Source organism: Anoplophora glabripennis, unplaced genomic scaffold (genome assembly GCF_000390285.2).
Source record: "Anoplophora glabripennis isolate ALB-LARVAE unplaced genomic scaffold, Agla_2.0 scaffold50, whole genome shotgun sequence".
NCBI classification, from domain to species: domain Eukaryota; kingdom Metazoa; phylum Arthropoda; class Insecta; order Coleoptera; family Cerambycidae; genus Anoplophora; species Anoplophora glabripennis.
This window is the reverse complement of record NW_019416330.1, coordinates 758,631-820,614: the sequence shown is the minus strand read 5'-3', so window position 1 is coordinate 820,614 and position 61,984 is coordinate 758,631. Positions and strand designations below refer to the sequence as shown.

The 61,984-nt window shown below is 30.6% G+C and overlaps 3 protein-coding genes across 3 annotated transcripts; all 3 read left to right on the top strand.

Annotated features, from left to right (window-relative positions):
• Positions 1-6,470: 6,470 nt before the first annotated feature.
• Positions 6,471-10,840, top strand: LOC108914339 (peritrophin-1). The gene is made up of 2 exons (XM_023454127.1): positions 6,471-6,585; positions 10,476-10,840. The coding sequence occupies exons 1-2, from the start codon at positions 6,528-6,530 to the stop codon at positions 10,787-10,789; spliced, it is 372 nt and encodes a 123-aa protein (XP_023309895.1). The 5' UTR covers positions 6,471-6,527; the 3' UTR covers positions 10,790-10,840.
• Positions 10,841-16,103: 5,263 nt separating this feature from the next.
• On the top strand, positions 16,104-19,093 carry LOC108914489 (peritrophin-1). Its single transcript, XM_018720310.1, has 2 exons — positions 16,104-16,247; positions 18,814-19,093. The coding sequence occupies exons 1-2, from the start codon at positions 16,172-16,174 to the stop codon at positions 19,038-19,040; spliced, it is 303 nt and encodes a 100-aa protein (XP_018575826.1). The 5' UTR covers positions 16,104-16,171; the 3' UTR covers positions 19,041-19,093.
• Positions 19,094-50,802: 31,709 nt separating this feature from the next.
• LOC108914514 (peritrophin-1-like) lies at positions 50,803-52,910 on the top strand. Its single transcript, XM_018720340.1, has 2 exons — positions 50,803-50,947; positions 52,655-52,910. The coding sequence occupies exons 1-2, from the start codon at positions 50,890-50,892 to the stop codon at positions 52,873-52,875; spliced, it is 279 nt and encodes a 92-aa protein (XP_018575856.1). The 5' UTR covers positions 50,803-50,889; the 3' UTR covers positions 52,876-52,910.
• Positions 52,911-61,984: the final 9,074 nt, after the last annotated feature.

Below are 61,984 nucleotides of genomic sequence, written 5' to 3'. Positions count from 1 at the left end.
CTGTTTTGGAAAGTTAGTCACATTTTGTTGCTAACAAGAAAAAAATAAAAAAATAATAATATAAAATATTTCTGTTCAAATACAATTACCTACGAATCAAATAAACTGATCGAATTTCCAAACCGCATGTGTCGAAATTCTGGGATTTTAAAGGAATTTTGTTCAGTACCTTCGCTACTGGTTGAAGTAATTATTGTATACGTATGTATGTACATTCGATTCTCGTTGCCATACTAGATTATCACGGTTATTACTAAAGATATAAAAATGTGCTATTCTGTTAGGGTTACTGTTGAATTTTTTTGGAAGTATTGACACATTACCATATTACTTATCCCACCGATTATATGGATTTGCGTTTCTCCATGGTGGGATATATACAACAACAATGGCACCAGATTCCATTAAGTACTGCATTCGTTTTTAGTTAAGGATATATTAATTTTTTTATTTAGAACAAAAGAAACGGTTACACCCACCTTTTTTACTTTTTTAAGATAACTAAGGTAAAATATATAATTTTAAAAAGGGTAGAACACATTGATTCATTCTTGTTTGATGAGTCGTTTTTAAATTCCAGGTACTTAGTTTTAACCCCTCACCTCAGTAGAAATCATCTCAATTCTACTGAATTTCTATTGCCTCCCTGTAGAACCTTGCCAATAATCTTCCCTGTCTCACCAGAATTCTGGTATTAGTTAGGTCCGTCGGTTATCCTGTATGTGCCTTGTGTTCGGCAATTGTTCATTTTTCCAAGTTGTTATTCTTCAAGTGACAATTCCTTTAATCTCGTAGTGACGTGTTTTTCTCTTAGTTCAATGTACACTTTTCTGCACGTACAAGGAATGTTTTATAAATCGGGGTCTTAGAGTAGATTGATTCTGCAGCTGGCCTTGGTAGAGGCTGTCCCTATTTTCTTTGAGATATTGTATAGATGGTTGTTGTGTTTGCTTAAGATCTGGCCAGCTGTCTGATCAGTACGTCCATCTACAGGGTGTCCCTGAAAAGGATTTGGTCCTTGACCACAGGTTCCTTGGATGAAAATAAGACTATTTAGCCTAACTTACCTATATACAAAAGTGCACGCCTACTGAGATATAGCCGTCTAAATATAGAATAGATTTTTTCAAATAATTTGAAAACTATTTTTCTTAGAATCTTCGAATTTGGTACACTTATTTTTTTATATAAGGGCAAGGTAAATATAGAATTTGGAGAAAATACATATACAGGATGTTCTATTTCTAGTGCCTGTGCGCCACTGGCTATCCCGTAACTTTTTTGTATGTACGCCAATGACGACAAAATTTATATTTTTAAAAATAAGCACTATTTTAGAAGATTTTTTTGCTCTTACAAAATTTCGATATCGTTTATGGATTTCGAGTAGAATTCGCATTGCCTCAAAGCAGGGAATAATAATGAAAAAACGTCACATTAAAAAAAATAACTACACATTTTTGGTATTAGTATTATCAATCAATAACATAAAAATCAACATTAATATTTTAAATAAACAATATCAACTAATAATGTAAGAAAGGCAACATTAACATTTTAAATAAACTGATATTTGTAATCACATTAAAATAATATTACAGTAAATGCTCAAAGTTACTTTCTTGTTCTTAAAAGCAGACATTAGTTCTTCGAAAATTAGAAATTATCCAATAATTGTGCATTACCTCTCATAACATTAATTTCATGTTGTATTCTTTCCCATATTCGTTTTCTGTATTTACTGAAGTTATTTTAAACTGTGGCTCCCCAAATGAAATAATTACATGGGTTTAGGTCTGGGGATCGAGGTGGTCATTTTAAAGGGGCACTATTTCCTCTACCTATCCACCTGTTAGACCTTTAATAACCTGTAATACCTACCTGTACCCTGTAATACCTGTAACCTGTAATAACTGGTCTTTTAATACTCTATTAAAGGAACTTTTTGAAAGCCAACCTCTGCCGCTAAACGCCTTTTATTTACTTGAGGAATTTCTTCGACCCTTTCCAAAATTTGTTCCTCCAGCTGAATAATTCCGGCCGTACATTATCCACGATTTAATGTTACAGGTAAAAAACGTCCTGTTTCCCGAAGGCGTCTCTCCGCATTAGCAAATGTTTTGTGATTTGGAGTTCTTCGATTAGGAAATCTTTCAGCATATGTTCGAACAGTAGCACAACAATTTCCTTCACAATAACCCAAAACTACTAACATATCAGTTTGTTCAGCAAAAGTATAAATTGCAATAAAAAACAAAGTAAGCTAAAATTAAATCACAGCTAGCTTGACACAGAACCTTTTAATTATTGTTATGAATTTGTTTCTCTGTTATATGGCACCTCGTACTAGAATGTTCTATTTATCTTAAACTGATTTTATATTATTTAATGTGTAAAAAATGCCAATTTTACTCGAAATCCATAAACGATATCAAAATTTTGTAAGAGGCAAAAAATCTTCTAAAATAGTGCTTATTTTTAAAAATATAAATTCTGTCGTCATTGGCGTACATACAAAAAAGTTACGGGATAGCCAGTGGCGCACAGGCACTAGAAAGAGAACATCCTGTATATGTATTCTCACCAAATTCTATATTTACATTGCCCTTATATAAAAAAATATGTGTACCAAATTTGAAGTTTCTAAGAAAAACAGTTTTCAAATTATTTGAAAAAAACTAGGTTATCTGTTCTATATTTAGAAGGCTATATCTCAGTAGGCGTGCACTTTTGTACATAGGTAAGTTAGGCTAAATAGTCTTGTTTTCATCCAAGGAACCTGTGGTCAAGCGTTGTCCATCCTTTTCAGGGACACCTTGTATATAGGGCAGACAGATTGTTGTCAGATATGTCTATTTTTCTTTATCCTTAGGTGCCCGTTTGATAACTCATTCGATATTTTCTCTAAGAGGAGATGGTAGATGCTGTTGTTCTAGTCTATAGGAGTTCCATCTTGTAGATAGTACGTACTCGATGAACTAAGGCGTTGGGAATACAGGATGATAATAAGACTCAGATCTATCCATGTGAGTTGACTATGGTTTTGGTTTTTCTTCACAAGGATGTCAAGGGAGCGGCAGGGTATCGCTTTTATCCATTTCCATTGCGAAGCTGATGACCAGATATACCTTATTGATGTGGTGCAGAAATCTATATTGTTATATCCATGGGGCCGGCATTTTTTTCTTCAAGGTTCTCTCCTCAAAGGCCTCCTTGTAGATATTTGCCAAAGGGTGGACCTATGGCGGCTGCTCCATTAGTTTGTTCATAAAACTGATTCCTAAAGGAAAAGATCTGGCGCACGCTTTTGTCAAGTCTACTAAATTCTCTTCCTTGTCTTCTGCAATGAGTTTTTGATGAAGTTCTTTTAATTGACTGCAGTTTATTGTACATTAACTGAGTGCATTGTTTTTTTATATTATTTACTATATTGACAATCTTTTCTCATATTAAATATATATTGAGATGAAACCAGATTAACGGGAGAAAAGTAAAATTTAAATTAAATCGTTATGTAAAAGACAAAGTGGTAAAGTCAATGGTTGGAATGATTATTATAAAATTTATGATTGAGTTGATTATCATGTTAGTAAATAGTTAAAAAATAAGTTAGAATAAGAGGTAATAAATGATATTAAAATTGAAAGACAATTTGTAGATTAATTAAAAATATATGTCAGAAAAATGTCAAATTTAAAGTAGGATACACAAGGATTCTGTAGTCATTAGAAAGGTCAAATAATATGAGAAAATAAAAAAATATTTTGAAGTATAAGGCAAAATTGAATGTAAAGAAAGTAGAATAGGGTGTATAAGTGAAAAAGAGAAAGTGAAGTGAAGTGAATTATAAGAGGAAAAGGGCACGTTCAAAGATATGTGGAAAGGCCTTTAGAAAAAAAAGAAAAATCAAGATAGTAAGAAAAGCAAAGGATTTATTGATTAGTTACAGAAAGAATTTTGAAAACGACAGTTATTAAAAGTAAGAAAAGAAAACCTAGAGAAATATAAGCAGTTAAGAAGCGAGAAAAGGGAAAAAGACTCAAATAGGAGAAAGCAAGAATTTAAAAATACCAGTTGGAAAAATAAGGTATCTAAGAAATTCGAGACAAGCGGATCATCCACAAACAAGGTCCAGGAAGACATAAAGAACGCTGAACAACAGTAGCAGGTTCCAGAGGCCAGTAGGAAAATCAGGAAAACGGAAGATCAGTAGCAGGATCCAGGAGAGCAGTAAGGAAACCGCATATCAGTGGCAGAGGAAAGAATCAATAAAACAAAGTAAAGGAGAGAAATCAGTCGACACATCTTTATCGATTATACGTATAAAAAGGTACCTTTTATAATAAAAACAAAAGTCGTATACGAAATATAATACAGAATTGCAAAAGTAAAAAAAAAATTAATATAAAAACGTTTAGTAAATCACTAATTCAATATTAAGCAAATTTATTTAATCATTTCATATATACTTAAAACTGGCCAATCTTTGTAGAATTAAATATTAATATTAGAGAAAATTAATAAGTATTAAATAAGAAGTTATAAGATAAAGCGTCAGTGTCTTAAGGTATGCAACCAGTATTACATGAAATTTAATTTAACGATATTATCAATATAACCTCTTGTATAAGGCTTTATAAACATTGTGAAATACTTCAAAATATTGACTAGTGTGTTTAAGAGTTTAGAGTGACAAAATTTGACATATATATAGAACAAAAAAATAATAAATTCATTTATTACTAAACCTTTTGTTTTTATAGCTGTGATTGGTGTGGTTTCTTGCTAAAGCATAGAACCGACTACGGAGATAGAGTCTAGAGCTAGGTAGGGCGAAGATATACAATACACAGTACACCAATCCAACCAAATTAATATCAAAAACAATCAAATTTTATTTTGGCGCTAACATATACTATCGTACACACATATAATCATAACAATATATATGTTTTTCATGTGCTATACAATAACAAGAATGATTTTTAACTTTCAGTTGATTGTCCCGACGAGGATGAGAGCAGCACTGCTACATACTACCCACACGAAACTGAATGTGGAAAGTTCTACGAGTGCGATCACGGAACAGCTCAAGTTCTGGAGTGCCCTAGTGGACTCTACTGAGACTCAAATTTGAACGTTTGTAACAGAGATGTACAGTGTGGTGATTTGTTGACATCCACAGCATCCCCGACCACTGATTCACCGGAACAGTAAATCTATACGAAACTGAATTCAAAATAACAAAATTAATAATAAAACAATTCTAAGACGCAATTTGTTACTGAATCTATCCCTTCCCTACGATATTTCTTCAAAAACTATTAGATATATAAAATTTCTTCTAGCAGCAACATCTCTGTTAATTTTTATCCTACACAAATAAAAAAAAAACAAAATATTCTGTGAAAAAAAATCTAAACTTTTGTACTCTTGAATATTTTTTCGTATCTTTTTTATTTTTGAATATTCAATTTTTGTCAAATAAAAAAGTTGCAGCAAAAAATAACTTAGAGGAAGCTTATTTCAACCCCCTTTAAGGGGCAGAAATTGTCGAAAAATTGTTGAAAGTTGCACATGCATTAATAAATAGAACATTTGTGTATTTGACTATTGTATCATTTTTGGTTATATTGTAGATAAGCAAATTATATATAACCATAATAAATATTTTATGCAGAATTTATATATGTTTTCATTATTTTCGTTACGATACGGACAGATTTTTAGGTCTTTTAGTGCCTACAGGGAATATAAGAAAAATGAAAGACTAATTAATGTTACTTGATTTTATCTTTTCAAGTATTTGTTGTGATATAAAAATATATGTTATCGAACGAAATTAAAATATATACATACATACATACATGTATGTACTTGAAGAGATAAATTTTAATGTTCGTATTTTCGGTAAAAATCTTAACAATTTATTAAGAAAATATTGTGATTTCTTCATATTACTCGAATATACACAACATTGAAAAATATTATTTTCTTTAGCTTCTCAGTTTGAAAGTAAACTGTAATTGTTATTAATATTTTTAATATTTCATAGAAAACTAATTTTTCACATTATTGTCAATTATTGCGAAACTGACATTTAAAAACCATTAACAAATAATTTCTTTAATAAGTAAACTTTACGATTACGTGAACCTTTAAAATTAAGTATTTCCCAATTAAATGTTTTGTTAAAGAAAAAATTAAAAGCACAAACTCATATGAACATTATCTTATGCATGGATCTATATGATCCATTCAACGATTGCAATGTATGTTGTAAAACGTAATCAGTAGTGTCAAGAAAACTATGATAAGTTTTAAGAGGATTCTTACAATTAATGGAAACACACTGTTTTACTTGTGAATAATGTATATCAGTTCTTAAGTACCCCCTTCCCCTTTCAGTAATTGAGGTGTCATTTGTTTTGTATAGATAACACTGTGAGTATAAATATATGCGACCCCTTCGATGAAATTGGTGATTGACTTTATTTTTACTGACTAATCAGTCTTGAACCGACAAAATGGGCAAGAACATCCTAATTCTGGGTTTTATCGCCATTTTTGCAACCGCGTTAGCTGGTAAGTAATGTTCACTATTTTATACTATTAGGTAACTATTTAATATGTATTAAAAATAAAAACAATATAGAAAATGTTAGGTGTAGATATATGGATATATAAAACACATAGTAGGTATAGGATCTTCCAGGCATTTTTTTAAAAATTATTATTCATCTTATTAATTATAATAAACAGTATTAAAGTAAAAATGCAAATATTAAAATATACAGGTTTATTAAAAGAAAATCTCATCTATTTCTTTTTTATAATAATATTTTCATTATGATTTTTTATTTTCTTCAAAATGTTTCTGCGGAGGCTAAGCCTCTGGTAAAATATATTCACTATATTAACTTCTTAGAATTGTTTCAAATAATGATTATAATCATTACTGCAAATGATTATAGCGAAATAAAAAATTCAAGTTTTTGCAACACTTTTTAAAATTATTCACTTACAAGTGAATAAAAACAGCAGCTTCAGAATGTTATTAATAACATGACTCATAAATCATAAAGTTACTGTGATAAGAACGATGCTTCAAAGTTTTTTATAAGATAGCAAGCACTTTGTTTTATCTTTCTGTTTTTATAAAATGGACAAGATCCTGTCTTTCATCAGGAATAGAAAATCAAAGTTTTGAATTTTTAATATAGTCGCTGCGGTTTGATATAAATATACAGGTGTCCTACTTAAAATGAAATATGTTATAGTTTGAGATGTCCTGATCAAAAGTTGTCACGAGTCCAAGACCCAGAAATTAATACTTATCGAGATAATCGACATTGAAAGTGAGCGAGTCCCATCGCGTTTATCAATAATCTTTTTTACGGAAAGTCGTATGACTCCTCTCTCTATCTCCTTCTCTCTGAGAGAAACAAGGCGAGTTCGCTGATCATAGAGCCTTTTATTTGAAGTCTTATAAGTCTCATGAGCACTGGAAAACAAGTTTTCATAGTGATGTTAGCTTAATTATTATTTTATCATTAACGATTAACATTAATCTAGGTACGGTTGTTTTTCTTTACGCCCGTTTTTTTTTTACTTTCCACTAGCTTCTTTAGTTTACGCCCTATTTTCCTTTTAGGTTTATATATTTTTTGCTTATATTTTTATTTTACGCCATTTTTTCTTAATTTCGCCCGCATTTCTTATACTCCAGAAGTTTGAATGCCTGTATTTTCACCTGTACGTCTGCATTTTCTTTTTCCACGCCCTATTTCACTTTCAGCTCGCTTTTTTACTTTGCACCCGTTCTCTTATTTATGTCCGCTTTTTTTTACTATTCGTCGGTATTTGTTTGCTCTCTTAATATACATTACACCTGCTATTTTTGTCCCACTTCTTTTACGACCGATTTTTATTACGAGAGAGTTTCTTTTTTAATTTGCCTGTGCTTTCTTTATTTTCACCTCCATTTCTACTATATGAGTTATTTTTATTTTATGTCCGCATTTTCTTCTTTTACTTTGATCCAATTTTTGTTTACACCTGCTCTTTTAGTTTAAGTCCATTTGTTTTACTCTTCACTCGCGTTTTTTTGTCCGCTTATTTTTTACATTACGTCGCGCGTCGGCCAATTTTTAGTCCTGCTTCTTTTATTTGACACCTACTTGTTATTACCAACGTTATTTTACTTTAAGCCTGCTTATTTACTTTTCGCCCGTTTTTCTTACTTTCTATCCGCTTGGTTATTCTTTACGTCCGCTTTTTTCCTTTACGATTGCCTTTCCGTTCATTGTTTTTTACAACATTTTTTACTTCATGTCCCTTTTTCTTATTTTACGCCCGCTTTTTTCTTACGCCTGCATTTTATATTCCTTCAAAAATCTTCTCTTTGTTTCGAGAGGAAGGTGCCACATGCCAACTTGCCTTGTAGAAAGAAAAGAGCCATATGACTTTTCGTAAAAAAGACTATGGATATAGTCCAAGCATTATAGAGAAATGCTTACAGAAATTATTACCTGGACAAAAAATATGACCGTATAGAAAATTAAATTTTAAATTGAGTTTCTTGTTCTTTAAACTCGATCCAAAATGGCGAACATGGTTAAAAAAATCGCAAAGTTGCAAAAAACGGTTTTTCTAAAATAACTAAAAATATATAGCACCGATTGAAAAATTTTAAATGAGAAAGTTGTAGGTTTTAAAAAGATATATTGACTGATTTTTTGTAAGTATCGATTGCTTTGTAACTTTTCGAGATATATCGAAAAAACCGTTAAAAATGTTCTATTTTATCTCCTTCTATAACTCGTTTACACCTACGTTCCCATACTTGCTATTTACTGCAAGCACAGCCCGCGGCAAGCCAAAAATGTATATTTTTGAAAAATTTAAAAATATTAATTATTTTTCGAGATATATTGATTTTTTGAAAAAAAGGCGCTCTCGAAAATTGGCTAGATCTTCTCAGCGGATAGCCCTACAGTAACGATTTTCGGTTTATTTTCTTCGTAAAGAGTTATATTATCATGCTGTTAAAAAATGTTGACGATTTTATTAATTTTAAGGATCAAAAAATGACTGAAAAAGTTGCACTTTTTTTGGGTATGTTTTTTTCAAATAACTATTTCAATTTTTATTATTTTTTTGTACTTAATCTGGGGTAGCTAAACACGAATATTATAGCATTTTCGCCTTAGAAGCAAAATAGACCCGTAAATGTTTAGTTTTCTTTCTTTAAAAGTCATTTTCATAAAATAAAAATTGAAATAGTAATTTGAAAAAAACATACCCAAAAAAGTGCAACTTATTCAAAGTCATTTTTTGATCCTTAAAATTAATAAAATCGTCAACATTTTTTAACAGCATGATAATATAACTCTTTACGAAGGAAATAAACTGAAAATCGTTACTGTAGGGCTATCCGCTGAGAAGATCTAGCCAATTTTCGAGAGCGTCTTTTTTTCAAAAAATCGATATATCTCGAAAAATAATTAATATTTTTAAATTTTTCAAAAATATACTTTTTTGTCTTGCCGCGGGCTGTGCTTGCAGTAAATAGCTAATATGGGAACGTAGATGTAAACGAGTTATAGATGAAGAGAAAAGAGAACATTTTTAACGGTTTTTTCGATATATCGCGAAAAGTAACAAAGCAGTCGATACTTACAAAAAATCAATCGATAGATCTTTTTAAAACCTACAACTTTCTCATTTAAAATTTTTCAATCGGTGCTATATTTTTTTAGTTCTTTTAGAAAAACCGTGTTTTGCAACTTTGCAATTTTTTTTAACCATGTTCGCCATTTTGGATAGAGTTTAAAGAACAAGAAACTCAATTTAAAATTTGATTTTCTATACAGTCATATTTTTTTTGTCCAGGTAATAATTTCTGCAAATTAAACATTAATCCGTGACAGAATGCTTGGACTAATAAGGGCGATGGGACTCGCTCGCTTTCACAGTTGCTTATTTCGATAAATATTCATTTTTGGTCATGGTCCCAAAATTAGTTTATATCTTTAGTTTTTGCCAAGTTAAAGATATTTGAAAACTTTTTTTACTCAAAATATTCAAATGCTCTTAACTTCTTGAGGGGTTGAAACAAAAATTTGGAAAAAATCATGAAAGCTACTAATACTAAATAATCAGGAAAATTAAAAATGGTCAGGTCACGACCTCAGTGATTTCCCATAGAATACTTCATATGTATGTGCAGTTCAATTTTGGTTAAAATTTTCGTTATTTTCATTCAAGTTGTAGACAGTTACTGGGACCAAAAAAAATTACAGTATTAAAAATTAGAGAATAAAATAGAAAAGTCTTTTATATAATCAGTGTTATAAAAAAAATATAGGAGAGCCACTGTGTGTAGTATATATTTTTCTGTATGAATATGAATTTGGTCCTCACATTATTCATTAACAAAGCTGGAAGATATTTCATCTAACATTTTCTTTCAGTTGAGTGTCCCGACCAAGACGAGAATAGTGAAGCCATCTACTACCCACACGAAACTGAATGTGGAAAGTTCTACGAGTGTGATCACGGAACAGCTACACTTTTCAACTGCCCCAATGGACTCTACTGGGATGAAAACTTGAACGTTTGTAACAGGAACGTAGACTGTGGTGATTTGTTGACTTCTACACCATCAACACCGACAACAGAGGGACCAGGACCAACAGACGGGCCGGAACCAACAGATGGACCAGAACCAACAGATCAACCAGAACCAACAGATCCACCACCAACAGAAGAAGCTCGGTTAGAATAAGAAAAATAAAAATGATAAACAGAATAAAATAAATAAAAATGTAAAAATGTTCATAGTAGTACAAAACCGTTTTTAAAAATTGCGCGCTGTTTCAACTGTTAATTTATTTCAAATTCTAAGGAATTTTTACGTACGATCTTTACAAAGAGTATATCTACTAGCTGTCAGGTTACAAGTTAGCGACGTATTCATCAGATATTAATCACTAAAAAATTATCAATTTCGTTAATTAAAATATAAGGTTGATAATAAAAAGTAACCTTGAATCTAGAGTATAGATTAGGATAGTCTCAACTTAATAAATTAAGAAAAAACAAAAATCCTTTTTTTGGTATCATAAGTTTTGACCGTTTTTCATTATCATGATTATTTAGAGATTATACTTGCAGCAGTAGCTATAACCACCGTACTCTAAAAGTAAACCAATTTCATTCGAGCTCTGAGGGTAGGTTGCGCTGCACTGTGGAACGAAATGCCTAAAAGCTGGACAAAAATTAAAAAAAAGTTTCTATTCGGAATTTTTTAAGTATCAGGTTGGCAAATTGACCGGTGGAAACAGTTTGCCGTTTATACTGGAGCTAGAATTTGAAGTCGAAGTAACCTTATTGTGTGTGTCTCGTAGCCGCCTAAGCGAACACAAAAGTACATCACATGTTCAAAGTGTTGTAAAAATGTATTTATTGTTCTGATAAAGTTGTAATAGAATGGACGTTGTTCCAGGAGGTATGTAAAGTATTTCAACATTATAAATTATTCATTGTCCACTTATTTTCATCACTTATTGTTTATGACAAATAATGCTTAAATTTATTACGAAAATCATTCAAAAGTGAACTTAAAAGTTATATATAAGGCACCATAAGGCTAAATTACTTATTGACCCATAATCTATGATCAGTTTACTATAATATTATGAAAAAAATATCTGCGCTTAGCTGCGCTTTTACGCTTTTACGATACCTATGAATAAAGCAAAAATGTCGAATAAAAAGTGAAAAGAGTATTGCACTTATTATAAAATAAGTAAAAATAATGTTTGGAAAAACACATATAAGTAGAATAGTAAAGGACAATAAGTAAATAAAGAGAAAGAATACTCGAGTATGACATAGAAAAGGATAGTCGATGCGATTTTGTCAATTCACAGCCACGCAAAAAAAGTGGAATATTTGAAAAACAAGACCCTGGTATCTATATGTTTTTGGGGTCGCTGAATACGAAACCGGTGTCGGTTTGATCCGATCAAGTCTGCGTTAAGACCAATTCAAGGTCAACTGTAGAGAATCAATTGCCAATAAAGTAAATCAATGTATCTATACGTTTTTGGGATCGCTTAATCCGATTCCGAGGTCCGTTTAACCTGATCAGATTTGCTAAGTTCCAAACTCAAAACACTCTAGTATTCATGTATGCGTATTAAAATTTGAGTAACAAATAATATTAAATAAAGAAATGATGAAATGACACATTTTTAAGAATTGTAATTTGTCTGCTTTACAATAAATTGAATTTTCGCATAATCAGTGCGGTCAAAAACTCCAATATCCACATCCATTAGTTTATTCCACTTTTGTCAAATTTCGTCCGCCATATTAGATCCGCCATTTAAAATTTTTCAATTTCAATATGAAATTCGTAATTAAAAACCCCGAAACACCTATTTTTGTCAGTTTATTCGACTTTTTTAAAATTTAATCCGCCATATTACATCCGCCATTTTGAATTTTTCAATTTTGTTGTCAAATTCGTAATCAGTTGGGCCAAAAACCCCAGTATATCCACTTTTATACAATTTGCAATAAATTTTTTATTTTTGGCCAGCTTTTAGGCATTTCCCACCATAGTGCGCTGTGACAAAGTAATGAAGTGGGAATCGGAGCCATATGGGTTGCCTGCAGCCTGCATTTTCATCTCATTCTACATCATGTGACCTATCTTTTTCACTTGAGCATGTCAGGACTCAAGTGTTTGTTCACTATTTCCTGGAGCTTATAATACAAGCCATACAAGCGTAACAAAAGTAGGACTTGTGGCAATGCTCCGTAACGTAACAACGAACATGTTACGGCCTGTTGCAAAAGGTGACACGGTTCGCTGCGAAAGTATGCGTGGTTTTGGTCGTATCATTCATTCCGTAACGTAACAAAATAAGGTTACGAGACGAAATAGGAACATAAATTCGCAGTATGAACCTGACTGCAGTAATGGATTCGTCACTGCAATTGTAGTTAGCAGCAGCGTCATATATTTTTATTCATCATACAATTTTGAAGAATAAGAAACGGAAATCTCCGGAAATCTTTTCTTTACTCCACTCCATGGCACAAACACAGGAAAACACACTCTTCCCAGTCACTGCAGAAAAGAGACTGACCCCAGACCATATACAAAATACTGACGAAACAAAAAATAAGACAAAATCACATGTGCAATAGGCAACGTTACGGCCAAAAGGGTAACCCCGTCTCAACATGTGTCAGAAAGTACTGTTGCATTCCTTTGATGCGACGACTAAAAACCGACAACTGATGGTTCGTCTCGTTTTAGTTACGCGTATCAAATTTGTTACACGTACCATGCAACAATTTTCCGTCTCCACTAGCTGTAACGTAACATGTTCGGTGTTACGTTACGGGGCATTTGACACAAATGGATAGCCGCCTTAAGAAATTCACTTGTAGTTACAAGTCCATAAAGATTCTGTAACACAAACTTCACCGCGACACTTTGTAAGAAATAGGAAAAAGTCGTACAAGTGCAGCTAATAATCTACAAGACTTGTAGAATATGTAGAAGTCTGCAAAGTGAAGTTAATTTATTTCCTGTAACAAAAATTTTATTGTTTGATATGTTCAATTGACCCTAAAAAATGATAAAACCGCGGAGTGCTACCTTTTAAAGGTGTGCGTTTTTGAGAACGATGTAAAAAGGTGGTATTTTAAGTTGTAGCAAATTCAATTTCCCATCGAAATGAGACCTCCTGAAGTCAAAAACATTTATTTTTAACAAAAAATTGACCAGAAAACGAGTAAAGAAAACCGAAAACATGCGTTTTTTTATTTTTGTCCCACAACTTTTTTCTGAGAGGAGTTAGGTGTAGGCATTGCTTCACAGAAAAAAAGGTTAATGTTTTTTCCTTTAAAATAAGCGTTTATAAAAGTACCTACGACTAATAGAAACCGAAATACATTGGATCAAAGCTACTTTTTGGATTTTTGGCCAATTTTTGCCCTTTTTTGACGATTTTCGTCTTATAACTTTTTTTCTGAGTTAATTTAGGTTTATGTAATGTCATATTCAAATAAATGCTGGTTTCAAAACCTTTAAAATGGTGCCTGGTAGAAGTTTGTACAATTAAAATCAACCGAGATATGTCAATTTAACCAACGATACTTTTTCTTATTTTTATAAAATTTTTATTACTTTCGGAATTATTTTGTCTAATAAATTTATTTTTGTGAATGTGAAAGTTAAAATAAGTTTCTAGGTGATTGGATATTATTATTTATTTATTAAAACAACAGTTAATCATATATATCTTACAAATTTTCAGTTTCATATAGTTAGTATAATTTCAATATTAATATCAATTTCGTCGTCATCATTTTCATCAATGTCCTCTTCAGAAAAATCAGGCTCATAAGCATTCTCACAATTTATTCCCATACATACTTTGCAGAACATTGAAAATTTTATTTCCAACTTTCGGTAGCCACAGTTTCCTTGGCATTCTTTAATACATTTACAGGCTATTTTTTCAAGTAAATTTTCAGGTGCAGGAGATTTATTATTAAAAATGGGAACTAGCCCATTTATGGAATTTTTCCAACCCCAATCTAGGGGATTTAAAGTACAACCATTCTACTGTTGCATCTGAAAATATACTCTTAACCCATGATGTTTGAGAGCATCAGTTGTTGGAGGCAATCGAATTTTTCAAAATTAAAAAATTACCTCGATGTATTTTTACTTGAAAATCATTACCGCATCTGAATGCATTGTAACTACAATGTATAGTTCAAAAATTGACAGCCTAAAAACTTGTCGATATAAATTATTTCAGAAGTATTCAACAAGTGAAAAATTTACCTTATCTCGATTGCCTCCTTAAAAATACATTTTTTTGACTTCAGATGGTCTCATTTCGATGGGAAATTCAATTTGCTACAACTTTTCTGTTGACAACTATAGTGAAAAAATGCATAGTTTTCGAGTAAAACTCAAAAAACTGGAAATACCACCTTTTTACTTCGTTCTCAAAAACGCACCCCTTTAAAAGGTAGCACTCCGCGGTTTTATCATTTTTTAGGGTCAATTGAACATATCAAACAATAAAATTTCTGTTACGTTGTAGTTCCTTTGTACCCTCGTTTTTTTGACACAGTCAATAGCCTACTATTCAGTCGAAATCTTTCTATAAACTCTTCGTCAGACAGGAAAACAAAATCTGTTCGGTCTCTAAAACAATATTCAACTCTCTTAGCATTTTCTTCTTCTCTAGAATCATTGGACCACATGTTAGTACGACTACATTGAGCAACATATTTGTTATACTACACTTGTAAGAGAATCTACCCACGGTTTTATTTAGGTCAAAATTGTTTTACAATTGTAGTAAAAAACAAACGTTCACGTTGAGTTACAGAACAACTCTGTAGAAAATTCTCCGTAATTACAAGTTCGGCACATGTAGCTACAGGGTGCGGTATGTTACAGAATTTTAACAATTCAACAAGTAATATTCAACAATTGTTACAATTGTAGTGCTTGTGTTATAAAGGTTCCTTTGATTCCCAAAAATCGAGGCTATATAAATTCGTTTTTTTTAAAGTGATGCAGTTAAGAGATGCAAGAGAGAAAGAGAGAGATGCAGGGATATCGATTTATTACGTAGGTACATTTTTAAAGCAGAGATTTTGTAGCCACACATACAAAGTATTTGAAGAAAGAATAATTGAAAATACACTATCTATTGAAGACTTTTGTTATCGAAAAATTTAAAAGTAAGGCAACTACAATTGTGTCAACCTTGAATTGATAACGTCAAAAATGAGTAATAAGAAATGAACAGTCTTCGAAATATTTTAGATATAAAAACAATTTACCTAAATTAAAGCATTTTATCATAATTGACATAACTTTAGTAGATTTTATTAATCACTAATCCTGTCGATCACAAAGAGATTACAGGATCACCTGTGCAGTACTTCATTTAACAATGCATTTGAGCGCTGAAGTATTTCGAGAAGCATTAGATATTTTACTAGATAACGCTAATGAAGAAGATAGGTATGTTATATAAATTCGTACACTTTTGCACACATTTATTTGATTAGAATCATTGCGTTGGTGTTTTAAAGTGGTGCAAAGCAAGAAGCCAAAATGCAGAAACTGATTGTCGTATTGGGTCTTGTCATATTGGGTCTTGTGGCTATTCTATCCTTTGCTTCAGCCGAAGGTACGTGGTAGACTTCTTATAAATCAATTCAACATAAATATCTACTTTTCGGGTTCATAAATCTATTTTTTATACTTAAGTGGTCAATATTGCTGTGGTGTAACTTTGACAAAATCTTTGATATAAAGGTGAAGTATTGAATACGTGGCATAAACTGACACAGTATGTTATTAATTAATAGCAAGTAGGAACTTGTTAAAAATGATGGGGCATTGTACAATATTAAATACAAAATTGGTGATGTGTGATGGTAACTTTTAAAAAATTCATACTAAGCAATATAAATTTCAAATAATGTATAGAAGCAGTTTCGAATTTTCGAAATATATTTTACTATAGCAGCCCTTTTAATGCTAATATACTTTAAAGGAAATTAAACTTAATTGTAAATATCTTGGCATGTTAGAAAGTAAAGATATCATTAATAATGGGGTGCACGCAACCTTTTAGACATTAATAATCGAAAATGAAAAAATGTTGAAATTTGCCCTGTATTGTTTGTACATTAATATTATAATGCCATTTTTAAGGTTTTCCTAGGCAGGCTTTCTGTACCAGAGATATTGTATACTAATGTGATGTATATGACGGAATACCGAGGTACATACACGGTGTCTCAAAATGTACAACGGAAGACCACAGATTCGTGGACTCAAAATAGGCAGGTTTAGGCTAATTCACCTATATCCGAAATAGCTTCGTTTGGCAGTTAGATGGCCTCAAAGTTTTTTTGTACCCAAACCGCTCATTTAATAAAAATTCTATAAGAGGCTCAAAAACTTCCAAATAAAAAATAGTCATTATTGCCCCAAAGAGGAAAACGTTGTGAACGGGTATTATCACCATACATCAATTTTGTAGGAGTTGTGAGTTTTAAAAAACACTCTGTATAACATCAAAATTTGTAGATTGAAAGCAAAAGTCACACCCCAAAAATAATCAAAATCGAGTTATTTACAAAATTCAAATAATTTTGGGGCCAAATCTAGCGGTCAAACGAAGCGATTTCAGATGTAGGTGAATTAGCCTAAATCTGCTTATTTTAAGTCCACGTTGTACACGTTATTCTGGGACACCCTGTATATGAAATGAAACCATTTACTAAAAGAACTTATACCATCTATAATATTATTGATAAATGCAAATGATTTACCTGATGTATCATTCAATATTTCTGGAGACTGTCAATATTCGTGGTAGGAACTTAACAATTCAGAGTAAGATATATTTCCATTGAGGTAGTATCCAAACTGTTTCAAAAACAGAAACCTGCAAAACTTCTGCTGTATCGTCTGAAAAGACTGATCGTGCGTATTATAATAAAGTACCGACATCATGCAGGCATACTCCATCTTATTACGAACACGAGCATTCTCTGGAATTTCTTATTACAATATTTTTAAAACATATTTTCATATTATCTCAAAATGTTGTTGAAACCATAAACGTCACTCCAAGGTATTTAACAAAAATAACTCTTTGAATTTTAACATTATTAAATACTATAATCAAAATACAGTGATGCTAACAAAAGTTTACATTTACTAACGGTTATATTCAATTTCTTATAAATACACCATTCGTGAATGATGTCACGATCATCCTGATATGACATGCAATCGGTTTCACTATTAAAAACCTTTAAGCCATTTGCATACAGCAATTTAGAAAAAGTTAGACTTTCGACGATATCATTAAAAAATACAAGAACAACAACGGTCCCAAGTTAATAATTCTGACTTATGTCTCATGATCTCTACATATTGCAACCTATTCAATCACACTGGTTTAAATAAATTTATTAGAAATGTCAGTATATATTACATCAACAATCAACATGTTGCCTTTCACTCAAGCCGTCCGATACAAATTGTGTAAAATTACAAAGATTAGTACTTTATGTTGCTCCACTGACTGCCATGATGACCTAAATAGTGACAAAATTGATTTGAATAACTTGGCAAAATTACATATATTATTATGTAACTCCAATAGGACGATAATTTACAATTTGATTCTTACCGTCTTACTTATGCAAAGGGACAACTTTTGATACTTTCCACTTACCAGGAAAAACACTATTCATAAAACTAGGGTTAAAATAGGGCTTTACGAAACTGGAGACGGAATCCTTCACAACAAAGGTAGGCACTGAATCAGGTCCAGTAGTGGACTTAGGCTTCATAGTCTTCACAGTACGCCACTTCGTCCACTTCAGAAATTGACACCAGGTTATGGCTAAACACTGGATAGTCCTGGTAGTTGTCATCTTGTTGCACATTTACAAAAATGTCATATTTAGCCTCTTGAAAAACTAAATTTAATATGCAGAAATTTAATTAAATCGTCATTGGATTTAGTTTACTTTAGATCATTTTTAATTAATTAGTTTGTCTACGAAGTTATTTCTTCAGCTAGATCGTATCAAATAGCATAAGTGCTGAAGCAATTGATAAAGAAATATTGGAGACACAAAATGAGTAAAGCAGTTCTTAATTTAACGTTAATCTATATTCCACTGAGAAAGCGTCTAATGAGAGCCTAATTACAGAATTCTATTTTCCAGTCAACTGTCCTGAAGAAAACGAAAACAGCACAGCCACGTATTTCCCTCATGAGACCGAATGCGGAAAGTTCTACGAGTGTCATAATGGAGAAGCCGCCCTCCTTGATTGCGCTCCCGGAAGTTATTGGGATGCAAGATTGAACGTTTGTAATACCGATGTAAATTGTGGTGACTTGCTGACCTCCACCGCACCCCCACCAACAACAGCAGAAGATACAGACGATTAACTAGAGAAACAAAACTGATAATTGAACGATAAAATAAAGAATATGTGTTAACATTAGAATATTATTAATCATAAGCGACTAAGTTTTTGTAATTATCTAGCTGTAATGCTTTTAGTATTACAGATTCATCCGTTCATCTGCCCGAAATTTACAAAACAGGTTCTAAACAAATTTTAAAAAATCCACAATTTGATTTCTACAGGTTTTGTCTTTCCCGAGAAAGGTATAATGGAAAATGATAATTTATATAATAAGATTCCTAATTCTAATATTCCCAATATAAAGTTATTAAATAACACAAAAAGTAATTGTTTTGGAAATGCTTAATAATCATGATTAATATAATGAGCAAAGTTATTTTGAAAATTAAATTCTTGGGTTAATCTAATCTTATCTTTGTGGATAAATTTAAATGTCCATCATAATATGAAATTTTACTTTTCTTGTTTGAAAGTGACATATTTCTTAATTTTCCATTCTTTGTGTACAATATATTGCTTTCGTAATTTAATTGTTTTAGGTGGTTTGATTCATTTCTGTCAGATGAAGGATGTTAAAAAATCCTGATTCTTTTAAACAGATGAAGTCTAGATCATGCAATAAAACAAAAAGAATGGTAAGCTTTCACAGAAATTAAAGGGAATCTTTTTCCGGATAGTTCGTGGTCTAATTTTATTTGGCAATTTGTTGATTATGTTATAAGGATGCCAAGACACAGAATAAGACCAGATATAGAATTACCAATGTTGACAAGAATTAAAATAGTAGATGAATTTTAAACCGTTAAAATAAAGTTGTATTCATATAAGTAGGTACTTAAAATGTTGACATTATTAAATTAATGATGAATGACACCTACACACAAAAAAACTTGAGTGCGAAAATGTAGACTCCGACAGTGCTACACATTATTAGACAAAGTTTAGTTAGTAAATATTTAGAGTTGGCCATTATAATTAATAAAATATCAGGCTTACGAAAAAGTCCAAATCCAAAGATCTAACATATCTGACGTATTTTGATGAACTAAAGAAGATACTGTAGTCTGAATTTATGCCCGACCGACCAGAAATAAAATCCTTATAAAAATAAAATCCCTTATAAAATCTATATTTAAGGTGAAAACGAACACAAAAATTGCTCAATCATAGCCCACAACTGATTTTGCTCTGCATAATGTCTGATATATAATTTCTGATGTATTTTGACCAATTCAAAACCGATACCGTATGCACAACCGGCGAGTATCTTGTAAAATCTATATTTAAGGTGAAAACGGACCCAAAAATTGCTCTATCATAGTCCAAAATTGATTTTGCTCTACATAATATTTGACTAATCATTTCCGATGTATTTTGAGCAGCTGAAAATGATACCGTAGTCAGAATTTGTGCACGACCGGTCAGTACCTTGTAAAATCTATATTTTTGTGAGAACGGATCCAAAATTACTCTTTCATAGTCCAAAATTCATATTGCTCTACATTATCCGACATATCATTTCTGGCAGATTTTCACCGGCTGAAAACGATACCGTAGTCACAATTTATGCACAATCGACCAGTATCTTGTAAAATCTATGTTTTGGGTAAAAATGAACCCAAAATTCGCTCAATTTAACTAAAGAAGGAGTCTTCACATATCTCAGATAAACGAGATTTAGGTTAATATTTGTTTCTAGCGTATCTTACTGGCCGGTTATCTTTTTCAGTTGATCAAAATACATCGGAAATTATATATCAGATATTATGTAGAGCAAAATCAATGTTGGGCTATGATTGAGCAATTTTTGAGACTGTTCTTACCCTAAATATTGCTATTAGATACTGGATGGTAGTGCATAGATCCTGACTACGGTATCGTTTTCAGCTCATTACAATACGTCGGAAATGATTAGATTAGATTTAGATTTATTGAAAAACAACAACAAATTACAATTACAATTCAGGTTTAGAAAAACAGAAACTTCAGCTAGACTGATAAGTCAGTCTGTGTTTGAATGTTTCTGTTCTCTGTACAGACAATAGCATGTAATACTTATAACTAAATATAATTAGGTTTGTAATATATATACATATACTTAATAACAAGAAGAAAAAAACTGAAAATAGTTTAAGAGTCTTACAGAACAGCAACATATCTCTACACTAAATTTACATGTTATTTGTTACTTGTTCGAATTTTATATAATTTTGAAATAAAAATGTTTTAATTAATTTCTTATATTTATATTTATTATTCATAAATTTTTTTATTGAAGCAGGAATTAAGTTGTAAAATTTAGGTGCATAAAAAAGTATATTCCTTTGAAGATGTGATCTTTTAAGGAAAGGCGTCTGAATAGTATTATTTGTTATCGCTCTTGTTTGATAGCCGTGCAAAAGCATTGGGTAGTTTTTATTTATTTTTACGATGTAAATTAATGCACTATAATAATATAAACCTCTAATATCAAAAACATTTATCTGTTCATAAAGTAATTTTGAGGAATATCTACGATTTTTATGGAATAATATTTTTAAAGCAGTGTTTTGACAAACTTGTAAGATTTTCATAACATCGACATACAAACCAGATGATATGTCAGATCTTTGGATTTGGACTGTTTTGTATGCCTGATATTCTGTATTAAAATGACCAATTCTAAATATTAGGAGCCAAATGTCTTAAGACTCTAAGAGTGTGTTTTATCGATTATTGACATCAAATGAGTAGCACTACCGGAGCCTACATCTTCGCACTTGGGTTTTTTGGTGCCGGTGTAATCAATAATGATTTTATAGCGTCAAGTCCTAAACAATATTAGAGAACAGAATATTAATTTTATTAATTTAGAAAATGAATAATCGTATAACAATTGTATGAAAACTTATTGATAGGCGAACTGGTCGACTGTATACAATGTAATCACTTCTGAAGCACTTCTTTTAAGAATGTATTTGTCACTGACGTATTTCCAGAAATTAAAAAAAGTTATTATTTTACATAGATAATATTTTCAATTAGTTATAGGTACGCTATATAAAGTAGTACGCTTTTCTTTATGTCCATTTAAATCGTTGCTTTAGTGGTGAAGCAATCTGAAACTAGAAGTCAGCATGCAGAAATTGATTGTTATTGTAGGTCTCTTTGCAATTTTCGCTTATGCGTCAGCTGAAGGTAAGTAGAAATGCACATTTTTCATACGTCTCGCTGAAATCGAATCATATAGGTATATTTTTATCTCATATACAAACAATAAAAAAGTTTTAGTTACAATAATGTTATAGATAATATGTACTATTCTCTGTTAACTTTCTTTTATCTTGACATTGAATATTTGACAGTACTTTTTATATGTAAAAAAGGCAATCATTTCTAGAATTAGTAGTAGAACACTGCATTTTCTTCAGTTTAAGTGTATTATTATTTTATTATGTCAGTTTCATATATTGCCGTCTTTAGCGATAATAAACCTCAAGCTTAATATATCCTTCATTTGCTTTAATAATAATAATTATTAAATTAGTAAAGAAAAACATATAACTCGTCTTAGATTAAATGTATAGAATATCTATAAATAATTATAGATTTCCTATACATTTAATCAAAGACAAGTTATATGTTTTTCTTTACTTAGCAGAATAGAAACACAATTCCATTAGGTTATATAATGACATATAAAGCAGTATTGTACGCCAATATGTTTGAGGATATATTAAATATACCTATAAGTCATATAGCTTTTCTTTATTTAATATTAAAATTGGAAGATTTAAACCGACTAATAGTTGCAATGTTCACAAACTGAGCATTGATATTGTAGTGTTAATAAACCGATAACTAATATAAATAGTTAGTTATATCATAATATTCATATATGTATATTATGTAACTAGCAAAATGAAGACAAATCCAGAACTGAAATCAAATTTTAGAAAAATACAATGTAAATGATTCAATATTCATTAACTTTCGTTTCAGGTATTTATTGTCTAAATTATTTATTTTAATTTTCTGTGCATCTATGATATACATCATAGATAACATCCTTTTGATATGCCTTTACATTTACACAGGCCAATATTACTCACATGTTTCCTGAGTTTGCTGTGTGCAGTAGCAATCCTCTTGATGTTGAGGTCGTCTGTATTCTTTTATAATTCGACTGGTACTACATATTTGGCTTATTCAATGCCATAAGGTTGCAACATCGAGGTTGCAAACCGTTGGAATGTTGTATTAATGCTATCTAACGTTATGGTCTTCATCCTTATTGATTTGTAACTTTGCCATCGTTTCTAAACCTCAGTTTTCTTCAATTTCTGCATAAGTGTCTTAATGGCATAGCTAGTAATGTCGCAGTAGGGTTGAAGATGAGCCTAATCTAGTTAACTCAGCAACGTCTTCGTTGTCCCCATGTCCCTCATGTTCTGTTATTCAAGCAAAGATCACAAACTTGACGAAAGCATTGGCTTTCAAAACTCCTCTTTATTAACTCCATTGCATGGTATATCATGGCAATCGCTTCTAATTTTTCATTAGTTTCCTTTCTAGTCTATATTTCTATGCCTTTATTTGATTGGACTGGATTTAACAGGGCGCTCTTTCTTCTATGCTGGTATTTTATGATGAAACTTCTTCGGAGCTTGTACGTCGGTGTTAAATGCTCAATTTCAGCATTAATCAACGCACAGCTTTTGATATACCCCACCCTGACTCCGGACAATTGGCGAGTGTCCTTGTTGTTCTACAATATACGGACCTGGCTTTCCTCTGATGAATATATTTAATGGTGGTAGGTTTAGCAGTACCAACCGCTAAAGCTGCGGTAGAATTAGGCAAGTTAGCTTCTGATAAGTTAACATTGGTTTATGACTAGCATTTTGGGATAATGGTACTCATTTTTTCTACTTAGCCGCCTATACCTTTTCAGAACCATCTGGCTGACTTCATGAAAGTTTANTTCGCGCAATCCTGAGTGTCGCGTTCTAAAATTTTGTTGTTAAAAATTGACACGCTCCAATCGCACGGTATTGCCTGCACGGTGAAATGTGACATGATAACACGGCTAGTGTAAATTGAAAAGTGTCAAGTTTCTCGCGCGATAGTCGTGGCTTGTGGAGTGATAAAAATTTCAACAGTTTTATAGACGGTTTATTCTGAAATGGAGCAAATTATAAACAAAAAAAAGAAAATTAAAAGTGGCTTTGTGCGTTATGGCTTATCTTGATATGTCAAATAAACGGAAAAAATAAATTTTTTAAATTTCGATTAGTATAATCTTTAGATTTAATCTTCCATAAACATGGATAGGATTTATATAGCTCAATAAAATTTGTAATTGTTTCTTTTGACCAATATCGTGCATCTGCCATAGTCTATAAAAAATACAAAATCGCTTACAAATATGCGAATCCTAGGTAGCTATGTTTATATTAAAAAATTTTAAAAAGTACTTACCGCCTTTTAAGAGTAAACTCCACAAGACCGCGTGAAAATCGAAGTAAATTTTACCCTACGTGAAATTTCCTCATGAAAACAACTGGCGAAGTAATACAGGATTTGACACGTCTAAGAACCGCGCGATTATATACATTTACACTAACAAGCTTTCGCGTGTGATTAGAACGGGGCGCTCCAGTCGCTCACGATTGAGCGTAAGTGTAAAGGTACCTAATATGAATACTTAATAAATCAAAACAAAAAAGGAAAGCTAAAATATTATTAATTTCTCATTCTTTACATACGCTGTTACAAAGATATTTCATTGTCTATTGGCATGTCAAGCTGAATCAATGATTCCCAAATAGGTCTATATCAGCCCCTAGAGATTCAAGATCGATGATGGGATCATTCTCCGTTGACGTATCAAACCAGTAACTTAATTACTTTGAATTTTAATTAATGCTAATTGTTCTCTGTAATATTGTCTTGAGTTCCAACATATTTCGTTTTACTTACAAAATTATTGTTATACTTTTGTTATTGAGATTTAACTTATTATTTTCTTATATATTAAACTGTTTAAGAATTATTAGAAATTTCATAGTACCTAAACAATTATTTTATTTACTACACTCAATTACATAATATTAAGAATATTTCATAAACTTGTGCAGTAGGCTATCCTCTTTGTGGCAGCAACAATTGTCAACTTGCACTGTGTCAGCTGTCAAAAACACATTTGAAGTTGATTATGACTATGAATTAGAAATACGGGGGTCTAGTCAAAACAGAAAAAATTGGTCGCTACGTGGTCTACGGGACAATAAAGTTTAGAGACCTCTGACCTAAATAGATTAAGTGTTCTTGATGATAGTTTGATACTGTAACTCATCATACAACAAACGTGTATTATCAAAATTATCAACATTCTTGAACAGAGCATGTAATAATCATTATTTTCATATAAAAAAGATTAAATTAACTTTTCTGCAGTAAATCTAAAAAAATAAAGAGGAAATGAATTTGATTGAAGATGAAATATAAAGAACCGTGAAATTTTTTAATAAAAAAAAGGAATTTGGGAAGATAGTTGTACGATTTATATAAAAGTAGTTGTAAATGCAGTAAGTATTTATGTGAGACAAATAGTTGCAAAAGTATTATTTTTAAGATGTGAGAATGCATAGTGATTAGAACGTATTCACAAAGAACTGACTAGAGCAAGCAGCGTTGCATATCAAATAAGGAGCTACTGCTGCATCTAAAGACAATGTTAGCATAAACCTACAATTTGTGATAAATTATTTTCTTTTAATATGGAAGCCGTAAAGACAAACGTTGCTGTAAAAGAAAAAGCAAAGCTGACTTGATCAAATTGTAGCAACATTAAAACATCAAAGTAGTGTAACTAAAGTGAAGTGAATTAAGCATATAAATAATAAACAAACAACTTTTACTTGAAATAATCCATTGCAAACCAAACGAGGTGAAAATCAAGTTCAAATAAATCAAGAAAGTTACCAAAAAAACACCTATAAAAATATTATCACCAACGTCAGTTATCATAAGTCAAATTAGAATTTCAAGTTTTAAAAAGATATAAGCAGTTCACATTGCATTCACCAGTAAATTTGGTCGTCGTGTAGGCAGTAGGAAATATGGAGACTTGTTGATCTCAAAACTTTTTATACAGGGTGTGTCATGTAACAGTGGTCAAAACAAACTAACTTTCTTATTTTAAATGCAACACCCTGTATATTATCCAATTTTTTGGATTCTTTAGAAAAATTTAGACATATTTCATGTCCAATGTCGTATACCTATCTTCAACTGTTTCAGAAATATTAAGTGTTTTCAGATTTATTGCAAAAATTAACATTAAAAAAAAAGAAAATTATTTGATTACAGAAATTTGCTACAACACACCTAAAAACTAATAAGTAATACTGTTTATTTATTGATAATGTAAAAAATCAAATAAAATATTAATGTCAATGTAGAAGATGTTCAAAATGCTGGCCGCAAACGTCTTGGTAACATCCTTCTTCTAACGTTACTCAACATCTCAGGCGTGACCGATCTAATCGCAAGCGTTATTCGTCTTCTTAAGTCAGCGAAGTCGAGGGATTTACTTTTGTATATAATACTTTTGATATATCCTCATAAGAAGAAGTTTAATGGTGTCAGATCAGGGGATCCTGCTGGCCATTCCATCGATCCTCGCCTCTCTATCCACCGATTTGGAAATATTCGGTTGAGGTACTGCCGGACACTGATTTGGTAATAGAGCGGTGTTCCATCTTACTGAAACCATATCATATTCGCTGGAACTTGCGGGTTTGCTGGATCAAGATATAAGTTTGTCAGAGTTGGCACGACATTATTTTGGACAGTGCTAAATAATTATCGCCATTCAAATTGACATCAATAAAAAAAGGGACCTATGTTATGATCTCCAACAATTCCTGCCCAAACATTAACCTTTTCAGGGTATTGCGTATATTCTTCTATAATCCAGTGAGGATTTTCATTAGGCCAATAGCGACAATTTTGACGATTAGCATGACCGTGAAGTGTAAAGGTGCATTCATCAGAAAACAAAAACTTGTTCTAATTGGATCACGTTGTTATCATCACCATTTGTTCACAAAAATACGTTCTCCTGTCAAAATCGTCTTCCATGAGCTCCTGAGTTGGTTTCATTTTATAGGGATGCATTCTTAACAACAAACATAGAACATACAATTTTGCATTGTTTCATTGAAATATATTACATTACTAAGGCCCGGTACTTTGAGTCTCGGTTAAGGCTCGATTAACTAATCAGGCGATTAGACTGTGATTATACTTATATCATTATATGTACAGTATAATCGCCTGATTGTTAATCAAGCTTTAACCGAGACTCAAAGTACTGGGCCTTAGACTAACAATTTGTGAATTAAAAGAATATAATAATTCAAATGACTTTCGACCAAAGCTTGATAGAGTATTTTCAAATATACATTAATGACTAGACTTACACCAAAAAAGTAAATGACATTTTTATCAAAATTTCAAATCATATACTATATCATATCCTACTATAGGCACTTGGACAATAAAATAACGTGAAATGCAGCTGAGATATAGATAGTTTTAAAAAATCATAGGTTTACGTGTTAAATGAATATGAGAATTTTAAAATCAGACAGCGAGTATTTAAAATTAAAATTAATGTCTGAAATTTGGCGAGAATATTTTTTCCAGTGTTTAAAATAATATTCCGTCAATGGAGCGAAAAATTTTTTAATATAATTTCATTAATAATACAGCTGTAGAGAGATAAAAATCGACTTTTAAATGTACCCATTAAAAATCTGCAGAAGATACGTTTACAGGATGTTTCTCCTTTATCCGGATGAGTGTTGCCAGTCCTCCAAGTTTTGTACCATTTTTTTGGTGCTTTATAAAATATCTCAGAAATCTGATAATTAGTTAATTCATAATGGTTATAAATTTATAATTAGACACAAAATTATCAACGAAAACAACAGGTCATCATAAAGTACAATAGAGAGTAGGTATTTTTTTAATATCGAAATCTCAACTATTTGTGATTAAAAATTTCTGGATAATAATAATTTTAAATTTAGTTTCGAGTAAGAATACTTATGTAATGTTTTTGTATTTGTTAATGTTATTTGCTTGCCTTGATATACAGGGTGATTCACAACTTATCCAAAAAAATTTGGGAATAGATGCGGCATGAAAAATGGAGTCAATATTGTAAAAAAAAATTTATAAAATCCTTAGTTTCCGAGAAAAAAATTGTTGAAGTTGTAGTGCTTTCAACCATTACATAGCTGGACAACTGTAGTCTCTAGTGTCATTCGTAATACGCCTGGAGAGCCACGTGGCCTCAGCAACTCCGAATACTGAAATCCGATGTTTATAATAGTAGTTAGNAAAGTAGTGTAACTAAAGTGAAGTGAATTAAGCATATAAATAATAAACAAACAACTTTTACTTGAAATAATCCATTGCAAACCAAACGAGGTGAAAATCAAGTTCAAATAAATCAAGAAAGTTACCAAAAAAACACCTATAAAAATATTATCACCAACGTCAGTTATCATAAGTCAAATTAGAATTTCAAGTTTTAAAAAAATATAGGCACTTCACATTGCATTCACCAGTAAATTTGGTCGTCGTGTAGGCAGTACGAAATATGGAGACTTGTTGACCTCCACCGCACCTTCAACATCAATGCCAATGGAACAACAACAGAAGTATATATATTTAAAAAAAAAGAAAAATTAAAAAGCACTGCCTAATTCAAAAAGATGTGTATTTTACAATAATAAACTTTATAGGGAACATGACTAAAACTCTAACCTTTCCTGCCATAATTTCATACGGGCTGGTATAAATTTAATGCCGAAAACCATCTTAACTTATATTTTTTTAATGGAACACCTTGTATCTGCGCAATCTGACGAACAATTTTGTTCTCTTTCGAGTGATATGATGGTTCCCTATACCTATTTTTCCTGGTTTTTAAGGTTGGTATTTACTGTTTTTCGTGCAGTCAATGGATATTGCATAATTTCTTGCGAGGATGGCTGCGAAATTTTTAGTGGAACTTTAAAACAAGCACCTACCCTGTCACCAGTTTATTATTGAAAATTTAACACATACAGCGAATGTTTATTTGAGTATTATTTTTTGTTAAATAATGGAAAACGTTAACATTTATTCAAATGCTGACATTCTAAATTCATTATATTTTCAAAATTTTCAATAATAATAATTAATTACGTGACAAATATGTAAGTGAAGGTGCAGAATAAATCCCAGAACAATATTATTGGATAGGGTATTGTTTTTATTAATAGGAAATTAATACTCGTATAACAATTGTTTGAAAATTTAGTGATAATCGAACCTGTTGACTTTAGGTGAGATGTGATCATCTGTAAACCACTTCATTTAATAATGCATTTGTCACTGAAGTATTTCCGGAAACTGAAAAAATCAGTTACTTCATATATAGACATATTTTCAATTAGTTTTAGGTACTTATGTTATATAAAGTCATAAATTTTTCTCCATATTCAGAATTGTTGCATTGAAAGTAAAGAAATCCAAGTCAACATGCAGAAATAAAATGTTATTTTGGGTCTCGCTGCAATTTTTGCTTATATATCAGCTAAAGGTAAGTAGAAATGTACAATTTTCATATGTCTTACTGAAGAAAAATATTTCATTTACTTACAATCATGCAGTGTGTATCAGCCAAATGGAACAAATTTAATAATAAATAAATGGAGGCGTGTTCGAAAAAACGCTCGGACACTTCGATTGGTATTTTTAGTTGTGCATTTTTTTTCAACAAAAACTTTTTATACAGGGTGTGTCATGTAACAGTGGTCAAAACAAACTAACTTTCTTATTTTAAATGCAACACCCTGTATATTATCCAATTTTTTGGATTCTTTAGAAAAATTTAGACATATTTCATGTCCAATGTCGTATACCTATCTTCAACTGTTTCAGAAATATTAAGTGTTTTCAGATTTATTGCAAAAATTAACATTAAAAAAAAAGAAAATTATTTGATTACAGAAATTTGCTACAACACACCTAAAAACTAATAAGTAATACTGTTTATTTATTGATAATGTAAAAAATCAAATAAAATATTAATGTCAATGTAGAAGATGTTCAAAATGCTGGCCGCAAACGTCTTGGTAACATCCTTCTTCTAACGTTACTCAACATCTCAGGCGTGACCGATCTAATCGCAAGCGTTATTCGTCTTCTTAAGTCAGCGAAGTCGAGGGATTTACTTTTGTATATAATACTTTTGATATATCCTCATAAGAAGAAGTTTAATGGTGTCAGATCAGGGGATCCTGCTGGCCATTCCATCGATCCTCGCCTCTCTATCCACCGATTTGGAAATATTCGGTTGAGGTACTGCCGGACACTGATTTGGTAATAGAGCGGTGTTCCATCTTACTGAAACCATATCATATTCGCTGGAACTTGCGGGTTTGCTGGATCAGGATATAAGTTTGTCAGAGGTGGCACGACATTATTTTGGACAGTGCTAAATAATTATCGCCATTCAAATTGACATCAATAAAAAAAGGGACCTATGATATGATCTCCAACAATTCCTGCCCAAACATTAACCTTTTCAGGGTATTGCGTATATTCTTCTATAATCCAGTGAGGATTTTCATTAGGCCAATAGCGACAATTTTTACGATTAGCAAGACCGTGAAGTGTAAAGGTGCATTCATTAGAAAACAAAAACAAAATAGGTGCTATAAAATTCTATTTATTCTTTTCCTTGCGAAATTCTTTCAAGTTTTTGCCCGTTTTTATCACTACCGCCTTGACGGTCGCATTGTGCCAGGTCAGGTTTTACAGTGGACCAGTTTCCAGTGCCGTGCAGAAGTGTATTTTTAAATCATTTTCGAACTGCACTTTTTGATATTTTCTTTACAAAATTGTATTCGTAAGGGTCCCCTGTACATCCAGAATTTTTTTTTGGATAAGTTCTGAATCACTCTGTATAGTGCAGTTTCTTAATAGCAGCTACTTAATTAATGGCATCCGAATTGGAAGGAGTCTGATGACTTGAAACTGTCAAACAAGGAGTAATTTGTTGCAAAAAAATTTTTTATATTTTGACGGGTCATTCAAATGGAAGCTTTTGAGCCTCTTGACTGTGCTTCGTAGAATGCACCAGTCACTGTTAAAAATCCAAAAACTGAACAAAGAGAAGCATTGTTAGCAGACAGTTAAACAACTGAATTCAAGTCTTTCATAATTACAAGCATGTAAGTAATCATTTAGAAATTAAAGCAAAGTAATTGGTCACTGCTGACAAGTAGATACCCATGATTTATGGATTTTTACTTGGGAATCATTAACAAAAAGATCTTCTGACTGGAAGTGGTCCGTTAAAATTTGTAACAGTCTTTTAATGCTGTTCAACTGCACTGTAGAGAATTTGAAGTCTATATGAATGAATTATTGTAATTGATAAAAAACTTTGCAAGGTCATAGAGATCTTCTTTGTTTGTTCTGATTAGAAGAATATTCTTCGAAGTTTATTGCAAAGTTGCTGTTATACCTTGTAGAGTTAACTTTTTGTTTCAGCCAACTGACCTTTCTGGTTAGCTCATCAGATGATTCCGTCTAGTTTTCTCAATAGAAGAATGTGTAAATTTTTATTTTAAGTGTTCTGCCGGTATACTCCTATTATTTGATTGTCCGATAGGAACCTAATTTGTAGCTGAAGAGTAGACTGCGACCTCCGACTACTGCTGCAAAGCAATAGGACGGGAAATAACGTGTTGTCATTTCTTCTTCAATTGTGACCCCTGTAACGATTTGTAAGGCATTCTTTCTTGTATACGAAGTAAATTTATAATTACTTACAGTGCGGTTTTCTGTTTTAGTAGGAAAAATATAGGATGGTAGAAAAATATAAACAAGACTTATTGGGACTCAAGATTGACCGTTTACAGTACCGAGGTGCATTGTGGTGACTTGGAATAAAAAAAGGTTAATTAGATAAGTAAAAAATTACTATTAATGCTAAAGCGCCTTAAAATAAAATAGATAGTCGTATAACAATTATAAGTGTAGTGATAATCAAACTTTTCCATTTTGTGTTAGATGTTATCAGTGAAAGATTCTTATTATTCTTTTTATAGTCACTGATTTTATCAACTGTGAAGCAATACGTTTATCACTAATGTACTTCCAAAAACAAAAATTACTTTACATAGATAATATTTTCAATTAGTTATAGGTACACTATATAAAGTTGTACGTTCTTCCAAACATTTACTTACAATAGTTGCATTACTAGTGAAGCATCTCAAAACCAAAAGTCAACATGCAGAAACTAATTGTAATTTTGGGTCTCGTTACAATTTTTGCTTATGCATCAGCTTGTAAATGGACATGCATTCATATGTCTTATTGAATTCAAGGAATATAGAAATATTTAAATTTTATCTCACATACAAATATATATACCTTTAAAGAAGATTTAGTTGCAATAACGTTTAATATTCCAATTAAATGGGCCTATAAATCGCAATTTTGGTGGACTTCTACTTAAAAATATTCTGTTGATTTTTTCTTGTATTATTAAAATTAACAGAATTAGGGAGACTAAATGTTAAGGTATAATTTTAGAAATTAAAAGAATCATAAGCAGAAAAATGAATGAATTTTATAATTTTTTTTTCAATCCACTCTAAAATATGTAAACTATCTTTTCAGAGAAATATATATATATATATATAATAATCAATCGACTGTCAAAAAAAATTGTTTTAATGTTAAATCATAAAAATTATCAATTAAAAAATTGAAACTGTTATAACTTTTTTATTAAAAAATATATCTATTTCTCTGAAAAGAAAGTTTACATTTTTGAGAGAAGATTGAAAAAAAATTATAAAATTCCTTCATTTTTCTGCTTATGATTTTTTTCATCCCTTAACTTCTAGCCACCCTAACTCTCTTAATTTTAATAGTACACAAAAAGTTAATAGACCATTTTTATGTAGAATTTTATGCTCTCCAACTTTTATAAGAATTTTTTTTTCTAGCTCTTACCCCTTTTGTATTATCTTGAAAGACACCTCTATTTTCTTGTTTCACCCCTGGCCGAGGGTTGAAGAAAAAATTACTGTCACTTATTGTTATTATATACCTTAAACTAACGTATATCAAAAATTCAGACAAATTGCGATTTAAAGGCCCATTCAATTGGACTATAGATAATAATTACTACTATATTTTCACATTTTTTCAAAAATAGTTATTTCGACTCCATAGTTCAAAATATAAAACAGGCAGTGTTTAAAAATTATGATAATTGATTGTTTAACAATACTTTTTATGTGTAAAAAAAGCAATCTAGTTTTGCTACAATTTTTTTAATTACTAGTAGAAGTTTGCATTTTCTTCAGCTTAAGTTTTATATTATTGAAATATCTTGAAATTTAGTTTAATATATTTCTTCTTAAAACGTACATCATAACTCTTCTACGATATATGGTGGAGAAGATAAAATATTTATGATCAACTTTTACTTTTGATTTAATAATTTATTCAAGACTTACTAAATGTGATTTAGAGATACCTAAGACTGATAAGACCAGACGATTACTATAGTTGACCTAATATTAATTACTAGAAAAACAAGGAGCACAAGCATTAGTTAATACTACACTATATCTAATTTCATTATTGTTATCTACATTATTAAAGGACTAAATCAACAGTTTTCAAAATAAGATGAGGTTAAAATTAAAATAGCGGTATTGCGTATTATGTATACATGATTGAAATATGTTGTTGTATTCAGCTAGATTATAATTTTGAAGGTCAGTATTCATTTAGTATTAGCTACATATTGCAAATATATTTAATGAAAATACAGTTCACATGGCAAAAATATTAATTAACGTTTGTAATTTTAATAGGTCTTGGAATTATACATCGCTTTTGTGTACTGTTTTTATAATTGTCTTTAATTAAATCATTTGCAATATTAATAGATATAATAATTATAAATTTCCTATACATTTAAACTAGCACAAGTTATATGTTTTGTTTAAAACAAGAACTAAAAGGCAGTAATATTCGGTAATTTGTTTAATGACGCATTAAACACAACTATAATTTAATTATCCATTTTTGCTTTATGTAATTTTAAAATTTGCTAAATTAAAGTAAATTGTAATAATACATAAATATTATTCACAAACTGAATATTTAAAATTTTCCAAAATAATAATCTAGTCCAAATGTCGACTCTTAATATCGATATTGTATTGTTAATGTCCGGCAACTAGTATAAATGGTATACCTACCTACAAATTAAATTCGAAATTCATTTATTAAGTTAGACCATATCATAATTTAGCTTCTTATGATATTTATTTACAATATGCTTCAAAACGAAAGTACCTAAATGCAAAAACTGAAAATACATTTAAGAAGAAAATGTAATACTTTGTACTTAAATTGTACATTATTATGGAAAATTTCGTTCGAAATATTTATTATCTAAATTATTTCCATCAATTTCCATGCATTTTCATAGAACATATTTTCCTTGTTTGTGTTTCAGAAGATGTATAACAGTACAACACTGTACTCTTGCTATGTTTTTACATCCACAATTCATGGTCTATGTTCTCGTCTTGCTTCTGTCAGAGCGTATCTCTCTTCTAACAGTTCAATATTACTCAGATGTTACCTGCCGTGTCCTTTAGCAGTAATGCTACTAACCCGTATACTAACGATATCAACATAACATAAAAATATATCGCCTTGATGTTGAGTTGTTGGTCTATATTGTTTCATAATCTAGATATTTCGACTGCCACTATATATTTTAGCTTATTCTATGCCATAAGATTACAACATCGAGGTTACATATCGTTTGAATGGTATATTATTGCTCTGTGGTGTCATCGATATAAGACATTAATCCTTGTTGAATTATCACTTTCCTGCCACCATTTTGGAACTTCATCTTTCATTCACTTGTCGTCGACTAGCAATGCCACAGAAGAAGTCTGATTCCTGTGAAGGTGAATCGATAAGTCTTTTCGTTGACCTCATATCTCTTATGTTTTAGTACCTAAGTAAAAATCACAAATTTTATCAAAGCATTTGCTTCCACGATTCTGCTTCATTAACTTGGAAAACTGTAGTGTGCGTTTCTAGACCAATACTTTCCATTAGTCTCCATATATTCTCATACTTCTGTGCCTGTATTAAACTATCCGTAATTTGTATAATATTTAGGGAATAAAAGTTTTAATTCGATTTTTATTTAAATTTCAGTTGAATGTTCTGCTCACGACGACAACACACCTCAGTATTACCCACATGAGACAGAATGCGGAAAGTTCTACGAATGTGATAATGGAAAAGCCCAACTCTTCGAATGCGCCCCCGGAAGTTATTGGGACTCGCGACAGGTTATTTGTAGCACCGAAGCAGATTGTGGTGATTTTCTGACCTCAACTGCCACACCATCGTCCATAAAGTCCCAATAATTCAGTTTATAGGAAATATACCTAAATAAGTACGTTTCTCGTTTACTGTAAATTGCTTTCTACCTACAATAATGTAATTGTGTTCTCATCGCATAGAAAAAATTGTAATAATATAAGTGCATGATAAACACGCAAAACAAATTAAAATAGTGAGGAGATACCATTAATAAATATTTAACTCGCATAGCTTCCATAAATATGAGTAAATATTAAGTAAATATAGGGTGTCCGCAAATTCACGACGATAAATAAATACGACCTATGAAGAAAGTTAAATAAAAACATTTTTTTACGAGTTACAGGCCTTCAAAGTTAGCAAAAATAAAACTAATTTAATTAATAACTTCATAACCATTTTACCGACCGCGTTAAAATTTGGCTCATTTATTTGGACTATTGCGGCATATTATTTCTAAAAGCTTTAGTCAAATCGATACTGGGTGATAGTTTTCTCAGGTTACCTCCCTCTATTAGCGGTCAAAACTTTTACAAAGGTCGTATTTTTTTAAAACGGGCAGCAACATTGAAAATGTAGTTTTATTTAAAAAAAATATTGTCTCTTAACCCTTTCAGACCCCACATCCATTGCGATAGACGTAACTTTTAAATTATTTAAAAAATGGATTATCAGTATTATCTATAATTCCAACAACTGTTTGTACATTACAGTGGACATAATTCTTCTTAGTAATAGTACTTAAAGTGCCATTTAGTAAAAATTTAGGAAGCATTGATGAGGCCCTTAATAAATGGGCCTATCAAACTTTAGGTCAGAACTGGAGGAGAAATCTAAGATGAGATGGCTGCTGAACTTTAGTCGAAGAGCCTTAAACCAAATGGTGGGGGTTCTGACAGGCCATTGCAGACTTAGGAGTAGGGTTTCTGATCGAGAATTTTCGAATCGAGAATTCCCGGGAAATCTGACCTTACTCGAGACGAGAAAAAAGTGTCGAGAAATCGAGAAATTTAAAAATCACGCGTGTCTTAAGTTCTTGACTTGAGTATTTGACTTGATTGTGCTTGTCTATGCCCTCCCCTCTCGCGCCGCACACCGCTACACGTTCGTTTAGTTCGTGCGTTCAGTTCGTCTCTCGACAAATAGATGAGCGGTTGAAATGATTTCTCGACTAGCTCGTGATTTATTTATTTTAAGTTTTTAAGGCTAATGAGCTAGTCTACTCTGATGATTCTGATTTTTTTATGTATCTAGTTAAAAGACAGTTGAAATTTTATTAGCAGATACCTAATGTTGATGTTGATTCTGAAAATATTTAGTTCCTGCTAGTTAATTATTTTATTTTTGTTTTGTTAATTGTGATTATAAGTAGTAATAATAAATAGGAAGAACGCTTCTGTATCTTGAAATTAAAACTTGTTTCTTTTTGAAATTTCTTCGGTTAGATTGTCTACTATTTGTTTAATTAAGTAATTAAAAGACTGTGTGATTAATTATTATTAAATATTGGAAGGAAGCTAATATTCAAAAATATTGAAATAAACATATTGAAAGTGTTTAATAAAAATACAAATTAAAGGTTTTCAAGAAGATACTCAAAGTATAATTTAGTTCTGTTAGTAGAAGTAGAAACATTTGTAAGTAATTAATAAAAAGACTGGATAAATAATAAATGTTGATGATGATAAGTATATTAGCGTGTTATTATTTCGTATTGCAAGACCAAAATTATGACTTTTTTTAAGTTTTAGAATTTTCTCGAAAATTGAATTTTTAGTCAAGAATTCTCGAGTCCCGAGAAAAAAAATAAGCCGAGAACCCTACTTAGGAGGCATTTAAGTTTAATAGGAATTGAAGAGGATCCCCTATGCCTGAAATGTGGAGTAGGGGAGGATATCCCTATCCACCTGTCGACACTACTATACTCGACGGCAAAAATTATAGATAGTGATTCATCGCTAGCTCTTGGACTAGTAAGGGGGATGAAGCGTGCCGGGAACGAAAATCCATTGGCGTGTCTGCGTAAAAGGCAACAAGATATAGAAAATATTGAAAAAACATAATAAAACATAACATCTAATATTTTTTACGGTTTGCTATAACCGGCACTTTGATCAATTTTAATTATTACAGCATTTTAAAACGTCAAAGTTGTGTTTTTTTAATTTATAAATTTATTATAGCCATGGAATTAGACCCCTCGTCTACGCTTATGCTATGACGTTTCTCAGGTCGGGCAAATCAAGTCCGTTTACACCCACTAAAAAAGCATTTCCCTATTCCCTACCAAGTGCAAAAGACAGAGATCAAATATAGATTGACGTTCAGTGTAACTGAGTCTATACACGATTATAGATTCTACCGATGTGCATGGCGAGCGGCACAAAGATGAATAATATTGAACCGTATAGAAATCATTTTATATTTTATACGCATTGTGGTAATAGTGTTTTTATATTATGTATTAGTCATTCTTTATAATTTCGGCCGCCGAGTATAACTCAAAATGGTTACATTACATATTATATACATATAAAACGGAGCCAAAAATTACCCAATCATAGTCCAAAATTGATTTTCCCCTACATAATATCTGACATATTATACCGACGTATTTTGACCAGCTGAAAACGATACAGTTGTCAGAATTTATGCACAACCAGCCAGTATTTTGTAAAATCTATATTTAGGGTGAAAATGGACCCAAATATCGCTTAATTTATCCAAAGAAGTCAGTCGTGTCTTCTCTTTGTTCAGACTAACGAGATTCTCTCTAGAGTCTTTGGTAGTCTTTGTCGCACTTCAGAAATATTTACTTTCGGATACTTGAAAAATTAAAAGTTACCCATCTCCGTCCTCTAGGACTGGTGAGGGTGAAAAATATATGCTCAAATCATATACCTCTATGAATAGAGCAGTTCTCGTTTGAAACATCTAACATGAAGTTTGCAGGTTGCACTTAAATTTTGAATACGGGATTGTTTTTACCTCTAAAAATTAAAAAAGGGTAGGTACTCGATAAAATGAACTGTTTTCGAGAAAAAACTATTTTTGTTTAATATGATTTTTATTACATAATTTTGTATGTCGGTTCAACGTGAGCTTCTTCTAATATTATGCATTATCTAGGTCTACGAATTATAGATTGTTGGATCGAGGAGGCCAAGCCACTGCTCCTCCTCTTCCTAGCCAACGATTTTCGAAATGCCTGTTTCATCATTTGATTTAGAACTGTCAGACTAAAATTTGGTGGTGCCCTATCATACATGAACCAGATACCATGTCGCATTGCAAAGGTAGCTCGTCTAAAAGTTTTGGCAAGTTGTCTTGGAGAAATTCCAAATAAAGATCCCCTGTTAACCATTTAGGCAATACAAATGGTCCGATGATTCCAGCCCATATGTTAATGAATTCAAACTGGCGCTGATGATGCGTCGCAATAGAAGCATGTATATTTTTTTCTACCCATAAATGCAAATTATGGGAGTTTATGATTGATTTTTACAAAATCCAGTTTGGTCCGTTAAGAGAATTGAACTGATGAAATTTGCATTGTTACAGTACCTATCTAATCTTAAAGCCAGTTTGAAAATTATATCCTTTGCGGAACGTCTACAGGAAGAAGTGCATGGACTTCCTGTTTGCGATAAGGACGCAATTGTTGCGCTAGAACCATAGATTTTGGGTAATTAAACTGGGCGGCCAATTTCCGGACACTTTTTGAAGGATCTGCTTCTACGGCATTTAGGATATCTCATTCAGCGACCTCACCGCGATTGATTTGATTTCCATAATTGTGTCTGGCTTTGGCAAATGTTCCTAAAATTATTTATAGCATTTTAATTCTACATATTACCTACTTACTCAAAAAGTACGCTAATGCAAGTACCAAATAAATTGTAATTTTTACCAATCTCCCTTAATTGCTGATCCTCTCTTTCAAAAGTTTTCCTGTCAGGAATTCTTCGATTAGGAAATCGTTCCTCATAAAGCCTTCTAAGGCAAGTTCATACAATAAATGCATGTCGGCATATTCAGCAAACGTAAATTCCATTACGGAAAATAAAATAAATCTGAGGAATAAAAAGAAAATAAGGTAAATATCACAAGTTTCGACACACTCTATTGTTAACTGACCCAGACTCAGATATTTACTGAAATTTTTATTTAACTCGGTATTGACATTTAAAAACAACCATAGCACCAAAAAACAAAGGGAAAACAAGTATAAATAAAAATGGCATTTTTAATAATAATAATAAAATGACTTTATTTCTAAGATGTTTGAAATGTACAATTAGCAATCTTAGAAAAGGCGAAGTTTAGCCTACGGCTACTCTACTTAACCTAGGTAAAAAATTTTAAATACAAAAATATGGAATACAAACACGATGCACACACACAGAAAATACTGTTGTAAAAATTCACACAATTGTTCCTAAAATCGTGACAGGAATAAATTGTATCAGACTTTCATACATTATTTTTAAATATTTAAGAATATCTATAATTTGTTGGTAATAATTTTACAACTGTAAAAAAGAATCACATTGTAAATGTCAAATTTTCTCACAATTTTTTCCTGTTACGATCTTAGGAATAACTGTGTGGACAATGTTTTTCCCGTGCAGACAATGTAAGTAATAATGAAAGCATAAAAATAAAAACAAATGTGTTACAATATGGTTGTCGATATTATTTTTAAAATCAGTAGTAAGTTAATAAAGTTTAGTAGTAGTTATATAACTAATAAAAAAAATATTTACGAAAATTATCTGTAAAAGGCTGCTTACAATGGTTACACAATTATACAAAAAATTTTATATTTGCGTAGATAGAAAATATTTTTAAAAATATTTACGAAAATTATCTGTAAAAGGCTGCTTACAATGGTTACACAATGCATTGTAGATAAATACAGCGATATACGAGAAGGATCTCTGAAACAATGCTGAATGATAACGAGGAAGTGCTAATCTTCCAGAAAATCTAATATTAACAGAATGAAAATTATATCTAAAAGAGAGTTTCTCCCTAAGGTAAGGTGGTGATGATGTCTTCAATATGTTATAAACAAAAACTGCCAAATTATATTTAAACAGGTTATCAATTCTATGCCAGAATAACTGATTTATTTTATCTGAAACGTAGTGTATCTTTTAAACGAATCTACAACAACAGTTCTGAATGACTTGAAGACGATTTTTTGAATATTTATCTAACCATGGATAAAAAACTGTACTACAGTATGACATAATTGGCAATACTAATGTTTTCATAAGTTTATTTCTTATTATAAAATTTAAAATATGTATATTCATGTATAAAAGCCTTAGAGCACCATAGCATTTTTTTATCAAGGAATTTATATGCTCTTTAAAACGCAAGTCAGTGTCAAAAAATAAACCGAGATTTTTTAGTGTATTAACGGGTGTAAGGGGGTGTTGATTTATATTTAACTGGAAATTTGCATCAATAAATGCTCTTATTGCATGAGAACTAAAACATATAGCATTGCATTTAGCTGCATTTAATTTTAAAACATGTTTTAATGAATACTCCTGTAGGGATATCAAATCTGAATTTATTTTACTACAAGCATCGTCAATATTTTTTGGACAAAAAGTAAATGAAAGTTGTGTATCGTCGGCATAACATTTCATTTTAGTAAAATTCACGCAATTAAACATATCAGCTGTATAAATTAAAAATATAATCGGTCCGAGAACAGAGCCCTGAGGGACTCATGAAGTAACAGGCAAGGAATTGGAACATTTATCATCAAAAATTATTTGACGTCTATTATAGAAATAGGATTTAAAAAACTAATAGCAGTATTATCAAAACCGAAATATTTTAATTTTGAACAGACTAAAACATGATCAAGGGTATTAAATGCCTTTGAATAATCAAGTAAAATTAAAGCTGTAGCATATCCTCTATCATTGGATACTGTATTAACAGCTATCACCGATGACATTATTACATCATTGGATGTAATAATGTCATCGGTGATAGCTGTTAATACAGTAGTGGTACTATAACCCTCTCGAAACCTGATTGAAGGTGAGAGACGATGCCACATTCCATTACGTAACTATATAAACGTTTCTGAATAACTTTTTCTAATATCTTAGAGACAGCTGGTATAATAGATAGGCAGAAAAAGAATGCAAATTTCATTGGTTTATTTCTCTTTACGGATGTAATAAAAATCATATTAAACAAAAATAGTTTTTTCTCGAAAACAGTTCATTTTATCGATATCAGCCAAGTGCCTTTTTTTAGTTTAAGGTTCAAGCTATCTAAAAATATTATTTTTGCGTCTTTATCATACAGGGTGTAAAAAAATTAAAAAATAAGCCAAATTGTTTTCATAGGTCAATTTTTAAAGGGTCTTATCTGTTGTCCATCGTATTAAAAAATAGTTAAATTACACAAAGTATTTTAAAAGTTATTAAAAAAAATCGATTTTCAGGGGCATCCTTTAGAGGCCTGTATCCCCGTAGGGGGGGGGACGAGGGCTAGAGTAAATTTTATTGAAGATGAAATATAAAGAACCATGAAATTTTTTAATAAAAGAAAGGAATTTGAGAAAGTTGTACAATTTTTATAAAAGTAGTTGCAAGTGCAGTATTTATGTGAGAAAAATATTTGCAAAAGTATTATTTTTAAGATGTGAGAGTGCATAATGATTAGAACGTATTGGCAAAGAACCGACTAGAGCAAACAGTGTTGCATATCAAAGAAGGAGCTGCTGCTACACTTAAAGACAATGTTTAGCATAAACCTACAATTTGTCATAAATTATTATTTTTTAATAGGTATGGAATTATTGAACATTTCTAGGAAAGTCCTTGATAGTCTTGTATTTGGAATAAATCAATTTAAGAATCGCCAGAAATTCCCAGTCAGTCGGATTTAAGCCATAAAGACAAACGTTGATGTAAAAGAAAAAGCAAAGATAATTTGATCAAATTGTAGCAACATTAATACATCAAAGTGGTGAGTTTATAACTAAAGTTAAGTGAATCAAGCATATAAATAATAAACAAACAACTTTTAATATTTAGGTAGCTGTACACAAAAATAAGATATTTCCACTTTTTATTCTAAATTTTTATTGTAAACATGTAATTTTTTTATTTCTAGCTTTCCTAGAAATGAAACTTTACTGGACAAGGACAAGGTTCTTTCTATCGAAAAAGAAAATTGGGTATGGACAAAAAATAACGTAATTTGCTCTGAACACTTTAAAGCGGATGATTTTCTCCCCTTTTGTGGAAGAAAAATAGTACGACCCAACTCTGCACCTTCCATAAAATTATTTTGTGGTGTATCTTCTTCCATTTTAAGCAAGAGTACTTTATCGAGTTCAATTAATACAGGAGCTTTGACCAACAAATTGATGTTACAATCAAGTGAATCATCTTTGACCTATAACGTTACTGAAGTTCCAGTAGGTACAACGTAAAAAGAAGAGACAACTGAATTTAAGATTTGTAATTTAAAAATATAGTAGTAATGCTAAGGATGTTAAATACGTACCCTGCCAAATTGTTTGATACGGACCTAATAAATTAAGAAATAATGTTTACAGTAATTTTATTTTCAGTGTTCGGAATACATCGAATGGTAATACTAGTACTGATAGTAGTGCTAAGAGGAGAATTATGGCAATGAAAACATACTTTAATGGATAACTTTAATAATGAAATTGAAAATATCTTTGCAGTACGTCTCTTTCTACAACGAAAAATGTTAAACTGAAACGTAGACAGGAAACTTACCGTTCAGTCTTTACGAAAAGAAATTAAGGACGGATTATTCAGAGCTCCGCATTAAGACAAAAATTAAATAATTATTTTTAACCATCAGTAAATAAATATGTTACGTTATACAGTGTTTTATTTTAATATACAAAATATTTAGGAATTACATCACAATTTTTTTTTATTTCATATAAATTGAGTACCTACCGCAATCTGTTAAAAGTTTATCGTATCAACAATATATTATTATTGGTGTGATTAATATTCTCTGTTGAACCTTCTGTGAAACAAGATAGTTATAACATAATTAAAGTATCATTCAATGTAAAAGATAAGCACAATGTCGGAGTGTGTGCAGATTTATACATATGATAGGTAATAATATCCTATGCAGTTATGATACAACTCTAGCCGTTGTTCTTGAGTAATATAGTATTTAATATATTTTTTATGAAGTGCATATATGAAAATTTAATTTTTTATTATATAATAAATATTCAGATATACCTAGAAAATTATGAAAAATAATTCATATGTAATTGAAAATTTCAAAAGTACGTATTTGTTAGTTCATATTTCATTTCAAAATTTAATGTAAAGTTATGTGCGTTTCTAATTTGAAATTTTAGAACTGACCTGGTAATGTAATATAGTACCCCCTCGTATCTAAGACTTCAAAATGGCGACCTCCTTTATTAACAAGTTTGCGCATCTTGACGCTCATTCTCCCTACTCCATATCTCTGCCTCCACCGCACCGCACCTTCAATATCAATGCCGATGGAACCAACAACTACAGAAGCACCAGAAGATTAATTAGGGAAACAAAAATAATAAAACTAGAGATAAAATAAAACAAAATTTGTTAAAAAGAGATCATTATTAGTCTTAACGTCCAAGTCTTTGTTGAAATCTCATCAGAATCATCCTATTACGTATATCTAACAGAATTATCATTTTATCTGCCCAAATTTCACAAAACAGGTTTTAATGAAATTTAAAAAACTCCACAATTTGGGTTTTTACATATCTTGTTCTACCTAAAAGAATTATATTGAAAAAAGATAATGAAAAACGTAATTTGCATAATGAAATGAATTCCTAATCCTAATACCTATTTATAATAAGATTGTACTATGCCCTTAAATTATAATAAAAAAAATAAGAGCTATTTTATAGAAGGTCAGAAACTGTTTTGGAAATCCTTAATTTCTGGCATGGCTAATATAATCAGCAAAATGATTTTGTACGCAACATTTTACGGTTTAGTTAATCTAATTTGACATAAAAGACGCAACTAATCTTTGAGGACAAATTTAATATTCCTCTCAATATGAAATTTTACTTTTCTTATAGAAGAGTTATACAGGGTTATTCAAGCAACTGGTTCACAGAAATATAAGTTACCATCATAGGATTTTGTTGAAAATTTGAATAGCCGAATTACTGACCACGAACTTTTCAATTAAAATATTTTCAAAACTGTTGTACTTCCGCTTATACCGAAAGTTACCTCCAACTTTGTTATTTTAAATGGAACACCCTGTATTTTATTGCATTTTTGGATTCTACGTTAAATTTTAGTCACTTTGTACAAACTTTTCCTTTAAAATTAATTATTGGTATCGAAGTATTTGGATAAGCATGAAAATATTCCAACACCAAATTTGATTTCATTCATTAGCTGAAACTGAAACATTTTTCTTGCTGTTAACTTTCCCAAAACGCAAAAAGGTTGATTCATTCTTCCTAAATTTATTTTTTGTCATTGCTAGTAAATGAGGATATCTTTCATTAAATGTGCTTCATGTCCCGTTCAGAACCTTGTTACATTCGCCATGAATAAAGAATAAGTTTAAACTATCACTATTCGAATAATTATTCACTTCATCCATTTTTAGGAACACAGAAACGTCAGTGAGTCTTTTTTTTGGTGCTCTGACAGGACAAAGCCTTTTGTTTTCATAGGTAACTAAGGGTTTCTTACACGAAACGTGATTTTTCGCATTTTAAACAGAAAAGTGGTGATAAATCAGAAACCATCAAGAATAACTATAGCAACCCTTGTATGTACTGACGTAGATTTTTCTAGTGAATCCAGAAATGCGAAAATATACAGGGTGTTCCAATTAAAGAAATTACTTACACACGTTTGAATTTCCTCGGATTTGTCAATTAGTTTTCAGAGCCCTGTATAAAACTGGCTAATTTTGAAAACATTGTAAGGAACTGCATGACTTCTACTGTCAGTGACCCAAAAATATTGAAAATTTCGTGGGTCGTAACCTGGGTATTCAAATTTTCAACAAAATCCTATCATGGTAACTTCTAATGAACCAGTTGCGTAAATAACCCTGTATTCATTTTGTATTTTATTTGCCCAATATAGGTATTGCTTTTGTAACATGGTTCTTTTTAGGGATTATTATTCAATTATATTGTCAGATGAAAGATGTAGATTAATTAAAAATTAAAAAATATATATATTTATCTGAAAATATAGTTTACATTTTCTAGAGTAGATTGAAAACAAAAATTATAAAATCCATTAATTTTTCTGTTTATTATGATTTTTTAAATTTCTGAAATCATCCCTTAACTTCCAGCCTCCCTAACTCTGTCAATTTTAATAGTACAAAAAAAGTCAATTGACAATTTTTATGTGGAATTTTCTGCTCTACAACTTTTATAAGAAACTGTTTTTTCTACCTCTTATTCCTTTTGAGTTATCTTGAAACACCCCTATATTTTATTCTTTTTCACCCCTGGCCGAGGGTGACAAAAAATTACTGTCACTTATTGTTATTACTTATATACCTTAAACTAACTTATATCAAAAATTCAGGCAAGTCGACCAAAATTGCGATATAAAGGCCCATTTAACTGGACTAATGTTTAAAAATTCTGATATAAGTACTTACTTACACAGACGTTCAATGGAGTGTTTTTAAAGATAATTCGTGGTAATGATTTCATTGATAAAGTTGTAAGGGTCCCAGACACAAAACACGACAAATAGAGAATTACCAATTTAACAGAAATTAAAAACTGAATTAGAATATCAAGTTTTATTTATTATTTTCATTCTTTAATATTGTCATTATTAAAATAAAGGCGAATAATTAATTACATGACAAATATGTAAGTAAAGTGACTGTATGAAGGTATAGAATAAATCCCAGAACAATATTATTGGATAGGGTATTGTTTTTATTAATAGGAAATTAATACTTCTATAACAATTGTTTGGAAATTCAGTGATAATCGAACCTGTTGACTTTGAAAGGTGAAATGTGTCACCTGTGAAGCACTTCATTTAATAATGTATTTGTCACTGAAGTACTTCCAGAAAAAATCAGGTACTTGCCATAGGCAAGTACTTGTACATAGGCATATTTTGAATTAGTTATAGGTATGCTATATAAAGTAGTAAATTTTTCTTCACGTTAGAATTGTTGTATTGAAAGTGAAGCAATTCAAAATCAGAAGTCAACATGCATAAATAAATTGTTATTTTAAATCGCGTTGCAATTTTCGTTTATACATCAGCTAAAGGTGGTAAAGAAATGCACGTTTTTCATACGTTTTACTGAAGAAATATTTCATTTTCATTTCACCTACAAATATTCAGGGTAACTTAGAACTTATCTAAAAAAAATTTTTTAAATGTACAGGGGGCTCTTACAAATACAATTTTGTAAAGAAACCAAAAAAGGGCAGTTCGAAAATGATTTAAAAATATACTTCTGCACGGCACTGGAAACTAGTCATGGCCGCAAAGTGTAATAAAAATGAAAAAACAAAAAATTTAAAGAATTTCTTTCCCAAGGAAAGAAATAAATAAAATTTTATAACACCTATTTTATATCGGCAAATTTAACTACTTTTGCCGCTTTTGCTATTATTAATTAATAAAATTAATTTGTGGTTTTCAGTAATAAAATAATTTGACATACCTGATGTTACAACTGTTCAAAATTTTGTTCACCAACGTGTAAGCACATTTAGGTCTGTCTTACCCAGTTTCTACGAACTAACAGAAATGTTGTTTTGCTTCACCATAACACAAATGTCTTGCTTGACCATAAATTAAAATGATATCCATCAACTCCGAGTTGCTATACACGTAAGCCATTTTTAAAACTTGAAAAACTAATGTAAACACTATAGCAAAAACGTTAATACTAAAATCGGATTTCAGCATTCGGATTCGCCTAGGGCCACGTTGCGTACAGCGAAATATTTTAGAGTAGCCCAGCTATGTAAGGGTTGTAAATAATATAACTTCAATAATTTTTTTCTTATAAGGAAACTGAAAAATTTACAACATTTTTTTACGATATTGACTCCATTTTTCATGACGCATCTATTCCCAATTTTTTTCAGATAACTTGTGAATCACCGTGTTTGTATATTTTAGACAATATTACAAATAATAAGTACCATTATCTATTAAAAGTTTTTCAATAAATTGTTATTTCTTCAGTATTTTTTTTTTGAGTCTTTGAAATACCCTAACGTTATTATTATTATTTGTATTGCTATTAAAAAGTTTATTTATTTTTTAATTATAAAATTACAAATTTCAATAAAATATGGATTATAGGTAAGTATAATAAATTCTCTGATAAAAATAGTAGACGTTATTTTCACAAAAACTTGAAGTACAACAAAATATATATCGAAAAAGTGAATAACACTTGTTTTGGAATTAAATAACATATAATAACAGTAAGCTTAATAAAGAAAGAACAGTAAAAACATGAGTAAACAAGAAATCAATATTGGCAAACCAAAATATTCACATGTCAACTTTAACTCTTAACAACCAACATAAAACATACAATTTTGCATTGTTTAATTGAAATTTACATTACTTAGACTAACAATTTGCAAATTAAAATAGATAATAATTTAAATAACTTTCGACCAGAGCTTGATAGAGTGTTTTCAAATGTTGGGCATTAATGACTAGACTTACAGCAAAAAACTAAGTGACATTTTTATAGGAAATTAAATTGGCTAAAAAAGGTCCCTAGTATTAAAGCTAGTTCACGAGATAAATCATTTATGAGAAAAATGCAAAAATCGATAAAACTTTAAGGTTTTTTTAATGAAACTGTTCAAGTCACCTAGACTCATTCAAAGAAAGATAGAAAGATTTCCCTATAATCGCCTATGTACAATAAATAGAAAATTTTAAAAAAATTATAGGTTTACGTGTTAAATCAATAGGAAAATTGTAAAATCAAATAGCCAGAACTTAAAATTAAAATTAAGATTTGTTTGATGAGAATATTTCGTCAATGGAGAGAAAAAAAAATGAATATAATAATTTCATTAATAATACAGTTGTAGAGAAATAAAAAACCTACTTTTAAATCAAAATTTAAAAATTTAAATAAAATCTGTAGAAGGCCCTCGAAGTTGTGTACCATTTTCTTGGTGCTCTATAAAATATCTCAGACATTTGATAACTAGTTAATTCACAATGGTTGTAAAATTATAATTAGACACGAAATTATCAACAAAAATAACATGTCATAAAGTGCAATACAGAGTATTCTTTTTATCGAAATCTCAAGTATTTATGATAAAAAGTTCCTAGAAAATAATAATTTTAAATTTAGTTTCGATTAAGAATAGAATCAATTAATATTTTTGTGTTATTTTTATTTGCTTGACTTGGTATAATGTATAATCCTTTATATCAGCTACTTAACTAATGGCATCGGTTTGACTTCAAACTGTCAAACAAGGAGTAATATGTTGCGAAAAAATTTTTATCTACATTTTTATATGTTATATAAATGGAAACTTTTGTGCCTCTTGACTGTGCTTCGTAGAATGCACCAGTCACCGTTAAAAGTCCTATAATTTAACAAAGTTAGAAGCATTGTTAGCAGACAGTTAAACAAATGAATTCAAGCCTTTCACAGTTACATACACCTAAGTAATAGTTTAGAAATTTAAGCAAAGTAGTTGGTCACTGCTGACAAGAACTTAGAAAATAGATAATGCTTATCCTGAAAGATGTACTCTGTATAAGCAACTGATTGATAGATTTGGATTTCAGAGTTTACATTTGAGGAGAAAATTAAATTCAGTCACTTTCCTCTACAAGTTATTGAATAGTCAAATTGATTGTCCTGAGCTTCTGAGTCAAATTGTATGAGTATGAAAAGAGTATGAAAATCACTTCTAAAAATACTGAAATTTTTTATTACTTGCGAACAAGAACTAACCTTTTATTTAAGTCACCGATATACTTACAATAGGCGTTTTCGAAAATTCACTTAGACTGCTCAGATCACTATCTTCATCTTTGTCATTCTTATGGTTTTAGAGAAAGAGAACGATATATCTAGATCACTACTAGTGGTACAACTTATTTAATACACTGTTAAAACCATCACAAGTTTTGTTTGAACTTTTTTTTTTATTATTACCATAGCAACGCCAGTATGAAAGACGCCATCTTGAAATTTTTAAATTGGCATAATTTCTAAATGCCTTAATCAATTTCAAGAAACGACAGCTCATTTTAAAGAAATATTAATAAAATTTATTTTTATGACACGGTAATAAAAATATTATTTTCATGTGCAACAGAAGACGACGTTAATCAGAAAAGTTTTGTAATTGTCTCCGTTTACTAAAAAAAATTAAATGCAACAATATAGGTTTGACCATTTACTAAGAAAAACAAATATACAAACCGTAGGTCGACATCTTTTTTCGTTTTCAAGTTATTGCTAAAATAGTGAAGTGGTGCCAGAACCTCCTCCTTTATTTAGTTTTCTAAATAATATTGACATAGTTCAAGCCAAAATTAAATTGTGAACTATACTAAGCTTGTCCTTAAAAAAGTACTTGCTTTATTTTGAAATTTTTTTGATAGCTACTGATAGAAACCTTAAGAGGAAAGTATGAAAAAAGATATAATAGTAGAAACATTTAAATAAGACTTATTGGGACTCAAGATTAAACGCTTACAGGATGTTTGTGGTGACTTGCTGGCGTCCACCAAACCTTCAATATCAATACCAACGGTACCAACAACAACAGAAGCATCAGAAGGTTAACAAGAGAAGAGTCGACTGGGTCTAAAAAGTTTTTGTCTAAAAGACCTTATTCATTAGTAAACACGGTTGACAAAAATTAAATCCTGAATTGTAGGGTCGATAGTATATTAGGAATAAACCATTACACTGTCTAAATAAAGTTTTGTACATTTTCTTAAACTTCTGTCAATTATAAAGATGCAAATAATTAGCTATATGATTTTAGAAAATCAAGTCCGAAACAATATTATTAGATAGAATATTATTTTTATTAAGGAAATAAATAGTAGTATAACAAATGCAAGTGTAGTGATAATTGAACATTTCCATTTTCTGTTAGATGTTATCAACTGCGAAGCACTACATTTAATAGCGCTTTTATCACTGAAGTACATACTTCCAAAACATAAATAAATTAATCATTTACACAGATAATATTTTCAATTAGTTATAGGTACACTATATAAAGTTGTACGTTCTTCCAGCCATTTACTTACAATAGTTGCATTAGTAGCGAAGCATCCCAAAAACCAGAACTCACCATGCAGAAACTAATTGTAATTTTGGGTCTCGTTGCAATTTTCGCTTATGCATCAGCTGGTAAGTAATACATTCACTCTTGTCTCATTGAATTCAAGGAATATAGAAATATTTAAATTTTTTCTCTCATGCAAATATGTACCTTTAAAATAGTTTTAGACTCAGTAATGTTTAGATAATAATTATTACTACCTTTTAACATTTTTTTTAAAATAGTCATTTCGACACTTTAGTTTAAAATATAAAACAGGTAGCGTCTAAAAATTATGATAATTGAATGTTTAAAGGAGCAATATTATTTTGTTAAAAATTTTAGAATTAGTAGTACCAAAAAGACTGCATTTACTTCAGTTTAAGTTATATATTATTGAAATATCCTGAACTTTAGTCTAATATATTTATTTTCGTAACGAACATTATAACTCTTCTACGATTTATGGTGTAGTAGATAAAATAATTATGATCTACTTCTACTTTTGATTTAATAATTTATTCAAGACTTACTAAATGTGATTTAGAGATAAGACTGATAAGTGCAGAAGATTACTATAGTTGACCTAGTACTAATTACTAAAAAAACAAGGAGCACAAGCATTACTTAATACTATACTATATCTAAGTAATTTCATTATTGTTATCTACATTGTTAAAGGACTAAATCAACAGTTTTCAAAATAAGATGAGGTTAAAATTAAAATAATGGTATTGTGAATTATGTATACATTATTGAAATATGTTATTGTATTCAACTAGATTATAATTTTGAAGGTCAGTATAAATTTAGTATTAGCTACATATTGCAAATTATTTAATAAAAATACAGTTCACTTGGCAAAAATATTAATTAACGTTTGTAATTTTATTAGGTCTTCATTTGCAATATTAATAAATATAATAATTATAATTTCCCTATACATTTAAACTAGCACAAGTTATATGTTTTCTTTAAAGCATTAAAAGGCAGTAATATTTGGTAATTTGTTTAATGGCGCATTAAATACAACTATAATTTAATTATCCATTTTTGCTTTATGTAATTTTAAAATTTTCTAAAGTAAGGTACTGGTATTGCTGAAATTAGACCATTAAAAAATTGTTAATACATAAATATTATTCACAAATTGAATACTTAAAATTTTCTAAAATAATAATCTAGTCCAAATGTCAACTCTTAATATTGATATTGTATTGTTAATAACCGGCAACTAGTATAAACTACGTACAAATTAAATTCGAAATTCATTTATAAGTTACACTATATCATAATTTAGCTTCTTATGATACTTATTTACAATATGCTGCAAAACGAAAGTAATTGCAAAAACTGAAAATACGTTTAAGAAGAAAATGTAATACTACTTGCTTAAATTGTACATTATTATGGTTCATTTCGATATGACATTAATTCTTATTGAATTATGACTTTCCTGCCACCATTTTTGGCCTTCATCTTTCATTCACTTGTCGACTAGCAATACCGCAGAAGAAGTTTGATTCCTGTGATGGTGAATCGGTCCTGGTTAACTCATAAGTCTTTTCGTTGACCTCACGTCTCTTATGTTTTAGTACTTAAGCAAAAATCACAAATTTTATCAAACCATTTGCTTCCACGATTCCTCTTCATTAACTTGGAAAACTGTAGTTTGCATTTCTAAACAAATACTTTTCATTGGTCTCCATATATTCTCATACCTGTATTAAACTATCCGTAATTTGTATAATATTTAGGGAACAAAAGTTTTAATTCGATTTTTATTTAAATTTTAGTTGAATGTCCTACTGACGACGGGAGCACACCCCAATATTACCCCCATGAGACAGAATGCGGAAAGTTCTACGAATGTGATAATGGAAAAGCCCAACTCTTCGAATGCGCCCCCGGAAGTTATTGGGACTCGCGACAGGTTATTTGTAGCACCGAAGCAGATTGTGGTGATTTGCTGACCTCAACTGCTACACCACCGCCATCGCCCACAGATTCCGATTAATTCAGTTTACAGGAAATATATTATAAATAAGTAAATTTCTTGTTTATTTTAAATTGTTTTCCACTTACAATAATGTAACTGTGTTCCCCTCGCATAGAAAAAAAATATAATAATATAACTGCATGATAAACACTTAAAAGACATGGAGGATGGCAGTCAACTACTGTGGCTGATGTAAACTATTTTGAATTCAGTAAAATAGCACATTATCAGTCAAATAAATTATGTGATGGTTCTTAATAGTAATTTTATAAAGCAACTCAACATACACGTGAAATGGTGACCATTGGTGCAACCATGCCTTATCCGAAAGTTGATTGTTTCGGAAATACAGGATGTTGAAAGTTAAAATTTTAAATCGTTTTTTTTTGCGATTATTCAAAAAATATGTAGGTTAGGAGCTTGAAAAATTCAAACTATTTTTTTTAGGCGACGAATAAGATGCGTGTTGTAATTTCAGCATTGCTCATAGAGGGCGCCACTTACGACCAATTTTACCGAAAATTTAGTTAATAACTTTTTACCCTGTATATTTAACATGAAACTTGATTCAAAACCTGAAAGAGCTATCATTTTTCCATTAATTATGTACTCTTGTTTCATTTCGGTATCTCGATCCGTTTTCGAGAAAAATCGATTTAACGAACACTATGTTTTGATAATATGAGAAATTAAAAGCGAAACAAACCAAGTGTTTCTTCGTGTTATTACAACAATTAACAATAAAACAAATGAAATTCGTAATAATGATTTAAAGTCAGTGTTCGAAGAATCCACCGTTGACATTTACACACTTTACACAACGTTTTCTGAGAGATCTTCGAGTTTGAAACAACATATTGGGATTGCGTTTGACTTCGTTGGCAGCGATTTGTATTCTTTGCCACAACTCTTCACACGAGCCAATAGATTCTTTGTAAACTATATCTTTCATTCGAGACCAAATAGAAAAATCAAGAGGATTGAAGTCCGGACTTCTGGATGGCCAAGCAAAAATGCTTACATGGCCAATCCAGCGATTTGGAAAAACTGCATCTAAATATGCACGCACTGGCCAAGAAAAATGCGGTGGAGCTCCGTCGTGCATGAACCACATGTCTCTTCTTAAATAAAGTGGAACTTCTTCAAGCCGTGGAAGCATTTTTACTTGGCCACCCAGAAGTCCGGACTTCAATCCTCTTCATTTTTCTATTTGGAAGAATCTATTGGTTCGTGTGAAGAGTTGTGGCAAAGAATACAAATCGCTGCCAACGAAGTCAAACGCAATCCCAATATGTTGTTTCAAACTCGAAGATCTCTCAGAAAACGTTGTGTAAAGTGTGTAAATGTCAACGGTGGATTCTTCGAACACTGACTTTAAATCATTATTACGAATTTCATTTGTTTTATTGTTAATTGTTGTAATAACACGAAGAAACACTTGGTTTGTTTCGCTTTTAATTTCTCGTATTATCAAAACATAGTGTTCGTTAAATCGATTTTTCTCGAAAACGGATCGAGATACCGAAATGAAACAAGAATACACAATTAATGGAAAAATGATTGCTCTTTCAGGTTTTGAATCAAGTTTCATGTTAGACATACAGGGTAAAAAGTTATTAACTAAATTTTCTTTAAAATTGGTCGTAAGTGGCGCCCTCTACGAGTAATGCTGAAATTACAACTCGCATCTTATTCGTCGCCTAAAAAAATTTAGTTTCACAAATTTTCAAGTTCCTAACCTTCATATTTTCAGAATAATCGCAAAAAAACGATTTAAAATTTTAACTTTCAACAGTCTGTATTTCCGAAACTATCAACTTTCGGATAAGGCATGTTTGCGCCAATGGTCACCATTTCACGTGTAGTATTTTCAGCTTTCGACTTTCCCATTGTTAATGAATCACCCTGTATAAGAGTAAAATGGTAATGCTACTTTAGAAAGTTTTCTTTTGTTTATTACTGACAATAATCAGCGACTACGTTAATATGTTAATGATTTGACTATGTATAAGCTTATAAAATCAGTGGTTTACACTTTAAATTCTTTATAAATTCTTTTCCAGAATCTAAGAAGCTCAGTGACGGTAATAATGTCTGTGAAGGGGAATTTATTTTCCTATTATTATACTTTACGGCATTTGGATTTTTAATATTAACTTCTATTATGGATATATTGAGAAACCTTGTATTAAATATAAAACAAGTTGGAACAAAGAACCACCTACTAACATTCCCTGAATTGAGTAGGATGTAGTTGCTACTAAGTACTTCATTTAACGATGCATTTGATTATTAAAGTATTTATTTTCAGAAAATTGTATATTGTATAGATAACATTACTCATTTAGATATGTGTGCTATATAAATTCGATCATTTTTATATTTGTTTATTTTGCTTGAAAGTTTTTACCTCCAGTGGTCATCCAGTAGGAAATCAAAATGTACAAGCTGATTTTCATTTTGGGATTTGTAGCTCTGTTTGCCTTTACTTCTGCTGAAGGTAAGTGAAAATTAATATTCTTATGGTCAAATTCATGGGTTAAGAATAAAATGAATTTCACATTGCCTATCACACTTATGAATGTATTTCCTTTTCTATTTTCTTAATTCCAATATACTATTGTTCATCTAAATGTGCTAGAAGCAAAACAATGCTATTCTTCACAATTTTCAAATGAAAACAGTTTAATAAGGAATCAAGTTAGTAAAAATATTTATTTGTTAATAAAATAACTATAAAGCTATTTTGACTGTTTTGGCGTTTCATTAAAATTATAGGCTCTTAGAAGCAAAAATATGTCAAAAATACTAGTAGTAGTAGAAAAAAAAAGTAGCAGCTAATTTTTGTAGAAAAACCGATTTACATCCACCTAATTAATAAAAATTGATTCTGTGCATTTCATATTCTCAACTTGTATTAGTTAATTCGTATTTTTAGAGTGATTTTGTTACGTAGATCCTTTGGTCATAACTTCAATTATATTTACGTATGCACTAAAATTATATTGCTGGGAAATATGTTTTTAGTTTGGTCAGCAGATGGTATTCCCATAGAATCGTCTAAGAAATAGATAACAGGGATCAAGTGTTTATCAGTTTGAAAAATAATTATATTTCCAACTATTATTATTCTGTGTTAATGTGGGCCTCCAGCATGACTGAATTTAGAATACAAAATCTTCAACTTACTTCTACTAGTTGAAAGTGTCATCAGAATTATTCACAATTTTGTAAAAGTTTGATTACGTGTTGCATTTTATATTTTAAATATAATTCAATTATTTATATTAAAACTGAGGAATAGGTTATTTTGGTATTAACACTACATTGTTTTATTTTCCTCTACTTACATACATGAAGCTTATAATTTGTATAAATAAATAGTTACTGGGTTTATCAGTTGTTCTTTAAATTATCATTAGCGATAAGGGAATATATTGGGACATTAAACCACTTACCTTTTGTTACAAAATATAAATTTAGAACAAGGAAATTATGATTTAGGTCATCTGTAGTTTCTTGCTGCATTTAGTTTAAGAAACATGTTCCTCTATTAATTATTTTGAGGTAATAGTAACAACTATTATTCTTTAGTGAGTCAAATATTCATTTCGATTTTCCAACAGCGTTGATAATAGCAGCGAAACAAATAAAAAACCGAATGTTTTTCATTTCATCATCATTTTTCATTTTTTCATTTCATTTTTCATCATCATTTGTTTGAAATTGAGCGACAATCTTAGTGAAATAGTAGGCGGTAATGAATGAAAAATGACAAATTGTTTCATGTCAACAGCAAATTATTCTTCAGTCTGCTTTTATAATTCTTTCAGTTGATAGTTTGTTGGTGGGATTGAGACATTCTTCTATTATAAGGGGAATATTGGGCCAATCACGTTGGAACGGAGTTAATTTGATTTGCATAAAATTGAATTTGGAGTGACAAACTGTAAAAAGGAAACTGATTATTATTCACGTCACCACTGTCATATTTAATATGGAGAAAAATCGGTTTTATGTAATGCTCATTTTATTTTTTATTTAGTTAATTGTCCCGAAGAAGACGAAAACAGCAAAGCTTCGTATTTTCCCCATGAAGTAGAATGTGGACAATTCTATGAATGTCACTATGGGTGCCTGCACTTCTTGAATGTCCCCCAGGAACTTATTGGGACACAAGGTTGAACGTTTGCGATATGGATGCAGTTTGTGGGGATTTACTGACTTCCATTGCTCCACCAGGTACACTATCACCGTAATGAAAATTGGGAAAAAAATATGTACAAAAAATGTTTATACTATAAATATATAATACTAATGTTTCCTTGTTAGATAGATTTATTTGTTTTGTTAATATATTTAAATCGTAATAGAACGATAATAATGTAAAATTAATTAACTTAATCGATATTAAATTTCATTCAAATTTGTTGCTATTTATGTTGTAAATATGATTAGTTATCTTACTTATTAAAAAAAACTATGGATGAATCGATAACAGATCTTATCTTATTTTTTTTATATTAAAAAACTGAATTCAGATCGAGAGTTACGGCATACTAAAAAATGTGTGTCTAAACAAATTATTTTCATCACACATTTTAACTAGGATAAAATCAAAACATTTTACTGAATTCAGAATTATAGTAATTAATCTATTATTAGTTAACGATTGATTTATATCAATTTTGATTGTAATGGCAATATCTCTGATATTCTGTATTTATTTTAATTAAAATATTGTATATTGTTGAAGAATAATATTTTTAAATATAGCACAGCCCCCTTGGACCTTTTCATAATAAAAATTTAATTTGAATCATATTAGAGAAAAGTGAACTCTTAATTGGTTTTATATACATAGAATACAGTCAAAAGTCACTTACTTGATAGCAGAAACTTGGATTTGAGTAAAATTCCCTCACATTTGTTGAAATAGTTTCACTACTTTGACATCCCTATATTTTATTTATTCAGATTTGCAGTATTATTTGTAGTATAGAGTATTATAAAATAGTTGAATAAATTTGGAGGGCTAGTAATACTCGTCCAAATGAGAGAAAAGATTTATACGAATATATCCTGTAAAATGCGTTATAAAGTAGGTATATGTTCTACCACTTTATGATTCGTAAATAATTATTTTACTTTGAGATACATTAAATGGGAAGTAATATCCTAGAGAAAATTTAAAATGCATTACCATAGAAATACATCAAGCCAATAATAAGTAATTATAAGTTAAATGTTAACAAATCTCGGAAATGGTGATCGTAATAGTTTAAATAACTAGGTGGAATTTACAGGGTCTAACGATAACACCACCACACAAACAAAAGTTGTCTGAAATGTATATGCGACATATGATTTCCGATGTATTTTCGCTTGCTGAACACGAATCCGGAGTCAGAATTGCTCCATCTTCTGAAAAATGAAAATGTTCCTTTTTCAGAAGATTCTTCAGCGTTTTGCTGAAAATTGAAGGGTGATGGAGCAATTCTGACTCTGGATTCGTGTTCAGCGAGCGGAAATACATCGGAAATCATATGTCGCATGTACATTTCAGACAATTTTTTTTTGTGTGGTGGCGTAATTCAAGAAACAGAAATCTAAATAAAAAAATTTAGATAATTTGAAACGAATACACTGAAGATGAATTTTTCGAGTCAAAACGTCTAAATCTGGTTCGGGCTGAGTTGGTACAGTAGTGGAGGTCATGAAGGATTGCTAATAAAATAATAATAATTTCAGGGTCGTATTTAAAAAATTATATATAAAAATGGCATTGATTATGCTTTTCTATAGAGGGCAAAAAGTTGCCATGGGAAAGTGTCCTTTTTTCAATATCACCTCAAACAAGACAGAAATGAAACAAAAACGAATTTTCAAATATTTCGAAAACTAATCATGCTAGCCATGATTTTTTAGAGACATAATGTTGGTCCTCTGATTACGCAACTTTACCTCCATTTAAGCTACTTCGTATTTCTTACCGTTTCTGAGATCCCTGTAGTGAGAAACGAATTTGTTACAGCCTGTATACAGGGTGTCCCAGAATAATGTATACAACGGAAGACCACAGATTCGTGGACACAAAATAGGTGGATTTAGGATAATTCACTTATATCCGAAATCGCTTCATTTCGCCGCCGTTAGATGGCCGTTCGTGAAATTTTTTTGAATTTTGTAAATAAATAACTCGAATACGTATTTATTCGATTTTGATTATTTTTGTGGTGTGGACTTTTGTTTTCAATCTACAAATGTTGGTGTTATAGAGAGTGTTTTTAAAACTTACGACTCCTACAAAATTGATATATGGTGATAGTATCGTTCTTAACTTTTTCCTCTTTTGAGAAATAATTACAATATTAACTATTTTTTATTTGATAGATAATACCATTTGGGCCTCTTATAGAATTTTGATTAAATGGGCGGTTTGGAAACAAAAAAATATTTTTTAAATGTCTACATTATCTTGCCACAAAGTGCTAGTAGTCACTGATTTTGTAGGTTGACTGTAATTTCAGTTTGATATTTTGTACCTGTCAATTCTTAATGAGTGTTTACTATGATAAGATATACCTACCACATGTTACTTCACTTTTCGATATGGATACACACATACGACGAATTAGATTTATTTAAAAAGTTCCTGATTTTATTGAAATTATTGGTAAAAACAATCAAATACAATAAAAAATGCTGGAGATAAAAGTAACAAAATTGATGTTATTAAAGTTATATAAAAACGGCTCAAATTGACCACCGTTGTTTCTAAAACAAAGGTTAGCTCGGCGATGAAAATTAAAGGACATCCTTTGCAGTTTTTAAGGGCTACTTTTTAAAACATTTATGGCATTTTGGATATACCTCCACAACTCTTCTTCAGTATAAGTAAGTAATAAGATAATGCATATATTTAAAAAATAATCTTTTGTACCCAAACCGCTCATTTAATAAAAATTCTGCAAGAGGTACAAAAACTTCCAAATGGTGTCATCTATCAATTAAAAAATAGTTGTCATTATTACCCTAAAGAGGAAAAAGTTATGAACGGATATTATCACCTTACATCAATTTTGTAGGAGTTGTAAGTTTTAAAAAACACTGTGTATAACACCAAAATATATATGTAGATTGAAAGCAAAAGTCCACATCCCAAAAATAGTCAAAATCGATTAATAAGTATTCGAGTTATTCATAAAATTCAAAACATGATCACGAAATTTGAGGCCATCTAGCGGCCAAAAGAAGCGATTTCGGATATAGGTAAATTAGCCTAAATGCCTATTTTGAGTCCATGAATCTGTGATCTTCCGTTGTACACGTTACTCTGGGACACTCTGTATATACACGTAAATATGCTCCTAGAAAAGTACATACTCTGTCGATCTCGGTAAGTAGCTTACAAATTATTTCATCACAGGTCACAAAATATTATTTTAATGAATATTTCCAACTGATTGTATGTATATATAGGGCTATATCGGACCCGGATCACTTAGATTCTGAAACTGAAACATTTCATTGAACAGGCAAATGGTTATAAAGAACAGGATATCAAATGACCCATTAATCCTAGACGTTCGCAAAATGTGGACAAACAGAACGAAGATCAACAAGTAGCACGCCTGCCTTACATATATAATTTAACTGACCGTATTTAGGCCAAAAATAAAATTTTTACTCGAAAAAACTTTTTAAATGAATGATAGCTTCATTGTTTTATTTAATAGTAAAATAATTCCGAAATTGAAATTTTAATTAATCGTTTAACAATAATTTTTGTGACATTTTTGTAAATTAAAAAAAATTAAGATGCATTTTTTCTGGGGTTCAGGGCTATTCTATGAATTCGTAAATATGCCCATTGTTATTTTTTCGTCGAGCTACCCCAGTTAAAAAAAAGAAGTTTCTACGATGAATATAAGCAGATATATTGCAAAATTTTACAGCGCGCATCAATTTGAACTTCCCCCATCACCACACCGCGCCGTACAGTTTACTTAGCAAGTACCTTCTCTTTAAAGGGCTCATGAGTCGTTAATTTTCCACATTTTTCAATGCAATTCACGGGAAATCGTAGTTTACGTCGTAAACTTTATTTTGCGAAAAATTCAAATCTTAAAGTTTATAAACAATTGCGCTACGATTTAAAAAAAAATTCTTATCTTGACTCCTGTTGGTCCTAGAGGGTGCTTTTTTAAATTTGTATTTTTTTGCCAGCTATTCATTGCATCTATTTTCGGTGAGGTAGCATAAATAGCAACAATTTTATTCAAATTGTTTATAAGCGAAAAACGCACGGTTTTTTAATGCACAATTTGAGAATGGTCAAAAAAACGGTGATATTTTTTAATAGGTCGCTTAATTACGTCTTTAAAATTACAATGAGGGCGCTTTCAGAATCATGTTTGGTTGAAAATTAACGCCTGTACAGAGGCTTAAAGTTCATAACTTTTGGAGCCTCCGTTATAAACAAACTGAATTGTGCGAAAACTACTGTACCTACAAAAGTTTGACAAAACCCTCAACTTGTCATAGGTTTTATAAAATTTTAACGATAAATGCGATAGTTATAAACAAATTAAAAAATTGCCACTTCTTGTTTTTTGCAATAACTTTTTTGTTTATTAACCGATTTTAATTTCTCATTTTGTAAATAATTTTATTCCCGACAAGCTGTCTGTGAGTCACCTTTCGTTAAAATTGATGGTTTTCCCTGCAAAGTGAAAAAACTGTTTTCCTCACTTATTTGTTTAAATAAAAAAGTGATGAGAGATGTCTTTTATTTTCGCTAATTTTCCTGGTGTAATTGTCAAGGTATTGCAGGGAAAGGGAGTAGGTCCAAGGTTAATCCCTACACGAAAAGTCCAATAGGAGTTTAAGCTAATCAAAGAATGTCTTGACTTTCTGTTCACCCCTGGGCGATATCGCATACCATGTGAATGCGGGGAGCATTATATACGTATGACGAAGAGATCGGTTATTACAGAACATGAAAGGACCTTAAAAGGCCTGTAGAATCTGGCATCGTCCAACACACTTTAGATACATACAATAAATTCAAAGACACCGAGGTACTTGTGAGAACGACAAGGTTTTACAACTTGCTAGGAAGATA

What these genes read in the sequence shown, in the direction of transcription:
- LOC108914489 (XM_018720310.1), top strand. Translation starts at nt 16,172, where the DNA reads ATGCAGAAACTGATTGTCGTATTGGGTCTTGTCATATTGGGTCTTGTG. An exon ending in ATCCTTTGCTTCAGCCGAAG is followed by an intron (nt 16,248 to 18,813) that starts GTACGTGGTAGA and finishes TCTATTTTCCAG; the next exon opens with TCAACTGTCCTGAAGAAAAC.
- LOC108914339 (XM_023454127.1), top strand. Translation starts at nt 6,528, where the DNA reads ATGGGCAAGAACATCCTAATTCTGGGTTTTATCGCCATTTTTGCAACC. An exon ending in TTTTGCAACCGCGTTAGCTG is followed by an intron (nt 6,586 to 10,475) that starts GTAAGTAATGTT and finishes ATTTTCTTTCAG; the next exon opens with TTGAGTGTCCCGACCAAGAC.
- LOC108914514 (XM_018720340.1), top strand. Translation starts at nt 50,890, where the DNA reads ATGCAGAAACTAATTGTAATTTTGGGTCTCGTTGCAATTTTCGCTTAT. An exon ending in TTTCGCTTATGCATCAGCTG is followed by an intron (nt 50,948 to 52,654) that starts GTAAGTAATACA and finishes TTTAAATTTTAG; the next exon opens with TTGAATGTCCTACTGACGAC.